The sequence below is a fragment of the Hylobates moloch genome, unplaced genomic scaffold (assembly GCF_009828535.3).
Source record: "Hylobates moloch isolate HMO894 unplaced genomic scaffold, HMol_V3 SCAFFOLD_2, whole genome shotgun sequence".
NCBI lineage: Eukaryota > Metazoa > Chordata > Mammalia > Primates > Hylobatidae > Hylobates > Hylobates moloch.
The window spans coordinates 32,993,983-33,054,930 of record NW_026652277.1 but is presented as its reverse complement, the minus strand read 5'-3'; the positions used below and the strand labels follow the sequence as shown (position 1 = coordinate 33,054,930).

The following is a 60,948-nucleotide window of genomic DNA, read 5'->3' as shown; positions in this document are numbered from 1 at the left end:
ATTTATTGCAGCATCATTTTCATAGCTCCAAACTATAAATACTTTAAAATATGAGATTGATTAAACATATTATAATACAGCTATATGAGAAAAAAGATAGAGCAGTTAAAAATCATTCCTCCAAGAATATTGGAAGACAAAGAGGTAGAATATTGGTGTAAGGAAAATGGATGTGCTGTGGTCAAGAATAGGCCGAGGCAGACATCCAGTCCAGCATGACTCAGTGAGTTTGGAGCAGAGGTGCACAACTCTACTCATTGTGTAACTACGCCACATGAGGTGCATTAGGTGATCACCCACGTGAGTTCATGCTAGGCTTGGAGCCACTATTGTTTGTAAAGGGTATAATTATCTTGCTAACGCTGTACATATGGCTCGTGCCTGGACTTGCTCGTGCCTAGAAAGAGTAAAGCCACGTCAAAACTGTCTATGTTTCCTTGAGTGTTTTTCCAGCTCCCCCGCACTCGCCCACCAACTCCCCTTGGATCTCAGTTAGAACCTGACAATTGGTAAATGAAGAGGTACAATATTATGAAGCAAAAAAAAGTAGAAAACAAAATAGCGTGTAAAATATCAAATATACTTATATTTATTTTCTAGAGGCAATTCGTGCAGTGGGTCTCCAAGTAAAAATTTTTCCCCCTGCTTTCTAATTTTTTAAATATTGTAATTAAAATTTTTTTCAATGAATATGCATTATATTTGTAAATATAATGCATATCCCAATAAATGATTGAGTATTTTTAAGTACCCTGTATAACAGTGAATTTGAAGTTTTCAGAAGCAGAGGTGCTATAATGGGGAAGTGTATCATAGCAGTTAATGTTTCTTGAATGCTAACTATAGGCTAGGAGTGATACATATTATCTCACAATTTTCTCATTATAATAATACATATGTCATAAATATGACATGTTATATTGTAATACTGTTAAATATATTGTGTTTGTGTATATTATATATATATACATACACACTATAGTATTTTATATACTGTTAATAAGAGTGCTATTACTAAACTTATTTCACAGAGATGATACTGATCTAAGAACTGACTTAAGAATTCCTTTTAAAAAAATAACTGTTTAAAAACACCTCTTAATGAGTATGGTGCTTTTAAAACATGTCCCCCAGTTCTTTGGCACTCCACCCATTGAGAGGTAGAATTTATGTTCCTGTCCATTGAATCTGGGTTCTGTGATTTCCTGTCAAATAGAGATGATGAAAGTGACGCTGTCAGTTTCTGAAATAGGTCTTAAGAAACTGGCACTGTCTGCCTCCTGTTATAACCCAGCCACCATATTCTGAGGAAGCCCAAGCAGCAAGATGCCCAAATGAAGAGGAATCAAGACCCTTTTCTCTAGGGCCTAGCTAAGCTTCCAGCTGACAGCTAGCATCAACTTGCCAGTCATGTGAGTGTGCTGTCTTGGAAGTGGATTCTCCCGTTCCTAGACTGATACTATCTGAATCACACTCAAATCAGCCATGCTGAGCCCTGCCTGAATTGCAGATTCATGAGCTAAGCAAATGATTTTTGTTATTTTTAGCCACTAAGTTTTGAGGTAGATTGTTTCTCAGCAGTACATAACTAGAGCAATTGGCATGCTTGTTTATGAAAGTAAGATCTTCTGGATATAGTGTAGTGGGTCTGCATCAATAGGGATTCATTAGATAGGTAAACTGCTTTATACAAGAAATTACAGAAACATAGAGGATGGGGAACCAGAAATCTAGGGAGCAGAGGAAGTGGAAGATGAAAGGAGAGGGCTCTAGCAATTAGTAGAGTGTCTGGAGCACAAATAAACTTAACAACCAGTGAAAATGATCTCGTGCCAGAGATGGCATGGGGCTATTTAAGAATAGGAACGCCAGTGGTTCGGGTTTAAGGTGTATGCTAATGCAGCTGCCTGCCATATGATGAACTACCTGCTAATCTCCATCAAGTTACAGCAAACCTTCAGCCAAATGCTGCCACACATACAGTTGCTGTTTCTGGAATATTCAGGGTTGGGTAAGTGTGCTGTAATGAAGGCTGGTGGGGTAATGCAGTGCAGAGAAAAATGGTGCATACTTGATGCAAAGTGGAGATTGTAGTTTGAGAATTCATTAGAAACAAGAGCCGGAAGCCCGAGGTGACTCAGAGGTAACATATAAGATTTGAAACTGCCCTTAATTTCCTTTCTTGCTCTATATTCCCCAATGACTAGACAGATGTGAGGAATCCTGGATGTCTGTCTTTGTGGAATATGGGTTCAAGCGTTTTGGGGCCGTAATCTTAAGGTTTATAGTGATCTCAATTGACTAGTGGATTATTTAAGGGACATGTTACAGCATTAATCTTCACTGTGCAGTAGGTTTCCAAAATGTATGTCTCTGATATGTAGCTTTTGAGAGGGATGACCACATTACTTTCTGGGGCCTCACCGTGGACTCTCAGGGACACATGTTATCTGTGTTGCTCTTCGGTGTCAGTGGAGTGTCAGACACCTTGGTTGGTGTTGCTTACAATGCTACTTAATGAGCCAAGCTCAGATCAGACTCCTTAGGTTGGCCAAAATACTCTGGGTACAGGAAGTAAAATACTCTGGGTACAGACAAAAATCAATACCAGACTTCTGACCTCCAGAGCTGTAAGATCATAAATTTGTGTTGTCTTAAGCCACTAAATTTGTGGTCATTTGTTACCACAGCAATAGAAAATTAATAGTATCTGGATGTGAAATACTAATAGAGTATTTTAATTAAATGAAGGATTTAAAGTAGAAGAAAATAAAACTATCCATAGCTTGTTTTTTGAGTTAAAATAAAGACAAACAATGTATGTTTTCTCTGAAGTAATTTTTACTGGGGAAAAAAAACAATAAAACATTTTTTTTTCCAAAACAGTCAAAATAAAAGACCATTACACAAGATTGCACAATCATTTACAAATGCTGGCAATTAAAGGTAAGTAGCCTAGTCTCACAGAATCCTTGTCTAGTTTACTCCATATTCAATGCACTGAAAATGTGATTCTCAGAGCTGTTGAGATTCAAAGTCCCCTTGGCTGGATTCAAAGTCCCCTTGGCCAAGCTCATTGCATTCTACAATTGAATCATATCAGACCTCAGGCAGGAACTTTTCCACCAAGATTCCTACGTTGAGAGCAGTTTAAAATTTCACATTCTTCCCATTTACCACCAGCTTTTTTCATAGTCCGAGGTATAACATTATCCAATATCCTTCCCCATTAATCACACAATTTACTCTCCTTTTTTCCAACATAACTTCTACAGTGTTCACATTCTTTTCAACCACTGTTGTCTTTACTATACAATAGTATGATTTATGTGTAAATACAGAAACACACGTCTTCAAAGTGGGGATAAAAAGAAAGCATGACCTGCTATGGATACAGGTATGGTAAGTTATTCAGGGAGCCCTGGGAAGGACTTTTTGCCATTAACACTAGCCATAAAAAGCAATTATGAAACTTAAAAAAAGAAAAAGAAATCAAATCAGATATGTGTGTGTGTTTTATTCTGCACCATTATGAATTAAACAGGAATAAATCTAATAATGTGTTCTAGTTGCAACACGAAATACTGAATGTTAACAGCTTACAAATGCTGCTCTGAACATTCAGTTCTCTTCTGAGACACAGGACATACAAATGAGTTCAATTTTCAGACTCTTCCCCTGGGCCTAGTACTCACACGTGCCACAGACGGACATGTTTTTTTCCCCAGAGGACCAGTATCTGCAATTCTGATTAGATTCAAGCTTAAGGCACCAATTAGCAAGTGCTACATGCTTTATTAATGATTTTATGCACCTGTGAGGTCTACTTAGGACCCAGAAGTTAGTTAAGAATATATAAGCAGTCTCTTGATAATATATATCTTATTTCTACATATATCTCCTTAGAAATTATGTGAAAGCCTAACATATTTTGTGAATTTGATTTTTATAAGCAGTTTTATCAAACAAACTTACACAAAAAATTTCCCCCTCAACAGTACTGATAAAATACAGGGCACCTTTTTCTTTCAAGTATTTGGGTGAAATAGCATACCCTGAGAATTTGGGGTGCAAACCTACACCTTGTAAACTGTAGAAACTCCTCAAGCACCACATAAGAAAATGTATACCATGATAGTTTTTAAACACAAAGACTATTATTGAATGTTGTTTTCCCATGCACATATACATACTTATCATGAGATTATAGTCAATCTACTTAGGAATCAACACTGTCCTGTCCTGCAGTCCAAAGTATTATTTCAGGTAACGTGAGCATTCAGTTTGTAGCAAACACAGACTTTGATTTCTATGAAGTATGAAAACAATTAAAATGTATCTTTTTGAGAGGCAAGGATGATAATGTCAAATTTGAAAATAAGAAAAAGGAATTTATATCACCAGGTATTTCCAGTGACATAAGGATGTATTAGAAATACATGTCAATAGTTGAGATTTGTTATAAAGATATATAATGTGTAATTTGCTTTAGCTTATTTACTCCACGATAAATGGACATACAGAGAGCCTATGTGCTATGTCATTACCTACGTATCTGGGCCTTCACTGAATCCTGAGGGCAATTTCATTGAGTACTTTTTTAAAAAATACATTCTGGTGAATTAAATTTTTATATGGTTACAAATATGTTCAGTTTTCCAGAAACGATTAAAATGGGACATATTTCAAATATGACCATTTTATCAACAAGTAAAAAGTGGGTCTTCTGGAAAACTGAGCCACACATATAACCCTAAGAGGATATTATAAAAGCCAGACTCTGCAATTCTGATTAGATTCAAGTTCAAGGCACTATTTAGGAAATGTTTTACTAATGGTTTTATAGTAATAAAAAATAAAAGGGAAGTTCAGTAACTAAAGGGACATTATTAGGGTAATAGTTTTATGAGTCAGAAGGCTTCATAGACTCTTGTTTGATTCCAGTTGAGCTATAAAAGGAAGGGTATATCACTTCATTCAAATATTCATGCAACCTCAAGAAATGACAAAACAATAAAAATAAAGATTGAGATTTACCTCATGCCCGTGAAAATATTTTTTCCCTATCACTGGAGGTAGTGAATGGCCTAGCAGCTTTGTATGATTTGGTGAAATAGAGAACCATAAAATTATCAACAGATGACATGATATTAATAGAACATTATTTAAAAGTTGCGTTTTTAACCACTTAGACATCACTGTTTCCTTGGCAGCTTCCTAAAAGGTGAAGCCTCTTGTATAGAACAAACAAATGAAAAGCTTTTTCTTTCTTTCCTTAGTTTGTGTCCTAATTTACCTCAGTGTGAGAATTTAAAACTCAAATCTGCTAGCGAGAAACACTGATACATAGATTAGGGGTCCCAAACCCTCAACTCTACCACATTTTCTAGAGAAGCAGTCGTCTCTCTTTTTGAAGAGCTGGCGAGCAGTCACTACTCAACATGGCCACTGGTTTTTCCTGAAAGTCGCATTTGGCTTTAAACCAATCTTAACAATTTTGGTACTATCCACCCAAATCCTATATAGGTTTCACCAGGTATATTCAAATACTGGAGGTTTCTTGGTGCTGCTTTCAGTAAAATAAGTGTAAGATTTCTGAAAGGGATTCTACTTTCTTGGGTCAATATTAAGTTACCTTATACCCAGCCAATCTCTCCTGAAAATGAGGAAGCTCTGATGTCATAAGACTTGTTCCCCAGTGGAGAAAACTTAAGTCAGTTCTGGGGGGAATTGATTGACGGGTAAGAAGACCTCTAAGATAAAGAAATATCTTTTTCTTTAATTTGGAACAAGGGCATCTTTTTTATACACAGAGACTATGTTTCATATTTCATGTCTCATAAAGTCTATAGCTTCATTTCACAGCTCATCAGCACAAGCAATTGAATCGTGATCAGAGCTGACTATTCCCGCCTCAAACCTTTCCCTATACCCAAGAGAACTTTTTTTCAGAGTAAGATCCCTTAAAGTAAGGCCCTGAAAGTGAAATTAAGTTTTTTTAAGAGTCTGAGATGGGAAGCATAACTACAAAGTAACAAGATTATATAAATCCTACAAAACTCAGTCTCCTAGTTTTTTACTCACACTTTTTGTCATAAGTAGCATAAAATTCTGTGGCTTATGAAGAAAAGTTAAGCAGAAAGCAAATATTGCTGATGTTTACAATAATAATAGGGTGTTTAAAAAATTACCAGAATGCTTTATCTTTAAACAAATTGGTAAATAAAAGGAGATTCTTAAAAAAAAAAAATCCTGGGAAAACCTTCAAATTATTCCTTTAAAAAGTAATTAGGTAATATTTCAATGTAACATTTGCCAAGTATATATCGATACACTTATTATAACAAGCTAAATATTTATCTGTTCAATCAAGTCTTCCAGTCTTCAAGACTCCCTGTGAACACTCACTCAAATAGCCTTCAGAATTGGGTTACAACTGAGACAGTACTAAATGTCGACAAAAGATTCTGTGATTTGGATTCTTGACATCTCTTCAAACCTGCCTCATCCTCATAAGGAGCAAGTGCTGTAACTCTAGGTTACTGTTATTGGGATAGTGAGGCTAGGGCTGGAGTGAATCACAGCCACTGAATTAGTGCCATATTCTACTCTACTGCCCCAAACGGGTCACTCTTTAGACTCTAAACAATCCATGAGAGACATGAGTATGCAACTATGGAGGGAATTATTGAAGAAAAGAAAAATGCTATGCACCCACAAAAATAATTGGATTCTTAAAGGAAAATAGATATTTTATACCTTTCTGAGACTAAGTACTTAATTTTAGATGCAATCATTGGCTTTCCAGTATTTCAAGCCATTCTATTTTAAGGCAACAAATAGTGTTGTGGCATTGTAAAAATGGGAAAAATAAAATAAAGCACAAACATTAAAACCACCATTTTTCACAATCACATTTGAAATCGTGCCAAACCTAATAAGAGAACATATAAAGCATAACCAAGAGAATGGGTAGGTTTGGCTGATATATGATTCAAAGAGCAGACCATCATATTGAAAACTTAAATATGTATTACAACTCAGCCAGCTAGTCTTGATATATTCCAAGAACCTATAAGGAGATTCGTGATCCAAATTACTCATTTACTAGCTTGGTTTACAACAGAATCAATCCCATTCTGTTGCGTGTTTTGACTGAACAATGGGAACAAAGGAATTGTTTGTCTAGTCACAAGTACAGGGGGGAAGGAGGTGAATAAAAAGCTTATATCCTGTGTAGAAGTATAAAAAGAAATAGTCATAAAGGGAAAAAATGCAACCATTCAATCAACTTAATAAAATTAAAATAAAAACTGCCTTAAGAGGATTGTTCAGAAAAATATAGAAACTTACACACTTGGCTTATAAGAAGCAAAAATTAAGAATAACACATGTGGAAGAAGTTTTTCAGATGAATCAATTCTTAGTGCTATTACAATGCAAATTCCAGATTAAAGAAGAATAGTCCATCTTTTTGTCTTGCTCCTATAAAATAAAAAAATTAAAAAAAATAGTCAAGGAAAAGATTTTTAGTTCTAAAAGCAAATTTCACTTTTACGAAACAAGAAAAATATTAAAATACATTTTATTTACTGTTTGACTAATTTCAATGTTAATAATGAAGTTAACATTTTAAAATGTGCTTGGCAAATGTTTTTATGAACTTACTAAACATTATGCCAACTTCAAGAAATTGCCCCAAGTGGAACTTGAATCAAATCTAATCAACTCTTCAAAAATGACTTTAAAGTTAAATGTTCAGTTTCATTGAAATCATTCATAGAAAAGATAAAATAATATAATAGATATGTTCCTAATATTAGCATGCAGAAATATTTAAGCTAAATGGAAATATTTGAAATTTAGTTATCAATCTTATTAAATGAGTAAACTCCATACTGAGAATTCTTGTAAAGCAAATGACCAGTACTTAAATTATGTGGAAATTCACATAGTACATTTTGTTCAAAATAGGATGTACTGGTTAGAACCTAACTTAGTTAAATCCATTCTAGAACAGCATTGACATGTTCAAAAGCTTACTGAAGGTTAGCCTTTTCTATCTCCATGTAAGTTCTAGTATATCTACCAAAACTTTGCCTAAGTAAGTTTTTTTTAACATTTGGGAGTTGATATGTGAACATAATATGAAAACAGAAATAGAGTGGCCTACAGGTAATATTTGTTAGGGATTAAGAAGGCTCATGTGAAAAATAACCTCCAAGAAGTATCAAATAACAGCTATCTAGCCAATTATATACACTCAGAGTAGCAAGGCAAGGGACATTTTAATTCTGTCATCTAGAAACAAACTTGTTTAAATATGTGTTTAAAAAAAGAAGTCTATAAAAATAATTTTTAAGCTTATATGTATATACTCCATGTTTATTTTATTGTGTTGTACTTTATATTGAGGAATGACCTGCAAGATGAAAAGGACCGTTGTGAATTTGGAGACCTCTCATTTGCTAAATGTAAGTTTTTCTACCTTAGGACATAAAAAGCAGCAATACAAAAAGAAAATTTAATTACAAGAGGGAGAAAAGAAAATATGGGACTGAGAAGAATAATTTCAATGTGGATCCAAGGGTTTGATAACAACTCTGGCTGAGTCCCATCACTAGGCAAGGTTTGCAAAGACTCCTTGAGCAGTGAGAAGACATTGAGGGGAGACAGAGAGAGAGAAAGGAAACAGTCAAGAGAGAGATTGCACTATAGGACGGTAATATAAATGAAGGAGAAATCTGGTTATACAATCTGCTAGGATCATATTTAGGGATTGATAGTGTAGATATTGCCTTTTTGGATAGTCACAGAATATCGCTTCTGCTTACATTAATTTCAGAGGAATTTGGTTTGAAATTGAAAAGTAGTAAAGTTGCTCCCAATTCCTGTTAAAGAAAAAGTAATAAAAATCGCCAATATAGCTAACCTGTTAGAGGCCTCACAAACATTTACTGCAGTAGAATGGATCATGAAGAAGTCAGTAAAGATGAAGGGATGACTACATTGTGTCACCAGGGAGTTTAACTGGATGACTTCCCACGGTTTTAGGACCGGAACACATGACAGAGTTCAACAGGGATGCTGGGTCAGATTTTCCCTTTCTCCACACCGGCCTGTGCCCAGACAGAGGGGAAAATCACCACACACAGCTGGCAAGCTATGCTCAGAGTTGTATAACATTCTGGAAGGCCTTGGGGGATACTAGAGTACCCTGACACACAGCCAACTGGCCTGCCCTGAGAGATCAGCCAGCTAGCTCAAAGAGGATTGCAGAGCTGTGGGCACTGCCTCCGGTTTGGGGAAATACAGAGCAATCCTGGGCACAGGTCCATGATGCTTACCCTGGGAGTCTGCATTGATAAGGGCTGATTTTCTGCTCTGGTTAGGGGCCCTGAGAAGATAAGAAGATTCTGAGGCATTTATGAGGATCTAGTTTCAAGGGAGCTTGAACACTTACATGAGCCGTGTACTATGTGCTATGTCTTCTGTCATGGTTTCATAATTCAGTCTTCACTACTCTCCTGAAATGTACCCCATTTTACAGATGAGGAAAATGAGGCTTAGTGACAGCAAGTCACTTGCCTGGACTACACTGTGACTAGTAAGTAAGACTAGTTACTTAGACTAGTAAGTAACAGTATTAGAATCTGAGTTGGGGTTGCCTGACTTCAAGGCACACGTACTTGTGATTTAGTAAAAGCCACACAGCTTCCCTTCAACTAAAATGCTTTAATCCACTGGCATCCAAGAAGATTTCACCCTTACCTTTACAGCCCACATTCTTCTGCTTTACATAAACAAAAATTCTCCCACCGCTGGGAGCCACAGCTCCTAGGAGTCCTTAAGCTGGCTCAGGTTTCTTTTTGGGGCATACCATGTTTTAAGGACAGCTAGTTTTTTAATCAAATGAAAAACACACATGGAGTTTTAGTATATGCTGAACACTGACAGATTCAGGGTCAGTTTCTTACCTTATTCCCTTTCCCTGCTCTTTCCTCCAAGCCACAACACACACACACACACACACACACAAACACACACACACACACCCTCCATGGCAGTAAAATGGCCAGAAGATTCTATTTCCTCTGAATGAAACAGAAGTTTGGAAAATTAGCAGCAGGGCAGCCAGTAAAATTCCAACTGTGTTCTCTTCCCCCATCCACAAGGACTTTAATGTGTCATATAATTAACCCTTTAGCGGACTGATGCGGCCGAGAGGAAAAATGCAATGGCTGAAAAATTTTGGAGAAGTTAGGTAGTGGGAAAGTCCTGACACAAAGAACAGATAAGGGAAGAGGGACAATTTACAACAAAGAACTGAGACCAGAGAGCAGAGAATAAGACAAATAGATGAGCAAGGGGGTGATCTATAAGAGCACGGGCCACGGAGCTCCAAGTGCCTGGATTTCAATAGCTGTTGATCTGGGATAAGTTAACGTTTAATTTGTCAAACAGAGATTAAAAATAGTACCTACCTGTGTTAATAATTCAATGATGTTAAGTCTTGGTATATACTAAATGATTAATACATACTAGCTTTTACTTTTAATTTCTTACTAATTTTAGATAAGTTAAAAAAGAAAATATAAAGGTAATGGAATCGTGAAGAAGGGTACAAAATAGTAAGCTAAAGGAAAGCCACAATGCGATTAAAGGGAAAGGGAGAAAAGAAAAGGCAAAAACAAACAAATACATTAAGAAGATAAAATACAACAGCAGCTATATACAATAATTGGGAGAGGAAGTCACTACCAAGTTAGTGGGGAAAATAGAAATAAACTAATCAATTCATGAAGGTAACTATGGAATGAAGTGAAAATAAAACGTCTAGGTTATAGCCTGTAGATTAGCTACCTGGCCTGCATGCACCGAAGCAACAAATTTCCTGTCCTTCAGATGACTTGCCTGGGCTCCAAGTACAAACGCTTGAAGAACATTCAGGTGAGGGAGATGGAGGACTCACCCAGTCCTACCCTTTAAGCTGTCTAATCTATGATTTAAAAAAAAAAAAAAAAAACTACAAGAAAAGTGAGGAAAAGGGAAGAAGCAAGGTGGTGGAACATCGAACTAAATCAAGTTGAAGTGAACGGAAAATGAGAAACCACAGTAAGGAACAAGTTGAAAAAAAAAGCAAAAAACAAAGGACAGAAAATAAATTCTCAAGCAAATGGCAATGGAAAAAAGAGAGACTAGTGGGACAGACACCAGGAAGTAACTCCATCAAAGAAAAGTGGCCTTAGGGAGAAAAGGAAAAGGAGAAATGGACAAGAAGAAGAAGGCTCCTGTGCACCACTGCACTCCAGCCTGGGCAATGTAGTGACCCCATCTCTAAAAAAGAAAAAGACTGGCATGGAATATTTAGGGTTTGAGTCCCGGTTCTGTGACTAAGGAAGGGTCACTTAACCTTTCTGAGTGCCAATTTCCTCTTGGAATTTCAATAGAAAGAGACTGGGTTTGATGATCTAAGGACCAGTCTAGGGACTCGTTAGAATAATAAAACAGCTCTCCCTGAATCCAGCCCTTGCTCTTGCTACTTTAGTTGCTGATGCATGGGGCCCTATACAGGGGGTAGAAATAACTCGGAGGAAGTAAATAGAAAAGAAAGACCAACAGTGCAGGAGCAACATGAAACACAGGGAGAAATGAAGAAACAAAGGCTTACAGTAAAATAAATAAATAAATAAATAAATAAATAAATAACACACAGGGATGAAACAAAATAATTGCAATTCTCTTAGGCTGATATCCACTACTTGTGCCAATGAAAGTTTTCTTTTGTTAATATTACATATTTATTTTATCTTTATGCCCTTGTAAATGGTATTTAGTATCAAGTCCCAATTAAAATCTTAAAACAAAAATACAGCATCTAAGTGGATGGGCAGGAGAGCATGTCAGGAAGGGAAAAATATAGCCATGTTCCTCAAATAACAGAAATCTAAAAAGAAAATGTCATTAAAAAGTTGTCAAAGATCATGTGAAGAGGGAACATGAAAAACCAAAATAGGCAGACAAAAAGGCCTAACAACAACAAAAAAAGAAAGTGGTGAAGTGTTGCAACTGGTGTGCCTAGTACACTGGTGTGTTGTAATTGGGTTACTGCTGTAGCCATCTGGGCAGTTGAGTCCCAGGTGGTGCACAGCCTTGTCCCTTAATCACAATGTGAGATGAGAGTACTAAATAATAATAAAGTGAATAATATTATCTTTTTAGATGAGTTGTGGCATGGCAAAATCTGCGAAGTACTGGGATATTGACCACAGGATGAAGAGAAGTGAGAAAAACCCACTTATAAAATTTTTTTTAATAAAGGAACATTTATAAGGGAATAATCAGAAAAAGATAACAGCAGCTGTTTATGTCCAAATATATATGGGAAGGAAGAACAGTGAAGCTCCCTATTGCAATGTGGTGCTAAAAATAGATGATGAAATACTTATTATTTGAACTGGAAGGAATCTTAAAGGTTACGACAGTTCTTGAACACTTGTTTTGCAGTTTTGTGTATACAAGTCTGTCTTCCGCTGGAGTGTAGGCCCCTAATTTGTGTCATCTGTATGTGGGTTTACGGCCCCAACAGGGAGTACACAGTGGCTAGTAGGATGTAGGCATGTAATTCACGCTTGTTGAATTAGTGCATTTTGTTGAAGCATTCATTTTACAAATGTCCAGAGAGGCAAATGGAAACACAGATGGTTAATGGCCTAATGCCACCACAGAGCAGATCCCAGGTGTCCTTGCTGCCAGTTCAGAGTTCATTACACCTCCTTTACTGTCCCTTTTTCGCTCCATGCATCACACCAGGGAACATAGAGTGGTCTGCAGGGAGCAAGGTGTGGCCCAGGAGTTAAGAGCTGGTTCTAATGGTCCTCGTTCTCTCATTCTCAGGGACCTCAGTAAAACCATTTCTTTCTAAGTCCCAGTTTTCTTCTCTGTGAAATACTGTGGTCAGATAAAATCATTTACACAAATTCTCATTTGAAAAGGGGACATAAACCTACCCTACCTCAAAACAAATATCTGCAATAAGTCTGGTTTTTAAAGGAAATTTTGACCTGAAATCACCTTTCAAGATTTCTCACACTGACCATCTATATGAGTATCTTGAAATATCTGAACAGAATTATCTGAAATATCTGAAAAGAATTACCACTTAAAAAAAATCCATCTGGCTTTTCTTTGGAGGTTGGTATAGAATGTTCAAAATGCCGAGTTTTGAAAAATTTTTAATTCATTATTTCAATTTGGCTAAGTCAACTTTTACCTGCATACAAAAAGCTAATCTTTGGCTGCCAACCAGATTTGGCCTGTCTGTCTATCTTTAGGGCTTTATTTACTAAAATAAATGTCATGCTCTCAAAAAGGGAAACATTTTCAAATATCACTATTCAAGTCCCAAACACTAAAAACTCTAATGTGTATCTGTGTCTACTGGAAACAACCCCAAGACTAGTCTCTCTAGACTCAACAGACGGGGAAAGGCCAAAGGCAGCTGCTTAAGAGGATACTGTGCAAGTGTGTGCCCGATCCTCCCTCCTCTCTTCCCTGTCCTCCCTTCCCCTTGCTTCTGCACCTCCACAGCTTGCACAAAGGCCTCATAGCATTAGTTGGTCCAAAATAGCCCTAGGTAAACACACCACCTGTCTAAGTGATTAAAACACTTTTGCCTTTAGGCTACTCTTTTCCTTCTTCGAAACTAATTCTCTAATTCTGAGTCTCCTACCCATGCATATTGAATATTTTTTAAATTTTCTACACTAAACAAAAGATGACTTATTTGTCTTTAATTTTCTCCCTCCCCTTTTTATCTGTTATCATCACACACTGTCTGTTGCAGACTCTCCCAGAAGAAGAATTTAAATAATGTATTTCTAGATTGCAGCTAAAATGAGGCTTGTGCTTTCAACTGAATGCTTAGAGAAAGATTTAAGGGTTTTTTAAACAGTGCCTAATATTGTCTTACCGTCCAATAAGTGTAATAATATTCAGTAACAATCCCTTAATTTGAACAAAATTTTTAGCTTGCAATACATTGTTATATAATCTGATATTTAGATACATGTTTAGGGTTAGATATTATTTATTGTCCCCACTAGAGATGACACATGAATGCTAAAAAGTTTGTCATGCCCAACATCACACAGCTGGTGAGAAGCTGTGTGACTCCAAAATCCAATGATCCTAACTCCTGAATGAAGCCTGTTTCATTGCACAAAGCAACAATATTCCTGTTCCTTTTCAGTTATAACAGAGAAGAGAGAAATAATGTATTTTTTATTCTAGAAGCATAAACAGGATTTCTCTTCTTTCCGTCTCTCTTTTCTTTTTTTTTTTTTTACACACCAGAATATTTTGGTTCAGAATATGATCTTACCAAAGACTGAAAGTCCTAGAAGCTTTTATAATATCACCCTTTCCCGATCTGAAGAGAACAGGAGTGTAAGGGGCAAGTTTGTCCCCACACAGTTCTGACACCTTTACACTCCTATCTGAAGGTGTCTTTGCCCTGTCATGTGTTTGACCTGAAGTGTCCCAGTTTGAACAAGTAAAGCTCACTCTTCCTATCAAGTTCCATGTACTGTATTTCCAGGGATTCCTGTTTGGACATTTGGATTAACTTAGTTGTCAGGAATCTATTTACTCTGATTTCCTTTACCTAGGGGTAAGTGTGGAAGTTGATTCTTTTCTGAAGAAAGAATGCAGACATGAAAATAACAGTTGTGGGGATTAGCAGCAAAGCATAATGTGTTGTCTGGAAAGGACTGGATTAAACACAGCAACTCCATGCAAGCAAGGAGTAACAGCAGCTCCAGAATCCTCCCTCCCCCATAGAGATCAAAGTGTGTATGTGTGTGTGTGTGTGTGTGTGTAAGATACATTAGAGACCTTGAACTCATCCTAAGAACATGTTCTGATTATCTGAAAACTGAAAAACAAGAGCTTAAAAAATACAGCTGCTTTGTATAAGCAATTTCAAAAGGAAGATACAAGAGGAGAAAGAAGCTTTTCTGCAGATTTTAGAAAATGTTCCTACAAGAAAACATCTGTCTTTGCTTCTCCATACTTCTGGGGAGCAAACAGATTGAAGGGGTTTCCAATGACCTTCTGGGATGTTCAGTGCCTCCTGTCCCTGGGACTGTCATGAACAGAGTGAGGCTCAATCCACAAAATCCAAGCTGGGTTTTCATTTCTTTGCCCTGACAACATTCACCACAGACTGAAGGAACAGACCCAAGGTTCATTTCCCTTCTACTCTCAGGTGGGAAAAAACACTCAGGCAATCTGAAAAGGTCAAAGGGCAAAGGCTGACCTTGGGGACTGAAGACTAGAGAGGGGGGGATTCCTGGCAAAATTATCCCCTTTGTAAACTGGATGCGGTTTTGTTCTATTCTCTCAAAACATCCATTTCTAGAGACAGTCTCCTTTGTTTTAAATCTCTCACTTCCGACACAAACAAAAAAATATTGTTCTTACTCTCTTAAACCTGATTATAAAAGTGAAATTCACTTACCAGCAGTTTTTCATTCTGCTTCCTGGTGGCTGCTCATCATCTGTGTTCTACCACAAAGCTCATGGTGGTGCCATCAAAGGAAGGGGGAGCAATGATCCGTGGCCCCAGGGGCTGCGAAGTAATGCTGATGACAGGCTTGCCATGCAGCTGGGCAAAGCCCTTGGCCCCTACGAGTTGGGGTGTGGCTGCTGGGGCTGAGGAGGATGAGGAGGCCGGAGACTGACCAGAAGCCATGAAGTATGGGGCCTCCGTGAACGTTGCAGCTGCCTCTTTGCTGGAAGGCTCTGCCACCATTGGGGAGAGCTCACTGCCTCCTGGAGTGCGAGCAATTGGTGTGGGCTGCAGGGCATTGGTGGGCAGCACGGTAGGCAGAAACCCAGGGTAAATCATGTAGGTGGGTCCATAAGCCCCAGGACTCAGGGCCAAGGGAGGCACAGGGATGGACATGGGAGCCACAGCCTGCTGCTGGGAGGTCATGGGTACATCCACATACTGCCCTGTCTCAGGGTCAAACAGTCTCCGGGTCATGGGCTGTACTGGTGTGTCCACCAGATAGTACTGGCCCGTTGTCACATCCAGGAGCATCTTACGCTGGGTCTGTTGAGGCTGTGGCTGCTGGAAGGGGTCTGTGGGGACCGGAGCTGAGCCTGCAGGTGCTGGGGCAGGCATGCTGGGTGGGGAGAAGCAGAGGACCTGGGGCTGGGCCCCCTGTAGGGTGAAGGGCAGCGGTGGCTGGTGGTAGATGGTGGTGGGGGGATGCTCGGGGCTCTGTGGCCCTGGGGGGGCAGCTACTGTCTCCCGGGGGTTGTCAGGTTTGGTACGCCAAGCTGGTCGGCTGGTTCCACTAACCTGAGAGCCTTTGGAGCTACTGGGGACCTGACTGCGGGCACTCAGTGGGGGTAAACTACAGAGAGTGGCTGCTGAGGAGTTGGGGGGCCCCTCCCTGGAAGCCCCAGGCCTGCTAAGAAGCTCTCCTGCAGCAGAGCTTCCTTTAAGAGGGATGGTCAGGTAATTCTCACAGTCACTGTTGCTCTTCTCCAAATTGCTGCCACTTTTCCTGTTGGTCACCTCATCAGGAGGTGCCCGGGTGGCTGGAGAGATCTTGAGGGACCGGAGTCCCTGCGATTTGATGCCCTCAGCTGCTGAAGGACTCTCCGGAGAAGGCCCTTGTGGGAACTTGCCAGCGACACCCCCAGTTTTCTGGATGCTGCTGGCACTCACTGTGAACACGTTCCGGTTGCTGGGGAGTGGTGGGAGGGGCTGCAGGGGTTGGGTTCTCTCCACATCCTTGTGGACTGGGGGAATATAGAGAGATCGGGGTCTTTCCCTGGCCAGGTTCTCAAAGGCCGCTGCCCTAGCAGACACACTCTCAGCGCTGGGGTTGGAGTTTCTCCGCTGCAGACGTTCTATGGGGGCCCCTCGCAGGACTACACCAGCTTTGTTTCCTGTGCCCCGCTCTTCCACCTCACCCAGCCGTCTGGACAGCTTGTCGTGGTCTCCCTCAGCACCCACTACCCCTTCCCTCTCCTCACTGGCAATGAGCGACAGCACGTGGCTGTCCATCATCATAGGCAAGGGGTCGCTTTTGCGCTTCCACTCGTTCCTGTTGAAGCTGTACAGCTCTTCCATGGACCTCACGGCTGCAGTCAGCTTCTCCAGGGCATTCCGGGCTGGCTTTGTGGCTTTTCCTTCCTCCTTGACCTCCTCCTCCTTGAGCTTCTCTGGGGTCTTCTGGGTGGAAGCCTTGGAGACAATCTTGAGCACAGGCAGGTATGAGCCCTGCTCGGGCTTATTGGGGGCAATGGTAGCCACAGGCAGCCTGCCAGATGCCCTGTGAACCAAGACTGTCCCTTCTGGGGAGGAAGAATTCAAGACTCTGCTGCCGCCCATGCTCTCCCTGGGGTCTCGGTCCATGCTGTCTTCCCTCTGGTTCACTACAGCCTGGCATGTAATCACCATGGGGGACAGGGATCCAGATCCGCCAGCTGCTGCAGACAGCTGCCTGGGTTTGGGTCCAGTCAGCCCCTGCTCTGGGGTAACACTGCCCTTGTCACTGCTATCCCCTGACCCTTTAATTAGTTTCCTGACATCTCTCACCTGGTGGAGGGGGCCTTGAGACTTGGACTTGTCTCTGATGTCTCTCACTTGGAAATGGGGCACTTTTTCTAGGTTGTCCCCGCGGAAGAGTTTCTGCTGTGCCCTGCTGTTGTCCTCGATGGTCTTGAACAGGTTAGAGGCGCTGCCACCAGCCAGCTTGGGCGTGAGCAACTTGGCAATGTTGAAGTCTGAGCTCGGCTGCTGCACACTCCCCAGCCGGATCTTGATTTCGGGAGCCTTGGGTCTGATCACCGCTGTGGAGGTGGCCTGAGCAGCAGGGTACTTCGTGGCCTGCTTCCTCGGCTGCTTGTCCTTGGGTGTCTGCTGGATGTTGGGGACAAAGAGGCGAGACATGATGGTGTTCTTGCTGGCAGAAATCTCCCCAAGATCAGCCCGCCAGTCGCCTCCTTTGGGCAGCTTCAGCTTCCCTATAGGGGCTTGTTCCTCCCGCTTCTCGGCCTCTCTCTCCTTCCATGACCGGAACGCACTGTTCTGACTACGGAGGAAGATGCCCTTGACGGTCTCTGAGGCACTCTTTTTAATTTCACACACTTCCGTGTGTCCATCGGTGAAATTCCGGCCAGGGCCTGCGCTGCGCTCGCGAGGAGTACTGGCTTTGAAGACTGGGGATTTGGAGCCCGCCACGGACCCCTCCCCGCCCGCGTCGGACATGCTGACCACTGTGTACTCAGAGCCGGCCTCTGAGTGACGAGAGCTCTGCCTCTGCAGGCCCCTCTCTCGCTGCCTCTCGCTCCCGCGGGCGCCCTCCGTCTCCTTGGAGGTGCCTGCGAGGTGGTGGGATGTATCCGTGACTTCTCCCCTCTCCATTTTGAACTCGTGTTCCCGCTGCATCTTCTTGGAAATGACATTTTTGAGCAGACTGGAGGCGTACTTGGACTTCTGGGGGCCATCGGCGCGGGAGGCGGGCTTACTGCCCTCGGAGGTCTCGGAGCCGTCGTCCGTGTATGCAGACCCGGGACCCTTGCCGGGACCTTTGGTGGCCCTGCCGGGCCCAGGGGCCGAGCTGGCTTTGCTCTCACTGCGTACATTCAGGGGCTCCAAAAGGGTGACGACCCGGGAGCCCGTCTGGACCTGCTTCTGGAAACACAGGGGCGTCTCCACATGTTTGATTTCCCCCTCGACTTTGCTGACCACGAACTCCAAGGCCTTGGTCTGAGACTTCTTGGACTGGATGTAGAGCTGGTCGGCAGTGGCCCGGGCCCCACTGCCCTTCCTCAGACCTGCAGCCACAGAGGCCGCGCTGCTCCTGAGGAGGCTCTGCTCCACCCTGGCCCCAACACCCCCGCATTTTAAGTCCAGGAAAGTTGACCAGCGCCCAAAGCCCACTTCGGAGAGCGTGGTGGAGGACTCCCGGGAGCTGATGTTCAGAGCCTCAAAGTAGGGGTAAGCCAGGCTTCGGAAGGCCCGGGAGGTCAGGTTACGCACCTCTTTGTCTGCATCGTCCAGTTCGCTCACAGCACTGGAGGCTCCGCTGGAGTAGTCCACCAGCTCCTTCGCCCGGATGGCCCCGCACCTGGTTTGCAGGCGAGCAGGGACAGCAATGAATTTCTTTGCATGGTCCTGAGCCACTGCTGCAGCCGGGTTTTGCTTCAGCGAACTTGAATTGTGTTCAGCAGCTGTAGAGACGCGGAGGCTCATGTCGCCTTCATGCTTGGCAGCATAAATAATGTTTTGCTTTGCATGCACGTTGCTAGGCTCATTTATAGCCCGGGAAGCCGGTTTGATTGATAGGAGGATCTGGCTTGCTGCACTCCCACAGCTGCTTGCGGCGGCGGCTGCTGCCCCTGAAGCTGCCTCCGGGGTCTCGGGCAAGGGCTCAGTCAGGGGGGCAGTGCCAGGCCCAGTGGGTGGGGGAGTGGGGTCACTGTCAGAGGGGCCACTGCCCACTTCCGTGCTGCTGGTGTCGCGGCCACTGCGGCCTGCATTGGGGCGGGCCAGGTCGCTGCTGGTAGGGCTGGGTGTCCGGGTGGTGTTGGTGCTGGGAGTGGTGCTGAGGTAGCAGCTGTTGTCGTCGTCCTCTTCGGTCAGACTGGTGATGTCCCCTGAGGTCTCGTCGCTGCCACCAAAGGAAGCATAATCCACGAACGAGTAGATCACGTTGTTGTCCTCGAAATCCCAGCGGGAGGCCAGTCCCACGTCGAAATCCATGTCCTGTTCCACCTCACTCAGCTGGATCTCATGGGTGGTGATGTAGTGAGCCTCTTCGACTTTGGGGGGGTCCCTGCTGCCCTGGGACTTGGCAATAATGTCCCTGCACTCTGTTCCATCTCCTGCCCCTCCTCCCCCTCCTCCTTTTCCTCCTCCCCCTCCTCCTGATATTTTCTCTCCTTCTCCTCCCACGGCCTGGCAACCTTCACTTTCTCCACTCTCACTCTCAAAGCCTAAGGATGAAGAGGAGGTGGCCAGAGCCCCTGTGGATGTGGTGGAGTCCTCCATTTTGGAAAGGCCATCCTCTTCTGCTTTATTCATCGGGGAGGAGGATGAGGAAGATGATAAGTTGCCACCCTCTTCAGAGGCAGAGTGCTGGGATCTAGAGAGTTCGGAGGAGGCAGGATTGTTCTGGGGGCTTGGAGTCTTGCACTTTTGACTGCTGGGTTCATCTTGGGCTTTCTCCTTTGGGCTCCTAGAGGCCCTCTGACCCCCAGGGCAGTGCCCTAGGGTAAGTTTCATGATCCGGGGACTCTCTCTCTGGACTTCAGCTGAAGCACACATCTCCACATATTTCGTTTCTCGCTGGGAGGAGGCTGAAGGCTTGGGAAGTGGCCACAGCTGCTGCTTGAGCTCCTGGCTGTCTTGAGCGCTGCTCACCCCGTCCCCGACCTCCGCCTGTCTTGCTTTCGAATTCAGCTCAAGAGGGGCAGCTTCCATTATGAGCCCTTGCCCAGGTTTCAGCGACAGGAAGAGACAATGGTGAGCGCTGGGGAAGTCTTGGGTCCGTCTCCGGCCCCGGAGGGGCTGCAGAGTTGCCCGAAGCAGGGTCCCACGTATCTGGACTAGCCCCAAGGCTGTAGGCACCGCTGCCACTGCTGCCACCACCTCCCAGTTCTTCAGCCCCTGTGGCGGGGCTGCAGCAAGCCTGAGGGAGGTGGGAAGGCTCCTGGATGAGGCGGTGGAGGTGGTCTGTGGCTGGGGGGCTGCTGTTCTGGCCGAGACTGTGGCCAGTGTTCTGTAGCTGAGCTGTCCTGTCCAGTTGTTTGCCTGGCACCGTCGGCAGCAGCGAGGAGTCTGAATGCCATCGGCCACGGAAGAAGCAGCATCTGTAGGTTGACCCTGGGACTCCCAGAAATGAAAGGAAAGCATGTGCTGTTTCTTGTGAAGCCTTGTCCCTTTCCTGGATGGGGCGAGAGAGGGTCACGTCATTCCAGAAATATTTTTAGTGTCCATTCCCTAGTCATATCGAAACCACACTTGGGGGTAGAAAGAAGAGGCTCTAATGAGTTGAAAAGAGAAGGTTGGGGGTGGAGGAGGCATGTGGAGTCTAATTCAAATCAGCCAAATGTTCTATGTAATCTATTATAGCGATGTCTAGCAAGTATGAAATTATTCTTTCCTCACAGCCATCTTTCACTCTCAAGTTTTTGATTAAATGGTTCCCCCCACTTGTTCTTAAATAAAATTCAAATTTTTCACGCATTTCAAATGAATTAAGGACACTTTGGAAATATTTCAAAGTCTCCTTGGTACATATGGTAGCCTTATATTTGCCTCAAAATCTATGCATTTCATTTTCTTTGGAGAGCCAAATCAGATGAGTTTTGGTAGTAAAACTTTTCATAGGAATAGAATATTCCATCCCTCTTTCCCCAAAGTTACGCTCTATGAAACACGACCTGTTTGGTTCAAAATAGAAGAATCTCTCCTAGAATCCTTACTGTGGTGACTCACAGTATAAAAGGGCGATTTTCAAAGACCTAAACTTAACACTTTAAGTAAACTTTTCATTATAGTCACTAAAAAGGGCACATGGAGCCAAAATTGGCACTACTTCAAATCCCTACAGTGCCTTAATCAATCTCAAAAAAGATCCCTAAACTTGTAGAACCATGGCAAGACAATAAACCTCCAATTAAATATAGCCTGAGCTGCAGCCTCATGATTCGGTTACACTGGCTGAATTCCAGGCCTGCAGGGCACTGAGTCAAAAAGCAAAAGAATAACTAATATACTTACCCTTCAAGAGTACAGTGAGGCTTGGAGGGAGATTCAGAGAGGAAATGTGACCCACTGGCATGCCCCATGGAAACAAAGCCAAAATCCCCGTTCACTGGCTCTGAGGTACCTCCATTTCAGACGATTCGGTAGTTGTGCAAGCAAATTTGCCAGTCAACTTAAGATAGGGGTCTGTGCTGGCCATCCTCAGAGCTGATTCCTTGGGTACTATCGGTGGAGAACTATGATGCTTGATTTTGGTGAGATCTGACCCTTGTCACCTGCCAGGCCCAGTTCCACCACTATACATAGTCTATGTGTCAGTTATGCCGATTGAATAAAGCACTATTTTAAACATCCACATTTGCAGGGAACAAAAATAACACCATCAACCATCCCCTTTCAACATGAATGCCACCTCCACACAGAAAAATGTTCTTTCCTCAGAATAGGCATGTGGGTAGGTATGGAGTGGGAGCCCCTAACAACTGAAGCATCTACCTTCTCATACTTGGGCTGTGGACAACACAGGCCTGCCATTATCCTCCCAACTCCTTTCTGCCCACACCACTGCCATTAAAAGTATGACTTAAGGCAAGACTAAAAATACCAAGAATCAGAATGCAGACATAAAGCCAGAGATCCAGGTGAAGAGAGTAAAAGAGGAAAGGAAAAGGAAAGAAACAAAGAAAGGAAGAGAATGAAAGAATAAAGAGAGAGAGAGAACTTGCTAAATGTGCAATCAACTTTTTGATTATAGAGAACCATGTTTTTTTTTAATCTTAGTTTTCTTTTTCTTTTGAGATGGAGCCTGGCTCTGTCACCTAGGCTGGTGCTCAGTAGCATGATCTTGCGTCAATGCAACCACCGCCTCTCAGGTTCAAGCAATTCTCGTGCCTCAGCCTCCTTAGTAGCTGGGACCACAGGAGCACCCCACCACCCCCAGCTAATTTTTGTATTTTTAGTAGAGATGGGGTTTCACCGTGTTGGCCAGGCTGGTCTCGAATTTTGACCTCAGGTGATCCACCCGTCTCGGCTTCCCAAAGTGCTGGGATTACAGGCGTGAGCCGCAGTGCCCAGCTCTTAGATTCTTAATAACAGTAATTACAATATTTACAGCTAAGACTTACATAGCATTTACTATGTGCCAAGAACTACTTGAAACATTTTTAAATATGTGTGTGTTAATTTATTTGATCCCCATAACAACTTGATGAGTTAGGTGTAATCATTGTTCTAATTCCTTATAGATGGAAAAGCTGAGGCAGAATGATGCTAAGAAATTATGTGACAGACTTCAAACCCACGCAGTCTGGCTTTAGAGCTTGGACCTTAACCATTATGCTACACAGTGTTGCTGACTTCCATGCTCAAATACCCTACAGGGCACCCAGATTCACAATTAGAAGGAAGCAACTTATCCACTAGGCAATTTCATTTCATCTACATGACCACAAATATACCACATAACTTGTTTGTTTTTTCTGGTTTTTCATATAACAAAACTGTGTACACATTATGTACTCAGGGATTAAGGATCACAATCCTAGAAATAAAATGAAATAACATACAGTTGACTCCTTCAGGCAAGCTGAGTATTTTCCATGTCCCATTTTAATTTTGCTTTAGGGCTAACCGTGTCTTGGACGATAAACCCTGAACACAGCTGTGAGCACTGTGGTGCATACATACTCCATAGTGGAATAGAAGGCAGAGTTTCTGCCCATCAAGGCAATTATAGTCTAAGGAGGAATTTTTCCAGCACTTTTCATATGGCCTTGTCTGTCATGACAACAGATTTCTGCTGAGTTTGTCTCTGCAGTTGGCACACTACAAAACTGGAAGGTCATATGCCCTAAGTGTAGGTTAAAACATAATTGCTTAATACCCAAATTTCTGAAAATCTACCTGCAGCATCTTGCTTCCTCCACAGAGCACAGCCCTAGTTAAAACTCCCCAAGAGGCAAAGAGAGAGCATCATTCTGACAGTAGTACTTACCTCCAAAGTATCTGTGTGGCTCCTTTACTGCTTTCTATCTAAATGAATGCCAGTGTAGGAAAAAATTTGAAGAGAAATCTTTTTCAAATGAAGTCAATTTCCAGTCAGGTTTAATTCAAACCACAAATTCTCTTTAAAAACCATGTGAGCTGAAAATTTTGAATAGAACAGACTCTATTAAAAGCAAAAAACAACTGATAAATAGAAAAATGATAAAGGCTAAAGTAAAACAATTAAGAACACCAAACTGCTTTCCCTCTGGCATTTTCAGAGTTCTGGTGTAGTATATGTTACTATGAAAATGGATGTCGTCAGTTTTGTTGAAATAACTTGCAGTCATTAGGTAGCCATAGAGCCTTCTATTCCTTAATATGACTACAGTCATTTTTTTAACAGATGAACTCAGTGATTGCTTACCTGATCTCAACTCTTGAGCAATTAACAGTGACTAATGTCACAAGCATTAAACCGTATTAAGCAGGCATACTTGCTAGACCAGGCTAGGTACACTTAGTTGATAACTTTATATGGGAATTCAAAGAGTAACAAAGGCAATGACTCAGTATCATTATTTTTATCTCTGCAGAGAAAGTTTCTTAGCATTCCCTGAAAGTGTTGGAGATGATGGTATGTAAAAGAATGAAGGCCAGACTATCCACCAGTTGGTAAAAGGACACAGCTATATTTAGGGTCTCTGACAGTGGCATAATAGGATAAATAAATATGTTCTTCAAAAGGAAGAACAGTTTATCAAAGGTAGACCACTAGACCAGAAATGAAGAGAGAATCAAACTCAGACTCAAATAAGGAGTCAGAAAAAGGATTTCCCAAACACAGACCTTCTCAGGATTTTCTGGGCTGTGGTGGGTGAGGGATATTCTCTGACTACCTGAAATTTTGTGTCAGGCTTTCCATAGACACTTGCACAGCTATTCACACACACTGATGGAAAGGAATCTCTTCTGCGGGCCACAGCTTGATACTCAGAGGGTGGCCAGCTGTTTCTCTTCCTGGCCAAGGTAGGCATGCAAAAGAATTACATCTGAAGGAGAGGCACCGTATTATCTTTTTTCCTGAGGGTGCCAAAGAGTGTTATTTATTTGTCTATTGGGGTAAATGCTTTACATATTTTTGCTCATTAGTCCTCTCAAACATACCGTGAAAGAACAACTATTATTCCCATTTATAGATAAGAATTGGAGGCTGAGTGAAGACATGTGCCCTGAATGACTTTTCATAATCAGTAAGTGCTGGAGGCTTGATTAGAACCCAGCTCTGAGTGACTGGAGCTCACGCTAAGTTGATGATTGAGCGTTCAGTCTATTTGGTGGAGGTCACGGGGTCATGCCCACTGCTGGCCAGTTAGCTGTTTCACACCCTCAACCAGCTGCCTGCACACAGGAACAGTTGGTCACCATGGAGTCCAAGGAAACGGAGTGGCAGGATTAGTATAAAACTATCCCTGTGAATAGAAAAACAGCATGTACCATGAAGATGAATAAGTAGTACTATCTTCTTGTGCAAAGAAGAGCACGTTATTATAGAATCATGTGATACACATTGTAGATGCAACCTCTTAGCTATGCCATTAAAACTTGGAAGGAGAGGAAGAAACAATTCACCACCAGAAATAAAACCTTACTAACAGCCACTCAAGCCTGCACACAGAGGCCAGAGGTGATGCAAAAATGTTTGCTACTTTCCCCCTTAAGTCAGGTTATATATCAAGGAGTCACTCCTCTCTGATCTCCCTCCCTCTCCTTCTCCTCTCTGAATGGTCTCTTAGGCATTTGCCCTCCCTTTCCTCACTCCCATTGTCCTTCTTTTTCCTCTTAGTACCTGACTTATTGTTGCAGATAATAGTTTTCATCTGGCTTTCTCTTAAGGGAGTTGTGGAAGTTTTGGTGTTTCAGATTTTGCTGGATAATGGAAAATTATTCCTTCCAGACCAGCCTCAGAATGAAATATCGACAGGACAAACAAATCTTTCTCTATATAATACTGGCAACTTCAAGTAGCCTAACCCTAAATCTTGGTCCATTTTATCCAAGACCTCTGTCTGTTATCCCAGCATGAATGATATAGGACCCCGAAAAGTGAGTGGCCAAGGATACCCTCCCCAGTGTGGAGGGCAGGACAGAAGAGCTGCCTCATTAGGCTTTCAGAAGTTACTGTAAGTTTTTTCAGGTTAATGTTGAAACAGAGTTTCATTAACCAGCCAGCTCAGCTACCTGTCTATAGAATCACATGAAGGACTTATTTCTGTGATTTTTTTTTTAGAAATAATTGTTTTTCGCCTTTTAATTCTTGATATTGCATTTTTGGGGCTAAAACCATGTTTCTGTTTCTGTTTATTCTGGAAAATATTTCTTCTCCCTACACATCTGATTTCAGACCTCGGCAATTTCAAACACGAGCCTGTAAAGATACACTCAATATTTTATTTTTTAGCTTTCTATTTCTATGAATATTTTTGAAAATTAAGATATCATGTCTTCGCTTTCTTTAAATCTCACATTCAAACCTTCACAAACCTCAAGTACTGAGATGCAAATTAGAGCAACTTTTTAGAAAACAATCTGACCATTTATATCTATCACACAAAATGAGAAAGACTATGAAGGCTTAATATTATATGCATAAAGGTGCTAGTTGTAGTGCATTATGATAGCAAAAAAAAAAAGGAAACCACCTAAATATCAATCAATAGAGAAATGATTGATTACAGTAAATGCATGCTATGGAACATTGTGCAGACATTAATTCAAATGAACAGTTTTAACCTTGAAAGGATTTCCATGAAGAGAAAATTGAAGAATAAAATGCGTTAGTACCATTCCGTTTCAAAAATAACAATAACAGGCCAGGCGCGGTGGCTCACACGTGTAATCCCAGCACTTTGAGAGGCGAAGGCGAGAGGACCACGAGGTCAGGAGATTGGGACCATACTGGCTAACACGGTGAAAGCTCGTCTCTACTAAAAATACGAAAAAAAAATTCGCCAGGCATAGTGGCGGGCGCCTGTAGTCCCAGCTACTCGGGCGGCTGAGGCAAGAGAATGGCGTGAACCCGGGAGGCAGAGCTTGCAGTGACCTGAGATCGCGCCACTGCACTCCAGCCTGGACAACAGTGCAGACTCCGTCTCAAAAAAAATAATAATAATAATAACAATAACAGTAACATCCATTTAAGTAAGTATAGAGTTCTGTCAGCATGGAAAATATTATGGGAGTATAAATACAAAACTAACATTATTTTTGTATGTCTGGGAAGGTAGAATTCAACAAAGGAATGAGTGCATTATTACATTTTCCTTTAGGTAGCTCTGTGTTGTTTGAATTGTTAGAACAAATGTGCTTTTCTTTTATAATAGAAAAAATAATTTTATTTTGGAAAAATATATTTTCTCTATAACCTTTCCTTAAGTTAAACCCAGACTAAGTTGAAGCTTGGGGTTAGAGCAAAGAACATTCACAATGAAGCAGACTAAAGACAGACATTTTAGCTTAACTTCCTTATTTTATCAGTACCGGAACAGAAGTTTAGAGAAGAGACTTGCCCAAGGTCACACAGCTATGAATAGTGGAGGAAGACTAAAATCCATTTCTCCTGAACCCAAATCAGTGTTTGCTCTTGTGTCATCAGAGTGACCAGAAGGAGACTTAATTGCATTCTCAAAAAATTGTTGTGTATTCCCTTAAAAAGCAAAAAATTTCATTGTGACATCATATTTTATCTTAAAAACTATGTGAATTTAATCAACAAACTACTGTCACATGTAAAAACATGAATGAATCTCACAAACTTTTTTTTTTTTTTTTTTGAGACGGAGTCTCACTCTGTCACCCAGGCTGGAGTGCGGTGGCGCCATCTCAGCTCACTGCAAGCTCCGCCTCCCGGGTTCACGCCATTCTCCTGTCTCAACCTCCCGAGTAGCCGGGACTACAGGCGCCCGCCACTGCATCCGGATAATTTTTTGTATTTTTAGTAGAGATGGGGTTTCACCGTGTTAACCAGGATGGTCTCCATCTCTTGACCTCGTGATCTACCCGCCTCGGCCTCCCAGAGTGCTGGGATTACAGGCGTGAGCCACCGCACCCGGCCACAAACATAATTTTAAGGAAAAGAAGTCAGTGGCAATTAGAACATACTATATGATTCTACTTATATGGAAATCTAAAACAAGACAAAGTAATCAGTGATTAGTTAGAAATCAGGATAGTGGTTAATTTTAGTTACAGTGTCAGAGAGCACACTGGGGCTCTAGAGTGCCGATAATGTTGTATTTCTTCATCTGGGTGGCGGTTACATGGATGCATTCACTTTGTGAAAGTATATTGAGCTGTATCCTTATGATTGTGCACTTTTCTGAATAAATGTCATACAATATAGTCATTAAGAATTCATGTGATTTTTACAATCATGTCTGTTTTCATATGTATATATTTCAAATCTTGAAATAAATTTATGGCTTATTAAAATATGCAATATTTGTTTTGTCCTTCACATACCACTTGGTACACTGCAGAGTGCCTCCAGAAGTGTCAACACCCCTAGTGTGAGAAGCAGGGAGTCAGAGCCAACATTCAGGGCATGGGCAGTACCACACTGCCTGAGTTTGAATAGTGACTCCACCATTCCTAGTCATGTAACTGAGGACATGTAATTTAGCTTCCCTGTATCCCAAAAGGGTACACTTCAATAAGGTTGTGCGGATTAAGTTAGAGAATACATTTAATGCACTTAGTACAGAACCCGGCCCATAGTAAGCACTGAATAAATGCTAATGTTTGGTAACTATTGTTATGCTATGGAGAAATTTTAACCCTTCTCTTACTACATGTGAGTCTCCGCTCCCTACCACACACACACCAGGACACCACACATTGCTTTGCATTTATCAGATGCTCAATATTTTTTAGCTGAATTGAATGCAATAACTCCCTACGGTCTGTAGAAGAAAATTCAATCTCCTTAGTTCTCTTTTAAGGTTGTCCCTCATTTCAGTTCCCATCTATTTTTCCAGTTTTAGTTTGTTCACTGCTTTATATAAATCCCATGTCCCAAACACAGTATCTAAAACTATTACCACATATGCCTTGAATGTCTTTTTATCTCAGGAAGTTTCTTTGCACTCTCTCCATTTCCTGAAATATCCTTCCTCCTTCTCTGTACCTTCTATAATTTAACCAATCCTTTTAAGATTGAGACTAAATTTATCTCCCATGGCAATGCTTCTAATCCTTTTTTTGATTCAGAAAACTCTTTGAGAATTTCACAATTCTCTCTTTTTTTAAAAAAATACCCACATGTATACAAACCATCTAGTTTCTGAAGTTTTACAACCCCCTGAATCCTAGACCAGCCCCCCATCTAGGGTTCCCCAGACTACCAGCACCATCACAAAATGACTCTAATTCTTGATACCCAAAGTAATTACTCTCTGGACTAATACATTTTGATTCCTTTTATTGACATTTGCTTTCATTTGTATGTGTTTTTCCTTTTACCTTGAATGTAAGTCTCTTGAGGATAAAGATATTGTCTTATACATCTTTGTTTGTCAACAATGACAAGGTAATGTGCCTCTCATGTAAGGAGCACACAATAAAGAATTGCTGACTAATTGACCCCTGATCATCTATATTCTTTTCTCCGTTGATCTCATCCTGGCCCTTTGTTTTAAACATTTTGTGTTTACTGATGATTGCTAATTTTTATGCCTTCGCCTAAACAGTGTCCTCAATTCTAACTCACAAATCCCATGGGCTACTTGACATTTTCATGTGGATGCCTAACTGGCATTACAGAGGTTAACACATCAAAAAGTGAACTCATCATTGTTCATGTCAACCTTCCCCTCAGCAAACCTTATTTCTACCCTGGTCTTTTCCATTTTAATATGTGGCACTTCATCAATTTAGACATGATTCTTCCCTTTTACGGTGCTCATCCCCATCCCATTTTTAAATAACACTCTCAAATCAACCTCCAAAGTCCATCCCAAACCCATTCCCTACTCTCCATCTTCAAAGTCACCACCATGGTCCAAGCCCTTACCATTCTTACATGGCTCCAAGCTGCCCTCCTGCTCCCTCCGTGCCCCTCTGCAATCCATTCTCCAGCAGGCAGAAATATTTTTTTACAAATAGAAATTGGTTGCTACTCCCTGTCTTAAACCCCTTTCCATTTCATGTAGGTAAAGCCCAATCCCCTTACTTCAGGTTACAAGGACACATATGATCTGGTTCCCACCTGAAACTCCAGGGCTGCTCACATTAAGTTCCAGTCATAGGTTCTTCCCCCAGCAAACTCTTCTCTGCCTAGGGCTATCAACTGGCCTGAAAAACTCTTCCCCTTTCCCTTGGCTCTAAATGTCTGGCTCCTTCTTATCCCTCATGTTTTAGCTTAATCATTTCTTCATGGGATATTCTCTGACCACTGTATCCAAAGTAGGAGTCAGAATGACCATGTCCTATCCCATCACCCTGTACCTTACCTTATTATTGAATTCTCTTTATAAAATTATTTTCCTGGTTTGTTGCCCATCTTTCCCACCAGAATCAAAACTGTATACAGGCAGGAATCACGTCTAACATATTTATTGTTTTAATTCTAACATCTAGGACAATACAAGCTTCACAAGGACAAAGATTTTCTTTTTTATTTTTGTTCTTTTTATTTTTTCTCTTTTGTTCATGATATTGTCTTCAGTGCCCAAAAAAGGGCCTAGAACATAGTGAGCATCAATAAGTCTTTACTAACTCTGTGATGACTGAACAAACTCAGCAAATGCTCTTTTGTCTACATTATTGAATCAATAATTAAACAGTCTAACTATTACTTTTGAATAACTGGAGAGAAGCTAGCAAGATTATTTAGGAAAAAATCCTCCTTTATTGAATAGGTAAAAAAACTTATAATTAATACATCAAAGCATTGTGATCTATGGGTATTGTTGTCTACTAACATGTTGTTTACAAATAGTTGTAAACAAACTCCTTAGAAACACTTAATTTTCAAAAGTTTGCAAAAATTTCCTCATCTTGTTTACATTATAAATTTGCTTAGTAAAACGCTTTTTAAATTAAAGCAAAGATAAAATGCTTAATATGCTGTTATTAAATGATGCAAATTCAGAATCAATAAATTCTGAAGTAATGATTTTAGTTTATAATTCAGCTCAAAAAATGATGAGGCAAATCAAGAGTAGGTCTCTTTGCAGCATGCTATAGCACTTCATTAAACCAGGCCAACAGAATTCTTCCATGTCTGTTGATCAGTCCATGTATCATGTAAGAGCCTCTGTGGTCAAAATAGCTCACTGAATACATAGTCTTCAAAAGGTCAGGGGTCATTAATCAAGAAAGACTGTTTACTTTAAGCTCAGAACATTGGCTGCTTTCTGCCAGCAGCCATGGGTGATGAAGGGTGCAGGGAGTTCTGACTTTCATGGCTGAGTATCTGGGCTTAGAGGGATTACAAAGAAAGAGACATCAGCCAGATACATTTCAGGCCTGCAGACCCTTCTTATATTTATGAGAACATGTTTTCCTAGTAACAGTTTATTTTGCTGAAAATATTTAAATAAAAACCTCCAGAGACTTTTTAGGGAGGATGGTTTTTCATTCCTAGGCAAGTACCTGCCTGATTTAAATGTGGTATTGTTTTAGTCCCTGAAACATATACCCCCTTCCATAAGACTTGAGTTGATCTCTGTACCTTTACCATGCACACAGCCTCTAAGAATAGAAATAGGTGCAGAGGGCTTTTCTGACTAACTCTGATAAGCCATCCTCTCTGTATGCCTTCAGCAGCTGAGGAAGCAAAATTGTGCGCAAGAAAACCATTTCTAACTCAACACAACACACTTCTAATACGATACCTTACAAAACACTCTCTCACTGATTTTGGAATGTGTTCTCCTAGTTGAAAGATATTCTTACCTGGGTTTTCTCCCAATTGTCCTAGTGTAACTAAAGCAACTTCTACACAATTCTGGATCAAATCCAACAGATTGATCAAATACACTCCTGAGCCACTTTGACTTCTCCTCCTTCTCTATTCCAGGTGAATTGCAGTATCTGAAAGGGAGAGACACTACTTTATTAGCAAACAGATCTGAATAATACTTGGAACCATGAGACATCCATCCTTTCAGCCTTGTCACTCACTCACAGGGACATTTTAATTCACAGTGGAGTCTCAGGCTGGTATCTGGTTGGGCTTCTAAGGCATGTTAAAATAAAAAGCAGGAAAGGTGAAAATTATCCTTAGAAATTCTTTACATCACTCATAAGGTCTGATTTCAGGACTTTGAGTAAAAACCTTCATAACATAATATGTGAATGCACATACTTGTATGCAATATATAAGTGCACATATTTATTCAGTATATAATAAAGAACATACATGCAAAATAACACTTGGCAATATTTTATTTCCGAGTTCCCCACCCCCACACACAGAGTGGTTGAATTTATATAAATCAAATGCTCTTGAGTTCAAGAAAGTTCTCTATTTCAGAGGTTAGATATACCTTTTGGCCTCTGAGTTCTATTCTGAAGTCTTGCTTCCTGTTCTGTGTCTGAAACAAGTCCATTTGGAACCAGCTGTGCACCTTAGACATTGTTTCCATGGAAACGCTTTCATAAAATACCAATGGCCTTAATTAGACAAATCAAATAAACACAAGAAACATGTATCTAGGAACCACTGACCCATATTATTAGCTAGAAAGGCAGAATTTTTTATTTCCTAGCCATAGCCCTGATCTTTTCAAATTCCTGTTATTTGTTGCCTTTCTTGTATAAAATGATTCATTCATTTGGTTTACTTGTATTTTTTAAAAAAGCCATTAAATGTGTTTTCCATTTCTTTTGGTATTCAATCAAATTTAGGTTATGTAAAATTGCAGGAGTGAACACCCCCTGTATGTGTTTACAGTATTTGTGTTTATAATGGGGTGAAAGTGTAGGGGAATACTGGGCTTTACAGCTTCTGAGCAAAGTGTTTATATCTCTCAGAATGGACTTCTAGAGCACACATTTATCCTTTTGCTGTGAATGGACATTTTCTTACTTAGTTCTAGGTTTGCAGAACTACGCTTTTTAAAAGTTCAGCTTCCATGGCTACTGGCATGAAGAAGACAATGCCAATGACTCAATTGCTTAGGCCACAGCACTGTAGAGAGAATAAGAATGATCTCTCCTGTGTCTGGAAGTGGAGAAGGTAGAATATTCTTAGTGAGACACCAGGTGACCTATATTTTATACCACCAGGTGTAAAATATAGCAATAGCTGATAGAGTCAGATTTAGGATTGAACAAGATAATACATGTGAATTGCTTAAAACAGTGAGCCCATCGTTGTTTGTTGCTATCATTTCTATTGCAGTCTCATCACGAAGGACATCTTAGCAATGAATTTTGATCTTTTGGGGACCATCTAGTAAAGTTTTCATAACTCATTGACCCCAGATACTCCAAAGACACATAAAAAGCTGGGTAGAGTTCTCCTCTAATGCTAGATATTCATTTAGAAACAAGATTCAGCAAAGCATTTATTTGGTAGCCTTTTTTGGGAAGTGGATTTGTGGTTCACCACTTGAAGCATGAGTAGAAATCTGTAAGAAAAATTACTCTGTAAGTCATTTAGCTCAATCCACTTACTTTAAAGATAAGAAAATTGAGACTAAGAGAAGCACCAAATACTTGTCACATAAGTGATAATAAGTAGGTCTTCTTTTCTCATTTGTTAAACTCCATGGGGAAAGGAAATCCAAACTCACATTTAACTATGAGATTGAAACACAATAAAATTTTGTTAAAGAAAGCGAACTCTACGTAGCCTTTAAAATTAATCCTACTATTGAGATTTAACTAACCTCACAAGGTTTTCAGACTCTTGGCCAAAGGATATGGTTGTACATCTCTACAAAGAGTTGAATAGTTGAACAATTTATGCATTTCATTATCTCTTTACTATCAAGTAAACTAACTGCAGAAAAAGCAATCAATAGGAATCTAAATAATGACCAAAATTAAACTTATAGCTAAAATTGTCCTTTAATTCACTCAATAGTATGTGCTTTTATCATGATAATACCTGCAACATGCCTTCTTTATCATGCGCTATGGAAAACGGTGAAGAAGCTAGGGAGTTATGTTGCCAAATTAAATAATAATTATTAAAGATGTAATTATACATGTTCAAGAAGAAAATACATGGCAATAAACTGAGAACACTGTAATACAGAAATGCAAAATTTCTATATTTTACCTCATAAAGAATTTACTTACAGGATAAAAACAAGGAGATCTTTTCCTTTTCCATCATCCTCATCATCATGTCAACATTACCCTCATCATCATTATATCATCATCATCAGTACAATTTAATGAGTAGTTGTTATGAGCTAGCAATATGCTGTTTTATACACACACACACACACACACATATATATATATATATTTTTTTTTTTTTTTTTTTTGAGACAGGGTCTCACTCTGCCTCCCAGGCTGGAGTGCAGTGGCACGATCTCGGCTCACTGCAAGCTCCACCTCCCAGGTTCATGCCATTATCCTGTCTCAGCCTCCCAAGCAGCTGGGACTACAGGCGTCCACCACCACAACCCGGCTAATTTTTTTTTGTATTTTTAGTAGAGACGGGGTTTCACCATGTTAGCCAGGATGGTCTCAATCTCCTGACCTCGTGATCCACCCGTCTCAGCCTCCCAAAGTGCTGGGATTACAGGTGTGAGCCACCGCGCCTGCCTACATATATTATTGTTTTGGTCCTTTGACGCTGAGGCTGCAATCACCCCCAAAAGCAGTGTCAGGGGAATTCCTATAAGGGAATGTCCCCACACCAAGCTGAGATGGAGCTGGTTGGGATTCCAAAGAAAGAAGCAATAAACGCCAGGATAATCGGCCCAAAGCATTTATTAGGGGAACCTAATTACAGAGTGCTGCATTAATCCTTGTGACAGACAGTGAGAGAAAAAGGATATTTTACTTAGGTATGTCTGCAGAGAGGGGGTCAGGGTACAGAGTTTGTATGAGGGTTTAAAAATTTTTGCTCGAGGCTGGAGCCAGTTCCTCTCAGTGTTTTGGGCAACAACCTAGAGACGTTTATCAGTGTCTATGAATGTTCAAGGCCCCAGTTTGGCTTCAGGCCTGCTGGGAAAAGCTTGCGGCTGGCTGGGTCACAAAATGGTCAAGGCATTCTGTGATTTTCAGTAAGGACACAGGAAGAAAGCAGGAGGAACTAGGTGATCCTGCAATTATCTAATTAATCCTCATGTTAGTCTTTTAGGTTAGGTGTTTATTATAATCATGATTCAGACAAGAAAACAAAGGCTAATCTTTCTTTAGGTCATACTGGGAATGAATAGCAGGACTGTGATTTAAACTAAAGTTTGTTGATTCCAAGGCCCAACTTTTGAATCATCAAGTGCTATTGTTAAAATTTGGTAAATATCAAGGTAAAGAAATAAAATTTCCAGAATTCTGAAAACATTTTCAAATGGAAATTAAATTGTACACAGAGACACTAGATAAACAAAGTCAATTATTTTACTAGCACTCTAGAATTTGAGAGAAGATAGTACCTTCAAAAGTTTCCATACAACACTGTATTTGTAATCTATTGCTGCATAACACATTATGCCACAATTTAGTGGCTTGAAACAACAAATTTTTACTATCTCACATAGTTTCTGTGAGTCAGAAACTTGGAAGCAACTTAGCTAGTGGGTTCTGGTTCAGAATCTCTCATGAGGTTGCAGTCAAGATGTGGGACAGGGCTCAAGATATACAAAGGTTTAACTGGGGCTGGAGAATCCACTTCCAGGCTCACTCATACACTGGCAAGAAATTTTAGTTCCTTGTTGACTGTTGGTAGAAGACTTCAGATACTCACCATGTGGGCCTCTCCACAGGGTTGTTTTGAATGGCTTCCTAACATGGCAGCTGGCTTTCCCAGAGCAAGTGATCCAAGAAAGAGAGAGAGCAAGACAGAATCCATGGCACCTTTTACAACCTAGTTTTGGAAGTCACATCCATTATATTGTGGAAGAGGACTACATAAGAGTGGGAATACTGGAAGGAAGAGATCACTGGGGCCGTCTTGGAGGCTGGCTATCATTTTTATCAAAGTGTCAAAGAGCTTACCATCACAATTTTCCATCATTGTTAACTTAAGTAAATGGTCAATTTTACACAGTTGCTATTAGGATGCTTTACATAACCACTACGGCCATTCTAAGGTGCCACTACTGTGTTTATTTTTAGGAAGCCATCATAAAATATTTGGACTAAAGAATATGGACAAAGAGAAATTAGTTTTCTCCCTGGATAGTGTCTTTTAGCAGTCATTATTCAACAACTCTTTATTCTTAGCCCCTCATCCCCTTAATTTTCAAGGAAATTTAAATACTAGATCTACCATCATGCTGACGTTATAGCCAGGTCTTGGTATTGAATGGAGCCACAACAAACATAAGGATCAGCATAAGCTCCTGAAGAATACCCTATATCATATTTCTGTTGATGAAAAGTATTAGGAACCTCCTGACCTTCTTTTCTAGCTTTTAGCAAACCTTAGCATATAGTATTGCAAATATGATGAATATTAGACCTGTTCTTGATAACAAAAACTTAGTGGAAGTTCTCATATGGGATGATCTTAGAAGTAGAAAGTGCCAAAGAATTCAAAAGAATTCAGAAGAAGACAGGTTTCCAGGAGATAAAACTCTCCATTAAAAAAACTAGGTCTTGTGGCCAGATAAAGACATGAAATATCCTAGTTTCATGGACAGGTAGACAAATTGTTACAGCCAGGTTGGTGAATCTGTCTTAGGGAAAATGAAACAGACTGGGTTGAAGGCAAAAAAGAAACTTGGTTTAGGATCTATGTACCAGGAAGACTTGCCAGAAATCCAATTTACAGTAAGCTCTTTGACACTTGTCTCTGGTCCCTTCTAAAGCCACAAAAAAATCCAGTAGCAACAAGCCATGAAGATAAGGGTCAGCGAGAGCTAGAAGAGATTTGTATTTGATACATCTGAAGGCAATGTGGCTGGGATAGATAGTCATTACTTAAAGGAAGCAAAGTTGTAACAATGGAGATGGGGCCGAAGACCAAGTACAAACCTGATAGGAAGATAGAAACAAAAAAATCAGTAAGGCAGGATGGCCGATTAGAAGCAGTGGTAGTCTGCAGAACTCACAGAAAGGAATGAAAGTGGCAAGTAAATTTAGCATGTTCAACTGAAATATCAAGCTTCTCACACTGGGACTGACTAGGCAAACAGCTCTGCCCACAGAGAATGAAGAAAAGCAGGGTGGGATGACAGCCCACGCAGGAGCAGCACAGAGCCAAAGGAACCCACACCCCAGCCAAGAGAAGCAGTGAGTGATTGTGTGATCCCACCCTGGAAACCATGCTTCTCCCATGAATCTTTGCAACCAGGATATCCCCTCATAAGCCCGTGCCACCAGGGCCTTGGTTCCAACACACAGAGCTGTGTGGAGTCCCAGCAGAGCAGCCACTCAGGCACGCACAGAGACCAAGGAGTTTTGCATATGCTGCCCCAGGATTCCCAGCAAGATGGGAGATCCATCCATACATACCCCTAGGAGAGGGGCTGAATCCAGGGAGACAAACAGCATTGTTTTTCAGGCCCTATAAATTAAGAGCCATTGGTTTCTGTCTTAAACCCATTCCACAGCACCTCATAAGGTAAGAGCCACTGGCTTGGAATTCCAGCCAGCTTGCAGCAACAGGCTAGAGTGTGCCTGAGAAGGACTGTGTTCTAAGGGGGAGGGGAAGCTACAATCTCTGTGGTTCCATTGACTCAGCTGTTCCAGCCTGCCAGTTCTGAAGAGTTCAGACGGTGCAGATGAGGAAGGGTCCCCCACAACACAACACAGCTGCGCTACCAAAAAGCAGCCAGATTGCTTCTTTAAGTGGGTCCCTATTCCCATTCCTCCTGACTGGGTAAGACCTCCTGATGGTGGTCTCCAACCACCTCCTACACATATAGTTCAGGCTGGCAACAGGTCAGTACCCACCTACGATGAACTTTCCAGAGGAAGGAGCAGACTGTCATCTTTGCTGTTTTGTACACTTCACTGGTGATACCTCCAGGTATGGGAAAAACCGAGGAAACTAGGATCTGGAGCAGACCCCCAGCAAACCACAGAAGTTCTATGAAAGAGTAGCCTGACTGTTAAAAGAAAAACAAACAGAAAACAACAACATCATCAACAAAAAGAAACTCCAAAAAACCCCATTTAAAAGTCAGCAACCTCAAAGATTGAAGGTAGATAAGCCCACAAAGATGAAAAAGAATTGATGCAATAATGCTGAAAACTCAAAAAGCCAGAGTGCCTTGTGTCCTCCAATGATTGCAACACCTGTCCAGCAAAGACAGAACTGGGCTGAAGCTGAGATGGCTGAAATGACAGAAGTAGACTTCAGAAAGTGGGTAATAAGGAACTTCGCTGAGCTAAAGGAGTATCTTGTCACCCAGTGCAAAGAAGCTAAGAATCATGATAAAACAATACAGGAGGTGATAGCTAGAATACCCAGTTTAGAGAGGAATATGACCGACCTTATGAAGCTGAAAAATACAATGCAAGAACTTCACAATGCAATCACAAATATCAATAGCAGAATAGACCAGGTGGAAGAAAGAATTCCAGAGCTTGAAGACTATCTTGCTGAAAAAACGCAGATAAGAATAGAGAAAAAATAATGAAAAGGAAGAATAAAACCTCTGAGAAATACGAGATTACATAAAAAGATGAAACCTGTGACTGACTGGGGTACCTGAAAGAGAGGGAGAGAATGGAACCAAGTTGGAAAATATACTGCAGTATATCATCCAGGAGAACTTTTCCAACCTAGCAAGACAGGCCAACATACAAATTTAGAAAATCCAGAGAACCCTAGTAAGATACTCCATGAGAAGATCAATCCCAAGACGCATAATTGTCAGATTCTCCAAGGTCAAAATGAAAGAAAATATGTTAAAAGGAGCCAGAGAGAAAGGCCAGGTCACCGATAAAAGAAAGCCCATCAGACTAACGGCAGACCTCTCAGTGGGAACCCTACAAGCCAGAAGAGATTGGGGTGCAATATTCAACATTCTTAAAGAAAATAATTTCCAACCCAGAATTTCATATCCAGCTAAACTAAGCCTCATACATGAAGGAGAAATAAGATCCTTTTCAGACAAGCAAATGCTGAGGAAATTCATCACCACCAGGCCTGCCTTGCAAGAGCTCCTGAAGGAAGCACTAAATATGGAAAGGAAAAACTGTTACCAGCCACTGCAAAAATACACTGAAGTACACAGACCAGTGTCACTATGAAGCAAAGTGACAAGTCTAAAAAATAACCAGGTAGCATCATGATGACAGGATCAAATTCACACATAATAATACTAACCTTAAATGTAAATGGGCTAAATGCCACAATTAAAAGACACAGAATGGCAAGCTGGATAATGAGCCAAGATCCATAGGTATGCTATGGTCAAGAGACCCATCTCACATGCAAAGACACATATAGGTTCAAAATAAAAGGATGGAGGAAAATTTACCAAGCAAATGGAAAACAGAATAAGGTAGGGGTTGCAATTCTAGTTTCTTACAAGACAGACTTTAAACCAACAAAGATCAAACAAGACAAAGCAAGGCATTATATAATGCCTTTCAACAAGAAGAGCTAAGTATCCTAAATATATGTGCACCCAATACAGGAGCACTTAAATTCATAAAGCAAATTCTTACAGACTTACAAAGAGACTTAAACTCCCACACAATAATAGTGGGAGACTTTAAAATTCCACTGACAATATTAGATAGATCATGGAGACAGAAAATTGACAAAGATATTCAGGACCTGAACTCAGCTCTGGATCAAGTGGACCTGATAGATATCAAAGAACTCTCCACCCAAAATCAGCAGAATATACATTCTTCTCTTTGCAACATGGGAATTACTGTAAAATTAATCACATAATCAGAAGTAAAACACTCCTCAGCAAATGCAAAAGAACTGAAGTCATAACAGTCTCTCAGATCACAGAACAATCAAATTAGAACTCAAGATTAAGAAATTTAGTCAAAATCACACAACTGCATGGAAATTGAACAACCTGCTTCTGAATGACTACTGGGTAAATAATGAAATTAAGGCAGAGATCAAGAAGTTCTTTGAGACTAATGAGAACAAAGAGATAATGTACCAGAATCTCTGGGATGCAGCTAAAGCAGTGTTAAGAGGGAAATTTATAGCACTAAATTTCTACATCAAAAAGCTAGAAAGATCTCAAGTCAACACCTTAATGTCACAACTAAAAGAACTAGGGAACCAAGAGAAAACAAACCCCAAAACTAGCAGAAGACAAAAAATAACCAAAATCAGAGCTGAGCTAAAGGAGATAGTGACACAAAAAAACCTTCAAAAAAATCAATGAATTTAGAAGCTATTTTTTTGGAAAAAAAAATAAGATAGATAGACCACTAGCTAGACTAATATAAAAGAAAAGAGAGAAGAATCAAATAAACACAATCAAATGATAAGGGGGATATCACCACTGACCCTACAGAAATACAAACAACCATCAGAGAATACTGTAAATACCTTTATGTAGATAAACTAGAAAATCTAGACAAAATAGATAAATTCCTGGACACATACACCCTCCCAAGACTGAACCAAGAAGAAATGGAATCCCTGAACAGACCAATAATGAGTTCTGAAATTTATACATTAATAAATGTCTTACCAACAAAAAAAGCCCAGAATCAGATGGATTCACAGCTGAATTCTACAGAGGTACAAAGAAGTGCTGGCACAATTTCTACTGAAACTACTCCAGACAATTGAAAAGGAGAGACTCCTCCCTAACTTGTTCTATGAGGCCAGCTTCATCCTGATACCAAAACCTGGCAGAGATACAACAAAAAAACAAAATATTCAGTCCGATATCCTTAATGAACCTTGATGCAAAATACTCAACAAAATACTGACAGACCAAATCCAACAGCACATCAAAAAGCTTATCCAACACCATCAAGTTGGCTTCTTCCTTGGGATGCAAGTTTGGTTCAACATGCACAAATCAATAAATGTGATTCATCACACAAACAGAACCAACGACAAAAACCACATGATTATCTCAATAGATGCAGAAAAGGCCTTCAATAAAATTCAACATTCTTTCATGTTAAAAACTCTCAATAAACTAGGTTTTGAAAAAACATACTTCAAAATAATAAGAGTTGTATATGACAAACCCACAGCCAATATCATACTGAATGGGCAAAAGCTGGAAGCATTCCCCTCAAAAACAAGCACAAGGCAAGGATACCCTCTCTCACTACTTCTATTCAACATAGTATTGGAAGTTCTGGCCAGGGAAATCAGGTAAGAGAAAGAAATAAAGGGTATTCAAACAGGAAGAGAAGAAGTCAAATTATCTCCATTTGTAGATGGCATAATCCTATATCTAGAAAACTCCATCATCTTGGACCAAAAGCTCTTAAGCTGATAAGCAACTTCAGCCAAGTCTCAGATACAAAATCAGTTTGCAAAAATCACTAACATCCCTATACATCAACAACAGACAAGCAAAGAGCCAAATCATGAATGAACTCCCATTCACAATTGCTGCAAAGAGAATAAAATACCCAGGAATACAGCTAACAAGGGAAGCGAAGGACCTCTTCAAGGAGAACTACAAACCACTGCTCAAGGAAATAAAAGAGGACACAAACAAATAGAAAAACATTCTATGCTCATGGATAAGAAGAATCAATATCATGAAAATGGCCATACTGCCCAAAGTAATTTATAGATTCAATATTATTCCTGTTAAATCACCATTGACATTCTTCACAGAATTAGAAAAATCTATTTTAAAATTCAAATAGAATCAAAAAAGAGCCCAAATAGCCAAGAAAATGTTAAGCAATAAGAACAAAGGTGGAGGCATTATGCTATCCAATTTCAAACTGTACTACAAGGCTACAGTAATGAAAACAGCATGGTGCTGGTACAAGAACAGACACATAAACCAATTTAACAGAATCGAGAACTCAGAAATAAGACTTTGCACTTACAACCATCTGATATTCAGCAAACCTGATAAAAACCAGCAATGGGAAAATGATTTCCTATTTAATAAATGGTGCTGGGATAACTGGCTAGCCATATGAAGAATATTGAAACTGTACCCTTTCCTTATACCATATACAAAAATCAACTCTAGAAGGATTAAAGACTTAAATGTAAAACCCAAAACTCTGGAAACTCTAGAGGAAAATCTAGGCAATACCATTCAGGACATAGGAACAGGAAAAGATTTCATGACAAAAACACCAAAAGCAATTGCAACAAAAGCAAAAACTGACAAATGGGATCTAATGCTTCTGCACAGCCAAATAAACTACCATCAGAGTGAACTGACAACCTACAGAATGGGAGAAAAATTTTGCAATCTATCCATCTGACAAAGGTCTAATATCCAAAGACTACAAGGAACTTAAGCAAATATACAAGAAAAAAATCAACCCATTAAAAAATGGGCAAAGGACATGAACAGACACTTCTCAAAAGAAGACATACATTAGACCACAAACATATGAAAAAAGCTCAACATCACTGCTCATTAGAGAAATGCAAATCAAAATCACAATAAGATACCTTTTCACTACAGTCAGAATGGCTATTAATAAAAAGTCAAAAACAACAGATGATGGCAAGGTTGTGGAGAAAAAGGAATGCTTATACACTGTTGGTGGGAGAGTAAATTAGCTCAACTATTATAGAAGACAGTGTGGCAATTTCTCAAAGATCTACAGGCATAAATACCATTTGACTCAGCAATCCCATTACTGGGTATATAGCCAAAGGATTATAAATCATTCTATTATAAAGATATATGCACACGTATGTTCACTGCAGCACTATTCACAGTAACAAAAACATGGAATCAACTTAAATGTAAATTAGTGACAGACTGGATAAAGAAAATGTGGTACATAACACCACGGAATACCATGCAGCCATGAAAAGGAATGAGATCATGCCCTTTTCAGGGACATGGATGGAGCTGGAAGCCATTATCCTCAGAAAACTAACACAGGAACAGAAAAGCAAACACTGCATGTTCTCACTTATAAGTGGGAGCTGAATGATGAGAATACACGGACACATGGTGGGGAACACCACATACTGGAGTCTATTGGGGGAGTGGAGAGAGTGAGAGCATTAGGAAGAATAGCTAATGATGCTGGGCTTAATACCCGGGTGATGGGATAATCTGTACAGCAAAGAACCATGACACACCTTTACCTATGTAACCAATCTGCATATCCTGCAAATGTATCCCTGAACTTAAAATATAAGTTGAAGAAGAAACAAAAAGAAAACAGCAAGGTGAATAGGAGGATCAGATGCAGGGCAAAAATAGGAAAAGTTTGGAAATATGGCTCTAAAGCAGAAATTGTGAATGATTTACTCCAATCAAGATTTACCTTGACCACTCTACCAAAATTGCTCTTGTAAAATTTACCAATGAGTCCCTGGATTTAACAGTTATGTTGATAAATACAAAGGGCAGTTCTCTGCTTTTTTCATCAGCATCTGACAGGGGTGTCCATTTTCTCCTCTTTGATTATAACTTTCATTATTTGGTTTGCAGGCAACTACACTGCCTGGGTATTCTTCCTACCTTGATCATTGGTCCTTGTCAGTCTTTTGAGCTTGTTCCTTTCCCAGCACATGAGCTTCTTTTCTTCTCCCTGTAAACATACTCACTTTGTGATCTCACCCAGGCTCATGACTCAGTACAATTTATACACCGATGATTTCCAAATGAATATCCCCATTCTCACCTCTCCCACAAACTCAGGTTTCTGTCTCTGCTGGGGTGTCTAAACTTAATATGCCCCAAATTAGTCTCCTTGTCTTATCCCCAAATCTGTTTTACCTTTTCCATTTCAGCGGATGGCAACTCCTTTTCCATTTCAGTGGATGGCAACTCCATTCTTTCAGACGCTCAGGCCAAAAACCTTGGTGTTATCACCAACTCCTTCCATTCTCACCTCACAGCCAATTCATCAGCAAATCCTATTGGCTCTGCTTTCACAATATATCCAGACTCTCACTGCTTCACCCAACTTCCTCTGCTTATTTCTCTGTTTTCAGTCTCCTTCTTCTCTCTCCTGGTTGCTGATGTAGTCTCTCAAGCATGCTCCATTTCAACATTTTCTCCTATAGTCTATTCTCAAGTCAGCCAGGTTGTTTCGTTTTAAAGTATAAATCGGAGCATTTCATTCCTCTGCTCTAAACCCATTTCCCACCAAGTAAAGCCAGATATCTTGTAATACCCTGACCCTGTATGAGATGACTTTATTTCTTTCTCCCTTGATCCCTGTTCCAGCCACAATGACCTCTTTACTGTTTTTGAAAATACTTTTGTCATTTGTAGTGGCTATTCCCTCTGCCTATAACGCTCCTCCCCAATCACTCACATGGCTAACCCCTTCAGGTCTATGCTTAAAGACAAATGCCTCAGTGCAGTCTACCTTGACCACTCTTTTTCAACACTTTAACCTCCTCCCACTCCACTATTTCTGATCCACTTTCATGTTTTTTAAAAATAATACTACTTTCTAACATACTATAAATTTTAGTTTATATTTATCTATTATGTTTTTTCATGGTAAGACTATCTCCCACTGCCAGGGAATTAGTTCAACAAGGGCAGAGTTTTCTGTTTTGTTTACTGGTGTATTCCAAGTGTCTAGTAGAGTGCCTGACATATAGTAGGCACTCTATAAACATGTGTTTAAGAAATAAATGATTTATATATTAAAGGATTGAATCTTAACACTCTGGGGAGAAAAGTCTTCTATAGAAGGATGATGGGTGAAGCAAGAAGCCCTGTGAGAAGCCTAATGCTCCAGTTCTGGTGAAGTCTGTTGGAACTCTGACCAGGTGGTAGGAGCTGTGCAATCTTTTGTGTGGCCCAACCCCCTTGTCTGAACAGAGCTGACCTCACCATTAGCAAGTGCTTTCTAAGTCCTCACTTAGTCCTGGTCTCACTTCCAACACTTGTTAGATAGTATTTCCTTAAAGTCCAGCTCAAACATTAATATCCATGTGAAGCCTCAATCAACTTCTCTCCACCTAGGCTGAATTTGTTGCTACCTTATCTTGTTTTCACATCTTGCCCATATCTTTCATATAATGCTCTTCACACTGCATGAAAATTTGGAGACATATCTTTATATATTCATGATTTTGTGTTTCCCCTGCTAGATCGTGAGGTCCCTGAGTATAGGGAATATGTTTTATTGATCTTTCATCTTTGTAACTAAACTAAAATTAATGCCTGCCCATGATAAATGGTCTGCAAAAAAGTAACAATTTTAGATCAAGTTCAATAAATTTTATTTCAAGGAGATATTTTCTTGTCTTAAACAGTTTTAACTCAATCATATAATAACAACACATGCAAGAGGATTCTTTCTTATAGATGTTGTGCATTTTTACAATTTTGAAAATGGTTTTAAATGAGAACGACCACCATTCCTGCAATTAAAAATTTTTTTAATGCAGAAGAGTTGAAGAATAGTAGCTTGTTTTTTTTCTCTTTTGTTTTTGTTTCTTACCAGAAAAAAGATTCAGAATTTTAGATTATCCCTCATTAAGTCTTGAGTTTCTGGCCTTGAAAGTTAAGCATGTCTTCAGCTCTAAATAAGCAGATTAAGCCAGTTGTGCTGGCAGCTTGAAGCATTTGGAAGCTGGCCAGAACTACCAAAGAATTTTTTTTGCCCTTTTAATTCTCTTCCTTTCCACCAGGCTAGCTCAGGGAGTCCATTTGCAGAATCAAATGAAAATCAATCCCTTTTTATGCCAACCTTCCTGAAACAGCAAGGCTATGTTTGGTCACAACAGCGGAGGTTCGTGCAGTGGAAGCCCTGGTGGTGATTTCTCCCAGCTCAGGGCTTGCCAAAGTCATCTCCACCTCATAGCGATGAAAGGCTAGATCAAACGGCTCTCAAAGCCAACCTCTATTAGACTTGCCTTTTCTAAAAATAGTGCACTTCAGTTAACACCATTGTGAGTTTGCAGTTTACTTGCTGGGGAGTATATTGCCACCTCCACCAAAATTTCATGCATGCATGTATTTATTTATATCTTATTGGACCTTCTTTTATCAGCTAAAACCCCCAGCAAATTTAGTTTTTGTTCTAAAATCTGATATTTAATCAATTCCTGTTCAATGATTTAGAAAAAGTATGAATAAAAAGATTCCTGAATCAGAGCAGGTTGAATGAAAGAAGATTAACCAAAGATAAGATTGAAGTTTCTGCAGTTCTTGGAAAATGCCAACTGAGGTTGCAGAGACCCACTGCCCTGTGTCCTAATGGACACTTTCACAGTCAAAAAAAGGATTGGGTCAATCAAATTAAGATAGTGCATCGCTTGCTACAAATTTTCCTGAGTGGTGTTTACAGATTATAAATATGTATCCCGTTTTATTGTCTGAAAGGACCCTAACAGTGGAGGTGCTGACCTTACTTTTGGTTTATGTTCACCTTTGATCCTGACAGAAACTAAATCTCTCTGTTCTGTAGCCAACACCTGATCCTTGGACTTCTGTTCACCCTCACCTAAAAAAAGATAGTGGAGAAAAAGCACATGAAGTGTGCAAAGCTCAGTACTGATTTAGGACAGGAACCAAGGAACATGATCTCCAGTGGAAGCCATGGGGATCACCAAGGGAGGATGTGATGGTTTGAGCTGACTTTAGCCCAAGAGGTCCCCATGCTGGTGGGAGAGATGTGGGAATGTGAATAACCACAAATGGACAGAGTCTACTCTTTGTGGTATATTGGAGAGGTGACACTATGAAACCAGCTTCTCCCAACATTAGGATCAACTGCATTAGATTTTGTGCAGAGGAAACCTCAGAGTCCCAGTGAATCATGGCCCCTTCCATCCATCGTTTTCAACACCTGTTATTTCCTTCGAAGCTTGTTTGTTCTTCTCTGGAAAATTTCTATTTTATCAGTTTATCAAGTCAACTCAACAAATTAGGATAACAATTTTGGAAAACAAATCTTTCAATCTGAAAGCAGGTAGAAAAGAAAAGAAATAAGTGTTATATAACACTAGCTAAAAATGAAAGAAGTGATAACAATAGGCAGAACAAAATAGAAGAGTTAAGAAGTCAAAATTTTAGGCCGGGTGCAGTGGCTCACACTTGTAATACCAGCACTTTGGGAGGCCGAGACGGGCGGATCACGAGGTCAGGAGATCAAGACCACGGTGAAACCCCGTCTCTACTAAAAATACAAAAAAATTTAGCCGGGCGTGGTGGCAGGTGCCTGTAGTCCCAGCTACTTGGAGAGGCTGAGGCAGGAGAATGGCGTGAACCCGGGAGGCGGAGCTTGCAGTGAGCCGAGATTGCACCACTGCACTCCAGCCTGGGCGACAGAGCCAGACTCTGTCTCAAAAAAAAAAAAAAAAGAAGTCAAAATTTTGTGGATTTTTTTGTATTTTGCCCTTTTTCTTTTTCTCTTTTTGTGCCTATCAACTATTTGTATATTCTTCAGGTACTCAATTATTCCATCTTCAAAAAGAATGGAAACTAAGGTTTCATGCATTTATAAGATGAGAATCCCACTATAGAAAAATTCCCCCTGCCAATTTTTTTTTACTTACAAAATATAAATGAGCACATAGTTTTCTTCTTTATAAGAGGATTCTTCAGTAGCTTTCTCAAAAATCAGAATTATTCAGAACAAAGCTTTTACAAATAGCTGCCAGATAGTGGAAAGAATCGAAAAATCTCAATTAATGTTCCAGCCACATTGTTTATTAGTACTGCCTTGAGGACTTGTCAGTTAACATTTTTGAGCTTCTGTTTTCTTTTATGTAAAACAAGATAACAACACCTACTTCACAGACTTGTTAGTGATGAGATAATTTGTGCAGAAGCTCTTGGTTGAACACTCATTTATTTGTGAAGTCAGTGAACATTCATCAAGCGTCTACTATGTGTCAGGTACTTATATGTGTTAAGCACTGATAAAATCAACACAGTGTGTGTACTTTCATCTGCAATTTTCCTCTCTTACAGACGTCCACCCTGGGTTACAATGCTTAATAAATGTTTAAATAAACTATAATTGCTACACAGTTTTAGAATGTCACCATGATAAAAACTATTTAAAAGTAAAATTTGGTTTCTATGTAGTGTATCCACAACTTACCAGAAATATATCTACTGTGTACAGTAATGGGCAAGTACACATATTCATTTACTTCTTCACATATTTCAGATACACCATGGATTGCGAACAAAGGGCCTACTTCTAGAATACTTACAAACTTTATTGGCTATGGTGAAGCAAAGGAAGGCGCATGTATCTCAGCCTTTCCCAGAAAGAGAATGGAAAGAAAAGGACTCTTGGTTTTGGGGAGCAGATCGTATGGAGGAGCTTAGCAATCTAGAGACTCTTCCACATTCTTCTGCAGTCCATATCCTGAGCCCCTGAATTGGGCACCATTGTGGAGTGTCCCTACTGGGACTAGTTTCCAAGCTGTGACACATTGATGGAAGTTTTCCCTCAGTCAGTTTTGATACAAAGGGCTTTATATTACCTTCTTTTTTTTTTTTTTTTTTTTCCCTTGGAAAGTTTTTTTTTTTTTTTCCCCATAATTTTTTTTTTTTTATTATACTTTAGGGTTTTAGGGTACATGTGCACAATGTGCAGGTTTGTTACATATGTATCCATGTGCCATGTTGATTTCCTGCACCCATTAACTCATCATTTAGCATTAGGTGTATCTCCTAATGCTGTCCCTCCCCCTCCCCCCACCCCACAACAGTCCCCGGAGTGTGATGTTCCCCTTCCTGTGTCCATAAGTTCTCATTGTTCAATTCCCACCTATGAGTGAGAACATGCGGTGTTTGGTTTTTTGTCCTTGTGATAGTTTACTGAGAATGATGTTTTCCAGTTTCATCCATGTCCCTACAAAGGACACGAACTCATCATTTTTTATGGCTGCATAGTATTCCATGGTGTATATATGCCACATTTTCTTAATCCAGTCTATCGTTGTTGGACATTTGGGTTGGTTCCAACTCTTTGCTATTGTGGATAGTGCTGCAATAAACATACGTGTGCATGTGTCTTTATAGCAGCATGATTTATAGTCCTTTGGGTATATACCCAGTAATGGGACTTATATGTTAGACCTAAAACCATTAAAATCCTACAAGAAAACCTAGGCAATACCATTCAGGACATAGGCGTGGGCAAGGACTTCATGTCTAAAACACCAAAAGCAATGGCAACAAAAGCAAAAATCGACAAATGGGATCTCATTAAACTAAAGAGCTTCTGCACAGCAAAAGAAACTATCATCAGAGTGAACAGGCAACCTACAGAATGGGAGAAAATTTTTGCAACCTACTCATCTGACAAAGGGCTAATATCCAGAATCTACAATGAACTCAAACAAATTTACAAGAAAAAAACAAACAACCCCATCAAAAAGTGGGCAGAGGACATGAACAGACACTTCTCAAAAGAAGACATTTATGCAGCCAAAAAACACATGAAGAAATGCTCATCATCACTGGTCATCAGAGAAATGCAAATCAAAACCACAGTGAGATACCATCTCACACCAGTTAGAATGGCCATCATTAAAAAATCAGGAAACAACAGGTGCTGGAGAGGATGTGGAGAAATAGGAACACTTTTACACTGTTGGTGGGACTGTAAACTAGTTCAACCATTGTGGAAGTCAGTGTGGCGATTCCTCAGGGATCTCGAACTAGAAATACCATTTGACCCAGCCATCCCATTACTGGGTATATTACCTTCTTATGAGGTCCTTCCCCAGCTACCTGAAAACCTGTTGCCATCGACATTTCTCTCTTACCTCTCTCAGCACCTGTGTGCAGCAATAACTGTTTCAGTCTTACGTTAGATCTTAGGGCTCATATACCTCACATGACGTTTCTCAAGAAGCTGTGTAAACTATCTTTGGAAATTTTTGCTTGCACAACCATAAGAAGAAGAGTTGAAGCATTGCACAACTCAAAGAGGCTTCAAACACATTCTGGTCTATAATCATAGCACATTTTAAAGTTGTGGCCGGGCATGGTGGCTCACACCTGTAATCCCAGCACTTTAGGGGACTGAGGTGGGTGGATCACCTAAGGTCAGGAGTTAGAGACCAGCCTGACCAACATGGAGAAACCCCATCTCTACTAAAAATACAAACTTAGCCGGGTGTGGTGGCTCATACCTGTAATCCCAGTTACTTGGTAGGCTGAGGCAGGAGAATCACTTGAACTCAGAAGGCAGAGGTTGTGGTGAGCCAAGATCGCGCCACTGCACTCCAGCCTGGGCAACAGGAGTGAAACTCCATCTCAAAAAACATTTTAAAAATTTAAAAAATAAAGTTGTGTTAGTGCATAGCACATCTAGCCATACATGGCAACCCCAATAGGAAAACTAGAAGCTCTACAATATTCCCTGAAACTGAATCTGAAGCTTGACTACATGTGAAATCTACACTCTCTTTCATGCCCCTGAAAATTGTTTTGGCCACTTTAATCTAGCTTCCTAGTCAGTTAGCATTGGAAAGTGTCCTAAGTATAGGCATGCTTAATATCTAGGAATCTATCTCCTCTTCTTTATTTGAATTATCACTGCCTTAGTTCAGGTCTCTATCATCTTTCCCCTGGGTTACTGTTGTAGCCTCCTATCTGGTCTCCCTGCCTCAATCTCTCCTTGTCCCCATTCATTTTCTAGTGTTGACAGGGTGACCCATCTAAATCACAATCTGATCATACCATTCCCCTGCTTGCTTTTAACTTTGATAACTTTCCACTCCCTTCAGAATAAAATCCAAACTCTTTAGCACAGTTATAAAACCCTTCATGATTCTGGCTTTTGTTCTTATCTTTTGCTTCTGTAATACCACGCTTGCTCAAGTCAAGTTAAGCCCTCTGCATTTGATACTCCCTCTGCATAGAATTTCCTTTTACCCTTCCATCTCTTTTAACTGACCAAGCCCAGCTTGGATATAACCTCCCCTGGGAGCAATTTGAAGACAATAAAAATACTTCTGGCTGGGTGCGGTGGCTCACACCTGTAATCCCAGGACTTTGGGAGGCCGAGGTGGGAGGATCACGAGGTCAGGAGATCGAGACCATCCTGGCCAACATGATGAAACTCTGTCTCTACTAAAATACAAACAATTAGCCGGGTGTGGTGGTGCTTGCCTGTAGTCCCAGCTACTCGGGAGGCTGAGGCAGGGGAATCGCTTGAACCTGGGAGGTGGAGATTGCAGTGAGCAGAGATTGTGCCACTGCCCTCTGGCCTGGTGACAGAGTGAGACTCCATCAAAAAAGTAAAACCTCTTAGACCCACAGACTACTGAAAAGTAAGGATCTTGAAGAAAAGTTCAGAAAGAAAGAAATTCATGCCTGGTCCACCACACCCCTGATTCACAGGGGTCAGTCTCTTGTGGCAAGTTCAGTAAACTATGTAGAGTAAGGACATGCTGAGCCAAGCTACTATTTTCCTTCCTAACCTCTAGGCCAAATGTCAGGGCTGACACCAAGGAGGTGGGCACATGGGTACTTGTAAGTGCCTCTGGGCTACCACTCAGAGATAATCAGATGTCTAAAAGACCCCATGAGAGGCAGCTGCAAGTCACATGGGAAGTAAAAGATGGAAAATGCAACAAAAAAGTATAAGCTCGGGAAGCAGAAAAACTGAGTTCTGGTCACAAGAGCTTTAGATTCCAGTTTATCACTTTAATGCAAAAAGACTGGACTCTGTCATAGATTGTCATATTGTGCTTCATATAGCCTGGGACAGTCCTAGATGTTTCTCAAGGACCACCATGGGGGAATAGAGATGGTGAATATAACTCCCCCCAGAACAGCTCCTCTCTTGATGGATATTCTGTTTTTCTGTGTAAGATTTCAACTGAAGAAACGGTCATGCTGCTTAAAACACATTGAAAATCTCAAAAAGAAATTAATAAACAGCAGATGTTCCTTGAACCAACATGTACATCACCTTATCCCAGAGTTAAGTAAGATGTGCTGATAGATGCACTTGGTGGCTGATGGGGCACTGCTGTGAGCTGTTCCCACAGACACCTACCCCTCTACTCCCTCCGGGAGAGCCACTTACTGTCCAAGAATCAGTTGGACTTTGTCTTCAAGCCAGTAAATGCCAGTCATACTTGTTATTTTGATTATATTTATTTAATTATATATTATATAAGCCAGTGAAATAGAGTGAAAAGAGAGTAGTTTTTTTAAATATGGTTTGACTGTGTCCCCACCCAAATCCTGACTTGAATTCTATCTCCCAGAATTCCCATGTGTTGTGGGAGGGACCCAGGAGGTGATAACTGAATCATGGGGGCCGGTCTTTTCTGTGCTATTCTCATGATAGTGAATAAATCTCATAAGATCTGATGGGTTTATCAGGGGTTTCTGCTTTTGCTTCTTCATTTTCTCTTGCTGCTACCATGTAAGAAGTGCCTTTCACCCCCTGCCATGACTCTGAGGCCTCCTCAGCCATGTGGAACTGTAAGTCCAATTAAACCTCTTTTTCTTCCCAGTCTCAGATATGTCTTTATCAGCAGCATGAAAAGGGACTAATACAGTAAATTGGTACCAGTAGAGTGGAGCATTGCCGAAAAGATACCTGAAAATGTGGAAGCAACTTTGGAACTGGGTAACAGGCAGAGGTTGGAACAGTTTAGAGTGCTCAGAAGAAGATAGGAAAAGGTGGGAAAGTTTGAAACCTCCTAGAAATTTGTTGAATGGCTTTGAGAAAAATGCTAATAGTGATATGAACAATAAGGTCCAGGCTGAAGTGGTCTCAGATGGAAATGAAGAACTTGTTGGGAACAGGAGCAAAGGTGATTCTTGTTATGTTTTAGCAAAGAGACTGGCAGCATTTTGCCCCTGCCCTAGAGATTTGTGGAACTTTGAACCTGAGAGATGATTTAGGGTATCTGATGGAAAAAATTTCTAAGCAGAAAAGTATTCAAGAGATAACTTGGGTACTATTAAATGTATTGTGTTTTAAAAGGGAAACAGAGCATAAAAGTTCAGAAAATTTGTAGCCTGATGATGCAGAAGAAAAGAAAAACCCATTTTTTGAAGAGAAATTCAAACCAGCTGCAGAAATTTGCATAAGTAGCAAGGAGCTTAATGTTAATACCCAAGACCACGGGGAAAATGTCTCCAGGCCATGTCAGAGACCTTCACAGCAGCTCCTCCCATCACAGGCCCTGAGGCCCAGGAGGAAAAAGTGGTTTTGTGGGTCGTGCCCAGGGTCCTTGTACTGTGTACAGCCTAGGGACTTGGTGCCCTGTGTCTCAGCCACTCCAGACATGGCTGAAAGGGGCCAAAGTATAGCTTGGGCTGTGGCTTCAGAGGGTGGAAGCCCCAGACCTTGGCAGCTTCCATGTGTCATTGAGCCTGCAGGTGCACAGAAGTCAAGAATTGAGGTTTGGGAACCTCTGCCTAGATTTCAGAAGATGTATGGAAACACCTGGATGGCCAGGCAAAAGTTTGCTGCAGGGGCAATACACTCATGGAGAACCTCTGCTAGGGCAGTGTGGAAGGGAAACATAGGGTCAGAGCCCCCACACAGAGTCCCTACAGGGGCACTGCCTAGTGGAGCTGTGAGAGGAGGGCCACTGTCTTCCAGAAGCTAGAATAGTAGATCCACCAACAGCTTGTACTGTGCACCTGGAAAAGCTGCAGACACTCAGTGCCAGCCCATGAAAGCAGCCAGGAGGGAGGCTGTACCCTGCAAAGCCACAGAGGCAGAGCTGCCCAAAACCATGAGAATCTACCTCTTGCATCAGCGTGACGTGGATGTGGGACCTGGAGTCATAGGAGATCATTTTGGAGATTTAAATTTTGACTGCCCTGCTGGATTTCAGACTTGCATGGGCCCTGTAATCCCTTTGTTTTGGCCAATTTCTCCTATTTGGAATGGCTGTATTTACCCAATACCTGTACCTCCATTGTATATATGAAGTAACTAGCTTGCTTTTGATTTTATAGGCTCATAGACAGAAGGGACTTGCCTTGTTTCAGATGAGCCTTTGGACTGGGGACTTTTGGGTTAATGCTGAAATGAGTTAAGACTTTGGGGAACTGTTGGGAAAGCATGATTGGTTTTGAAATGTGAGGATACAAGATTTGGAGGGGTCAGGAGTGGAATGATACGGTTTGACTGTGTCCCCACCCAAATCTCAACTTGAATTGTATCTCCCAGAATTCCCACATGTTGTGGGAGGGACCCGGGGGAGATAATTGAATCATGGGGGCCAGTCTTTTCCATGGTATTCTCATGATAATGAATAAGTATCACAAGATATGATGGGTTTATGTTAAAAAAAAAACAAAACACTTTTGCTTCTTCCTCATTTTCTCTTGCTGCCACTATGTAAGAAGTGCCTTTCACCTCCCACCATGCTTCTGAGGCCTCCCCAGCCATATGGAACTGTAAGTCCAATTAAACCTCTTTTTCTTCCCAGTCTCAGGTATGTCTTTATCAGCAGTGTGAAAATGGACTAATACATTTTTTATACAAATACTAAGAAGTATTAGCATCAGAAAACTAATTACTAACAGTGTTGCTGACGAGTTATGTATGAATGAGTTAATTCTTTGGGGAAAGATTGTAAAAATCTAGATGGAAGCTACTCTCAGATTGTTTTATAACTATCTTGGAGTATTAATTCTACTTTAAAGAAATCTGTAATGCATCATACATTAAGAAATTTTACAAAACACAAAAGTGACATCCACATGAAAGAGGCAACAACAGAACTCCAAACACCATGTTCACACCAAAATCATTGGATCTACATTAGACATTAGAAAATAAATAAATTTCTATAGTTTAAGATAAAATAAAATATTTAAACATAGATACATATATCTATATGATTCCCCACTTTGACTTTAAATTAACTGCAAGTGCTATCATCTAAGTTTATATGTGTGGAAGAAACAAACGAAAAAATACTTCTTGTGCAAAAATGAAACAACCCACAGTATCAGCTTGTAATCTGAGGTTCCGATGGCATTTTTTTTCTTCCAAACAGAGAAGACACTTCTATTAAAGTGAACACTGACTGGCCTTGCATATGTGCAGCTGTTGGGCTCAATGATCACTATAACACAGAAAACATGGTTGTTTCCAACTACAACAGCTGTCCCTGATTTTTAGTCTTTCTTAAGTTTCAGCAGAGACTGCAGTATGGTCATGGAAAAAAAAAGTTGGACAAGAAGAAGAAAGATGGGGGTGTGGAGTGAATGATGTGACCTGGAGACTCTCTCTCTCACTAGTCAGTATATTTGTAGTGCAACAGGGCTTTGCTTGGCAAGCCCAATGTTACAAAGATTTATTGATTCTGCTTTTTTTTTTTTTTTGAGATGGAGTCTTGCTCTCTCACCCAGGCTGGAGTACAGTGGCGCGATCTCGGCTCACTGCAAGCTCCGCCTCCCGGGTTCACGCCATTCTCCTGCCTCAGCCTCTCCGAGTAGCTGGGACTACAGGCGCCCGCCACCACGCCCGGCTAATTTTTTTGTATTTTTAGTAGAGATGGGGTTTCACCGTGGTCTCGATCTCTTGACCTCGTGATCCGCCCGCCTCGGCCTCCCAAAGTGCTAGGATTACAAGCGTGAGCCACCGCGCCCGGCCTGATTCTGCTTTCAACTGTGATCAGCCACTGAGTGACTTGTCTCATTTTTGGGGGTAGTGTATGTCTACCATACAAAGCATTCTTTGCCTAGAAACTATTGTAACTGTTTACCGCAAAATCAGTATTGCTATGGGTCAGTAGAAACGTGCCAACTAGGTGGGCATTGATCAAACAAGAGAAATACAGTAGTTCCTTGAAAGATTCACTATATTCTTTGGTGGAAGGTATAGCCATTCTGAAAAGTGAATGGCCTATAAAACAGTTTTGTGAAAGACTTATTTATTTTATTAGGAGTCTGTCTGACCTATAATTAAAGTACAACATTTATCAAACAAATAAAGAGCTTAATGTTTTAAATTACATACAAGGCATGAGCCTCCTAAATGGCATCCTGTCACCTGGAGAATCCCAAGTGGAAAAGCAAACAATGTATTCAAAACCTCTGAAAAACAAACATCTCCTGTATCTTATCACTCTCCTGACCTTCTCACACCTCTTCCCTATGGCAGCCCTTTTCCCAGTACAGATATATTTCATGAATATTAAAATATCTTTTCTTTTTAATAACACAATTGAAATTACATTTTATGTACTGTTTTTCAACTTACTTTATGTGTCTCATTTTTGGGGGTCTTCTTCCTCCCCCCCTCAGCCTTATTAAGGTACAATTGACAAATTGAAATCATATATATTAAAGTATACAATGTGATATTTTGATATATGCATACACAGTGAAATTATTACCACAATCAAGCTACTTAACATATCCATCACCTCACATAATTAGCTTTTTTTTCTGGTGCGGAGAATATTTAAGATCTATTCTCTTAGAAAATTTAAAGTATGCCAAAAAATTAGCTGGACGTGGTGGTAGGTGCCTGTAGTCCCAGCTACACGGGAGGCAGAGGCAGGAGAATGGCGTGAACCCAGGAGATGGAGCTTGCAGTGAGCTGAGATCATGCCACTGCACTCCAGCCTGGGTGACAGAGCAAGACTCTGTCTCAAAAAAAAAAAAAAAAAAAAAGACACAGAGTGGCTGAGTGGATAAAAACAAAATTCAAATATATGCTGCATAAAAGAGACTCAACTTAGTCCTAAGTACACACATACACACATAGGCTGAAAGTGCAGGGTTGGAAAAAATATTTCATAAAAATGGAAACTAAAAGAAAGCAGGGGTGGCTATTCTTAGACAAAATTGATTTTAAGTCAAAAACTGTCACAAGAAACAAAGAAAGTCATTATATAATGATAAAGGGGTCAATTTATCAAGAAGATGTAAAAATTATAAATATATATTCACCCAACATTGGAGGACCTAAATATATAAAGCAAATATAAACAGAATTGAAGGGAGAGTAGACAGCAATACCATATGAACCAGCCATCTCACTTCTGAGTCTATATCTAAAATATCTAAAGGAAATGAAATCAGTATTCTTTTATTATTGTTATTATTGAGACAGGGTTTTGCTCTGTTGCCCAGACTGAAGTGCAGTGGCATGATCATGGCTCACTGCAGCCTCCACCTCCTGGGCTCAGGTGATCCTCCTGCCTCAGTCTCCTGAATAGCTGGGATTACAGGTACCTAACACCATGCTGGGCTAATCTTTATATTTCTTTTTGCTGTTTTTTTTGGAGAGACAAGGTCTCACTGTGTTGCCAAGGCTGGTTTCAAACTCCTGGACTCAAGCAATCTGCCTGCCTTGGCCTCACAAAGTGCTGAGATAACAGGCATGAGCCACAGTTCCTGGCCCTGAAATCAGTATCTTGAAAAGATACCTACATTCTTGTGTTCATTGTAGTATTATTCACAGTAGCCAAGATATAAAATAAACTTAAGTGTCCATCAAAGGATAAATGAATAAAGAAAACATGGCATGTATATACAATGAAATATTATTGAGCCTTAAAAAGGAAGGAAATTGCAATATGGATGAACTTGGAGAACATTATGCTAAACGAAACAGGTTAGGCACATAAAGACAAATATTGCATGATCTCATATGTAGAATCTAAAAACGTCAAACTCATAGAAGCAGAAAGTAGAATGGTGGTTGCGCGGGGTAGGGAGAAGTAGGAGAAATGAGGAGATGTTGCTCAAAGGGTACAAAGCTTTGGCTATATAGGATGATAAGCTCTGAAGATCTAATGTATAGCATGGTGACTATAGTTAGTCTTACTGTATTGCGTACTTTAAATTTTGTTTCTTTTTTTTTGAGATGGAGTGTCACTCTGTCGCCCAGGCTGGAATGCAGTGGCATGATCTCAACTCACTGCAACCTCCACCTCCAGGGTTCAAGTGATTCTCCTGCCTCAGCCTCCTGAGTAGCTGGGATTACAGGCACCTGCCACCATGTCGAGCTAATTTTTGTATTTTTAGTAGAGTTGGGGTTTCACCATGTTGACCAGGCCGGTCTCAAGCTCCTGACCTCAGGTGATCCGCCCACCTCAGCCTCTCAAAGTGCTAGGATTACAGGCATGAGCCACAGCGCCTGGCCCTATGTCTTTTAATTAGATATTTTAATCTGTTTACATTTAAAATAATTATTGACAGGTAAGAATTTACTGTTGTCTTTTGTTAATTGTTTTCTGATGATTTTGTAGTTCCTTTCTTCTTCTTTTCTTGATATCTTTCTTTCTGATTTGATGATTTTGCAGTGTTATGCTTATTCCTTCATCTTTTGTATACCTACTAGACATTTTTTTGTGTCATTACCATGAAGCCTACATAAATCATCTCATAGTTAGGACAGTCTGTTTTAAGCTGATAACAACTTAACTGGTAACAACTTAATTCTGATCACATACAAAAACTCTATGCTTTAATTTATCCTCCTCCCATATTCTGTGTTTTAGACATCACCATTTACATCTTTTTATATTATCCATCCATTAACAAATATTGTAACAATAGTTATTTTTAATAGTTTTATGTTTCATACTAGAGGTCAAAGTAATTTACATACTACTGTTACATTATTAGAGTATTCTGAATTTGACTGTATTCTTATCTTCACAGTGAGTTTTATGTTTTTATATTGTTATTTAGCATCCTTTTGTTTCAACCTGAAGAACACACTTTAGTGTTTCTTGCAAGGCAGGTCTACTGGTAATGAACTCTCTTTGCTTTGGTTTGTCTATGAGTCTCTATCTGTCTACTTCTGAATGATAGCTCTCTTAAATATAGCATCCTTTGTTGGCAGAGGTTTTTTTTTCTTTATTTCAGCACTTTGAATATAACATTACACTTTCTCCTGGTCTGCAAGGTTTCTGCTGAGAAGTCCACTGATAGTTTTATGAGAGTTCCTTACATGTGACTAGTCACTTTCCTCTTAATGCTTTCAAAATTCTCCCTTTGTAGTTAACTTTTGAGACTTTGATTGTAATGTGTCCCAGTGACCATTTCTTTATTTATCTGAGGTTCTTTAATTATTTGAGTTTGTGGATCTGGATATTTATTTACCTCTTCACATTTGGAAAGTTTTCTGTAATTATTTCTTTAATTAGGCTTCTGCTCCCTTTCCCTTTCTTTACTCCTTCTGAAACTTTCATAATTGGTTTGCTTGATGGTGTACTATAAGTTCTGTAGGCTTTATTCACTCTTTTTCATTTTCTTTTCTTTTTGTTTCTCTGTAATTTCTAGTGATGTATTTTTGAGCTCACTGATTCTTCCTTCTGCTTCACTGAGCCTACTGTTAAAGCACGCCATGGAGGTTTTTAGTTCAGTCATTGCATTCTTCAGTTCCAGAATTTCTGATTGGCACTTGTTTATGGTTTCTATCTCTTGAACTTATCTTGTTCATGTATTATTTTTCTGATTTTATTTCATTGTCTGAGTTCTCTTGTAGCTAGGTGGAGCATCTTTAAGACAATTATTTTGAGTGCTTTGTCACACAGTTCATGAATTTTCATTTTTTTAGGGTTGGTTTCTTGTGTTTTATTTTGTTCCTTTGGTGGTGCTGTGCTTCCCTGATTATTAATGATCCTTGTGTCTTTGTATTGGTGTCTACACATTTAAGAAGTAGATGCCTCTTTCGGTATTTACAAATTAGCTTCAACAGAGAGAGCTGTTCTCCCGTCACCTTGCCTAGAAATTCTAAGTGGGCCATCTGTTGAGGTCCATGTGTGTGCTTCCTGTTGGAGTACTTAGGTGGACTGACCTCATACCAGGGTCTGCAGGGATGTGCCTGAATCCTGAGTCCAATGGGGTGGGGCTTATGATGGGTACATAACAATTGGCCTGGAGTCTGTGTCTACAGGGACAAGCCTGGAGACTGGGTCCACAAGGGTGAGCCTGAAATTTGTTTCCATAGGAGCTGACCTGGTGCTGGAGCATGACTTAAGTATGAGTCCACCGGGGCTGGTGTGGTGCTGGGGCAGGCCTGGCACCTGAGTCCATGGAGATGGGCTTGGCACTTGGGTCCATGGGAGTGGGCCTGGTGCCAGGGTTAACTGGAGTTGATGGTGAAGTCAGGTGCTCACTTCACTCTTCTTCCCCTAGGTGGAGGGTATCTTTCTCCATACTGTGGTGCCCAGGTTTGTGGAGGAGTGATGCAGATAAGGTGAAACTGTTCTTTCTACCTTCTTTAGGGTGTCTTTTTTTATATCTATGCTCCACCCAAGTGCTATAATATCTCATATGGATTCCTTAGCTCTTGTGAAGATGTTTTCATGCATGGATGGTTGTTCAAATTGGTGTTTCTGTGAAGGAACAAGTACGGAAAATTTCTCCTCCACTATCTTGCTGATATCACCCTCCTACACTCACTTTTAAGCTATACCACAGTGTACAATTCTATGCATTTACTAAAGCTTATTTAGTTAGATAGCTCATGTTTTATTTTATAATGGAACAAGGTCATAATGGAACAAAACCATTTAAAACAATATAGAATGATAAAACTTAAAAAAAAAACAAACTTCTGACCATCTGGGAGGTACAATAGCTACTCTGAGGGGTGGGGAAGGGCCTGGCCTCTGAAGACTATCAGTTTCTCTTGAGAGCAGAAATAGACCTGCTGGTGATGAGCTTTTCAATCTTTCATGAAATTCAGGGCTAGTTCTCAAGCTCAATGAGAAGGTGTTTAATTTCTCAGGGAACAATTCACAGAACAGAACTTTAGTAATATCAGGAAATATTTCCCAATATTGTCCTTACCTTTAACTGATCTCTCCTAGTTTATAACACCCCTGCAAAGGTGTTAAGTAAGTTGGAGTCAGAGTTTTCAAAAGCCAGTCTCCTCTGGTGTAGCAGGTGTCAAGCCATTGCAAGGACTCATTATTCCCTTAATTAATTTTTTTCCTTTATTTAGTACCTTGCTTACTGATTTGGGGTAGGCTGAGTGAGCTTAAT

At 40.5% G+C, this 60,948-nt stretch overlaps 1 protein-coding gene across 1 annotated transcript; it reads right to left on the bottom strand.

Moving 5' to 3' along the window:
* Positions 1-2,823: 2,823 nt before the first annotated feature.
* On the bottom strand, positions 2,824-24,120 carry CUNH4orf54 (chromosome unknown C4orf54 homolog). Its single transcript, XM_032163669.2, has 3 exons — positions 23,787-24,120; positions 15,521-20,969; positions 2,824-7,485 (listed from the first exon to the last, which is right to left on the bottom strand). Exon 2 carries the CDS (start codon positions 20,936-20,938, stop codon positions 15,557-15,559), a length of 5,382 nt encoding a protein of 1,793 aa, XP_032019560.1. The 5' UTR covers positions 20,939-20,969; positions 23,787-24,120; the 3' UTR covers positions 2,824-7,485; positions 15,521-15,556.
* Between the last annotated feature and the right edge of the window lie 36,828 nt (positions 24,121-60,948).

Coding starts and splice junctions, on each gene's coding strand:
- CUNH4orf54 (XM_032163669.2), bottom strand. CDS start 20,938: ATGCTTTCCTTTCATTTCTGGGAGTCCCAGGGTCAACCTACAGATGCT.